The sequence below is a fragment of the Camelus bactrianus genome, chromosome 18 (assembly GCF_048773025.1).
Source record: "Camelus bactrianus isolate YW-2024 breed Bactrian camel chromosome 18, ASM4877302v1, whole genome shotgun sequence".
NCBI lineage: Eukaryota > Metazoa > Chordata > Mammalia > Artiodactyla > Camelidae > Camelus > Camelus bactrianus.
Genome location: NC_133556.1, coordinates 14,666,532 through 14,735,877, shown reverse-complemented (window position 1 = coordinate 14,735,877; position 69,346 = coordinate 14,666,532). Strand labels below are relative to the sequence as shown.

The window sequence follows — 69,346 nt, the reverse complement described above, 5'->3', positions numbered from 1 at the left end:
CAGGGGCCCATGGGCGGAGTTTGGGTGTAAAGAAGTCCCGGGACTAGACCAGGGAATTCTTAGACTTGTGGTAGGTTTCTTGAAGAGCTACTCTCAACCACATCTGCTTTTACATAAAACACTGACGGGCATTCAAGTTATCAGTTTGAGGATGCTGATCTTCGGAGATAAATCTATGCTTAATTCGAAATTATTTTAATGATTTTCAACCTAATGGTTTCTCCATGCCCTAGAATGAACCCTTAAACGGTAACAATAAAGAGACTGAAGGCGAAGGTTCCTAGGGTCTAGTTCAAAATCCGCCACCCAACTCTGCAATGAAGGTAACCTCATTCATTCAAATTAGCTGGGCATTAGGACATTAGGCTAGGTTCTCTGGATATAACTGTGATTAAACCACTTCCTGCCCTCAAGGAGTTCAAAGTAGCGGTAGAGTCAGACAATTAGATGAGATCTACTAGGTAAAAGCACAGAGCACTATAAGAGTAGTTGGGAGTGCCACCTAATTCAGCGTTTGGTGATAGATTTCTAGGCAGGGGGAACAGGATGTGACAAGGTAACAAAGCTTCAGGGTGTCTGGAGTATAAAATTAAAGAAGGAGGAGGTTTAAATAAAATGAAACTGGAAAGGTAAGTAACCTGGGACCAGATTTGAAAGAGACATGGACATTATCCTCAAAGCGGTGGAGAGCTTTTTACAGAAAATGATGAGATCAGTTTTGAATTTTTGAAGAATTACTCTTTGCAAGGTGGAGCATGGAGTGGAGCAGTGATGGGTCTGTGGTCCCATCAAAACTTTTACTATCTCAATTTCTCTTCACTCCAGGCGTTAGCACTGGAACTCTTCCAACACGCAAGTCTCCCCTAAATGCACACACACTTAGCTAAAAGTTTGCCTTACTCTTTAGGCAATATTCCTTCACCCCGCCTCATTCCTAGCTTTGAGAGTGTTAGGGTCCCTTCCTGTGTGTTTGCCCAGCAGTTTTCCTCACTTTATTCTAGGAGCTCCTTTCATTCTGTCTTCCTGCTGTATCAGCACCCTAAAGATTGGGATCTTACTCTAACTGCTCCTTCTGCAATACCTAGCATGATACAGGCAGTCAACTAAATACTTGTGAATGAATCCAAGTGGCATTTTAAAGACCATGTCTCTTGGACCTCTAAATAACACAGTCCAACTTTTTCCTGGCATCACCTGCACCACCTGCTGCCATGCCACCTCTTTGGTTTCATTTTGGACACTCCTGTCTCCCCCACCTACATCCTGCTCCCACACCCTTCTAAGTTTCGGCCCCACTGAACTCTCATTTCTACCATATGCCTTGCCCTTATTCAACTCTGCCTTTACACGTGCTGTTTCTTCATCTAGTCCTCATTCTTCAAGCTCAGGTGTCAGTCCTTTTGAACATCTTGTTATTGACTTCTTCTGGGCTCCCAGAGCACTGTAATGGTTTTCTTTCTATGGCTCCCTTTTCTATTGGAGCCTGAGCTCATTAAGGTCAGGGGCTGTATTTTACTTACTTCCCTATCCTTCATGTCTAGCTTAGTGGCTGGCACACAGTCACTCAATAAACTGAGGAATGAAGTGTTGTCTTATTATATGCAATTTAGAAATTACATCACTGTGATTTGCTATGGAGTGATTTCCAGGATACATTGTTAAGTGAAGAAAGCAAAGTTCAAAAGAGCATAAACTGTGCTAGCTTTTGCACAAGGAAGAAGAGGAAGTAAGAAAACAAATGTATCTGCAAATTCTTGCAAAGAAAAACACAAGAAGGATAAACCAAAAACTAATAAAATCTAGCATCTGTGAGAGGTAGGGGAAAATGAGGGTTCCTTGGTTGTTGAGCTACATCCTTCTTGTTGAAGGAAACAACAGAGCACTGATTGGGGAGAGGTAGGCACTTCTTTGAGTAGGCCCTTTCATATAGTTTTTTTGACTTTTCAAATCATGTTATTGGTCAACATATTAAAAAATGAAATTAACAGAAACAGAGTACCTAAAAACTGAATACAAGCATAAATAAATGAGCCCAACTCTTATTTTAGGTAAATTAAAAATAACACCCTGAAGGGGAAAAGATAGAATTAATTCAAGTAACTTGCAGGCACCTTCAAGAAAAAAATAACTGCAAACCTTTAATTCTTAAGTCAGTTTGCTGTAGTGGTCAGGGCATGGCAATTCTGAAACTATTTGGGGTGTATTGTAGGATTGAACACACAAGTAAATGTGTAGACACTGTGGAAGCCATGGTTCTCACTGGGGAGGAGCGCATTGAATAAAAGAAGAATCCATGCTTACATACTGTTTGCATGGAAATATACATGCATCCACAGATAAAAAGAAGAAACAGAAGGAATAACTGGACTGTGTTCTTCAAAAATGCCCATGGCATGAAAAACAAAGAAAGGTTGAGGAACTGTTCCAGATTAAAGGAGGCTAAAGTGACTAACAGCTAGATGAAATATTGATCCTGGGCTAAATCCAGAACATAATTGCTATAAAAGACATTGTGGGGAAAATTGATGAATTTGGAATATAGACTATGAAGTACTACGTCCATGATAAGTTTGCTGAATGTGATAACTCTGTAGATGTGCAAGAGTCTATTCTTAGTAAAGTGTTATGGGGCAAAGGAACATGATATATGCAACCTATACTATTAGATAGTTCAAGTTGTTTATATTCTTTATATGCAGAGAAAATGAAACAAATTGACAAAATGTTAGCAACTTGTGAATCTGGGTAAGTGTTATGCTGAAGTTCTTTGTAGTAGCCTTTCAATTTCTCTGTAAGTTTGACATTTTAAAATAAGGAATTTACATATAATTAAATAAGTAAAAAGTATCTGACACCCCTAAGGTTAGGGAAAAGAGTGAGAGTAAACCACCTAATTGTATATACTGAACACCCATAAACTCATGGATAAATTAGGGAAGAGTTTTTAGTTCTCAAGAGTACCCTTAGGTACTCTAAGGTACTAGTACCCAGTGTTCACTGCATTTTCTAAAACTGTTTTTTTATTGAGTTATTGTCACTTTACAGTGTTGTGTCAAATTCCAGTGGCTCACTGCATTTTATTCAGGTGTATCTGGGAAGTAATTCCAGTTTGAGGGTCCAGTGACACCAGACTCCATTCGTATGAAACAGAGGCCATATTCCTCGCTTAAGACATGTCAAGAGAGAGTGGCTGAGGCAGCAAGATAAGATATTCGTTATGATGAAATCCAACTTGACTCCATCTCCCTGACACATATCCTCCAGGGGTACTTTTCCTTCACAAAAGCCTGAATGTTTCCCAAGAAGAGGCAGCATCAGGTAGCAGAAAGAATACAGGGTATGTCCCAGGAGACAAAAATTGTAGCTCTGTCTTTGTCTCTTATTAGCTCTACTGATTAGGACAAGGGATTGGACTTCTGGGGCACCCATCTCAATCTATAAAAGGAGAGGCTGGATTAGAGGAAGGGTCCCAAACTTGAATGCCTGCATGAGACAGGTAATAAAATAGGCTGAAACAAGGAGGCACCATGAAACTGGAGAGCATGTGGCCTTGTCTAAAAGGGGTGCCTGCTTCTCAGCTCCAGCCAACATCTGCCAGGCAGGGATGTGTCCCAATGTTGCCAGAGATCTTGATTTTTTTTTTTTTTAAAGAAGCCAGAAGTCTGGATTTTTTAAAAAATTGAAATCTCCCGATTTTTCTTTTCTTTTTTTGGAGAAATCTTTTGTGTGCCAAACAATACATGCCTGCAAGCCACCAATGTGCAGCCGCTGCGTTGGATGCTCCCCAACAACTGCTATTCTCCTTCACCAATTAGAGTGTAACCTTGCAGCCAAGGTTCTTCTAATGCGGCTCATGCTATGGTTCTTTCTACTGCCGACAAACGTCTTTGCCATCCAAATAGGGTGTGAGGACCTGCTTCAACCTTCAGAAGAATGTGGGCGCACCCTAGCTACGCCTTGGCAATCAGTTTGGAGAATGAGCTCCCTTTCTGAGCAAATCTTCCATCTCCTTCTCAAGAGAAGGCTCTGTATTTCTCATTTCCCTCCCAATGGACCTCCAGGCAAAGATCTCCATAATTGCCTCCTTCAGGAGGAAAGGAAGGAAGGGAGCAGAAGACACACTAATAGATGCCCTATCCACCCTTTTTCACTCATTCACTGCTTCTGGCACCTGTTCATCAAACATTCCTTCACTTCTAGGACCTCGCTCTCATTTGTCTTCCCTGATCAGTCTCTCATGTTTCTCTTTCTCTGAACATAGCCTCAAAGATTGACCTCATTTTCTCCTACAAATTCAAGGTCACTCCTTCCATCTCCTTCTAGGAACTTCTCCATTCTTCAAAAAACATCTGTATCTCCTGCTAGCGTCTGGCCCCCGAGTCCCTTTGCACTTTCCTGGGCTTCGCCTTTCAGCATTTACACACTTTGTTTTTATCTCCTCCATCTTCCAGTAACCCAGAGAACAGTGGGGTCCAGTACCCCTGCCTTCTGGGAGCTCCAGCCCACATGATAATAAGGGCTATACTTCCAAGTCTACCTCAAGGACAGGAATCCAGTTTTCTGTGGCACCTCTTCCCTGTCCTCTCCATTTGCTTCTTTTCAGACTTTGGAGACTGGGAATACATAAGGATGCTAGAGTAAAGAAGTTTCTCCTTCAAAACAGATCATTGCCTAATTTTCTCTCCATGTCCAAAATCCCAGAATTTCCGTAACAAAGGCAGCAAGGTTCCTGCCTTTCTCAAGCTGTCCCTCTCCCAGTCCACATCACCAGGCCCCCAACTTTCATTTCTTTTCTCACTCTGGGCTCCTCCATCTTGGTTCTTCTCTACTGCAAAAACCTCTATGTTTCTTCAGATGTAGAAAATCACACAGCCAGGGCAGCGATGGTCATCAAAATGGCCAAGATGATATTCCTCTGGTTCATCATAGCTCCGAAAACCCTGCCACCACTGCCAGTTTCCTGACCATGGATCGGGGAGCCATTGTGGGGATCCTTCCAGCTGCTATCAGTCTATTCCAATTATATCCTTAGGAACTTGGAAATAACCGCAGGATGGGATCATGGATCTAAGCCTTCTGTGAACTGGGTTTGAGCTAAGACTCCATCTATTATATGACCACCTTAAGTCCCCACTTTGGTGAGCCACAGCAGCATTTGGATCCCCAGGAATTAGCATCAGTACTAACTGATGCTAATTACCAGTCCTCAAAAGCTGTGGGTATTTTCTTCTCCCTAATGCACAGTCACTCCAGTAAACGGGCCAGTTTCTTTCTCAAGGACACCCACTCTCCCCTTCAGTCAGAAGGCTCTGGATCTATGCTGACTTAGGTCTGGAAACTGGGAGAGAGATCATGGTGCTCCACTGCAGTGACTCAAGTTAGGTTTTTGGCTACCGGAGCAAGATTTTTTTTCCCCTCTGTTACACAGATCAAGCAATTTTTTAGTAAGCTTCTCATCTATTTGTTTTTAGAAACATGGCAACTAATTAGCCACTGCCAAAGACTGGCAATGGATTAAGGCATTCCAGTTAATGGTATATCCCTGCTACCCTTCACAGCCTCATGGAATGTATTTAGAGTGGTATGTTGATTGCACGTGATAAATCTACTCCGAAATTCCTATCTCCCTGAGCCTTTGGACTCTCTACTCTACATCATGGCAGTGAAGTTCTGGTGTCTCCACTTCACTAAAGGTAGGCCACTGTTAAGTTCAAGTTTCAGTCAACTTACTATGTAGGGGGAAGAGAAAAGCTCATAGTGGTAGAGTGCATGCTTAGCAGTACCTCCTCGATAAATAAACCTAATTACCCACCCAAAAAAACTAAAAAAAAAAAAAAAAAAAAAAAAAAAAAAGGTAAACTTATTATGTCAACTGTTAGAGTCACCTGCAGCTGCATGAGCCAACACATTAAATCCAGACTCTTGAGCAAGTGCACCCATATCAATGAATTCAATCCAACCCAGTGCAAAACTTAGTCTAACATTCTTAGGATCCCCTTCTACACAAATTCCCCAGGTTTCTGCTGATATATGTCAGCAAAGTCTTGCAATTCTTTTGCTGTGTAAATTATTTCCTCCTGAGATACAGTGTGCACCTAAATCCTCTGGAGCCCACTGAGATTTAACCCGTCATGGGTCTAATGGAAACAAGAGCAGTTGTGGTGATTTTCAGGAGGATGAGTATCTCCTTCTGAGGTATCTAGGTATCTGTCCCAGGTGAGGTTCTCACAGTTTTCAAGCAGGAAACACTAGTCTCCTTAGACATCAGAAGGCAAGATAACTTCTACTGGCAAAGGAGGCCCAGAAAATTTGGGTATTCAAGATTATCAGTTTCATCATGGTTCCATAAGACATCCCTATTCCAAGTATCAGCATCCTTGAATCTTTCCCAAGCAGTGCCCAGAATTACACATAAGAAACTTGTGAGACTGTGAATTTCACTGTCATTGTAATTCATCAACTCACTTTTTAAACCAGCTTAATTGAAGTATAATTGAAAGACAATAAATTGTACATATTTAAAGTGCAAAATTTGGTATGTTTTGACATATGTATGCAACCATGAAGCCCTAACCACAATTACAAGAGTGAACATATACATTCACCTCGAACGTTTCTTTGTGACCCTCTGTAATCTGTCTCACCTGCCCCTCTCCAAGCCTCCCATCCCCAAGCAAACATTGATCTGCTTTATGTCACTATAGATTGCATTTTCTAGAGCGGGAGTTGGCAAACATTTTCTGTAAAAGGCCAAAGAGTAAATATTTTAGGCATTGTGGGACAACAGGCAAAAATGAGGATATTATAGGTACTTGTATAACAAGGGAGAAGACAATTTTTTATTTGTGAAAAATGTGTGTGATCTTTAGGATTTCCTACATTTAAAAAGATCATGTCATCTGCAAACAGAAATAATTCTACCTTTTCCTCTCCAGTTTGGATGACTTTTGTTCTTTTTCTTGACTAATTGTTCTGGCTAGAACTTCCAATACTGTGTTGAATAGAAGTGGCAAAAGCAGGCATTCTTGCCTTGTTCCTGATCTTAAAAGAAAAGCTTTGTGTCTTTCACCAATGACCATGTTGTTTGCTGTGGGTTTTTCATGTATGGCTTTTTATTATACTGAGGTAATTTCCTTCTATTCATAGTTTGAGGGTTTTTTTTTTTATCATTAAAGGGTGTTTGATTTTGTCAGATGCTGCTTCTGCATCAGTTGAGATTTTTTTTTTTTTTTTTTTTTTGCTTCATTCTGTTATTGTGGTGTATTACATTGGTTTTCAAATGATGAAACATCCTTATTTTCCAGGAGTAAGTTCCACTTGATCAGAGCATACAATCCTTTTAATATGCTGCTGAATTTGGTTTGCTAGTATTTTGTTGAGGATTTTTGCATCAATGTTCATAAGGGATATTGGTTTGTAATTTTCTTGTAGTCTCTTTGTTTTTTCTATCAGGGCAATGCTGGCCCCATAGAATGAGTTAGGAAGTGCTCCCTCCTCTTCAGTTTTTTGGGAAAATTTTGAGAAGGATTGGTGTTAGTTCTTCTGTAAAAGTTTAGTAGAATTCACCAGTGAAGTCATCAGGTCCAGAGCTTTTCTTTGATGGGGGAGCTTTCATTACTAACTCGATCCCCTCACTAATCATAGGTCTGCTTGGATCTTCTATTTCTACATGATCCAGCCTTGGTTTTGTATGTCTAGGAATTTGTCCATTTCATCTAGCTCCTTCAAATTATTGTCATACATTGTTATAGTACTGTCACCCTTTTTATTTCTGTAGAATTGGTAGTAATGTTCTCACTTCCATTTCTCGATTTAGTAATTTGAGTCTTCTTTCTCTTTTTTCCCTTAGCCAGTGTAGCTAAAGGTTGATCTTTGTTGAAGAACCAAGTTTTGGTTTTGTTCATTTTCTCTATTGTATTTCTACCCTCTATGTAATTTATCTCTGCTACAACTTTTCTTACTTCTTTCCTTCTGCTTGCTTTAAGTTGGTTGATGTTGTCCTTTCTCTTGTTCCTTAAGTTGTCAAGTTAAGTTGCTGATTTGAGATCTTTCTCTTTTTCTAATGTAAGCATTTATAGCTGTAAATTTCCCCCTGGCGCTGCTTTCACCATGTCTAATAACTTTTAGTCAGCTGTGTTACTATTTCATTCATTTCTAAGTACTTTCTAATTTCTCTTGTGATTTCTTATTTTACCATTGGTTGTTTTAAGAGCATATAATTTATTTCCACAAATTTGTGAATTTTCCAGTTTTCCTTCTTTATTGATTTCTAACTTCATTCTGTTTTGTTTGGAGAAGATATTCTGTATGATATCCATCTTTAAAAAATCTACTGATATTTAATTTGTGGTTACCAGGGGTTGGGGATAGGGAAAATGGAGAGAAACTGCTTAATGAATAAGGGGTTTTACTTTGGAGTGATGAAAATGTTTTAAAACTAGATAGAAGTGGTGGTTGTACAACATTGTGAATGCCAGTAAACTGTTCACTTTAAAATGGTTATTTTGTTATTTCACCTTAATAATTTTTAAGTAAAAAAAATAGATAATTTCAATGGAACATACTGGGCACCAAGACAGGTTTTGTTCTCATCCTTTGAAAACTATTCTCTTCAAAAGATGAGGAAAGCAAGGTCATGGAAAGGGAAGTGAGTCCCAGGGCATGTTTGTGGAAGAAGAGGCAGGTTGAGGGAGGGTATAGCTCAGTGGTAGAGTGCGTGCTTAGCATGCATGAGGTCCTGGGTTCACTTCCCAGGTCCTCCATTACAATAAATAAATATAGAAAACTCATTACTGCCCCCACTAAAGACCATGGGAAAACAACTTTCTCTCACTGTATTTTAATTTCCTCATCTTGCAAATGTGCAGAGTTGACTACAACACCCTGAAAGTCCCTTCAAGTTCTAGCATCATACATTTTTTTAATATTCATTAGCTGTGTGGCCTCAAGCAAGTAATTAAAACTCCCTGATTTTCATGACAACATAGCATATTTCATACTTAAATAGCTTTTTACAAACCATACTGTCATAGATCTTGTTCAATCTTGTGTACCAATGATGTAGCCATGGAGAAACTGAAGCTCAGAGAGGTTGAGAGAAATCTGCCCCAGATCACACCTACAAAGTTGTGAAAAGGAACCAAATCCAGGTTCTAGCCCTGCATCTCCCACACCACTCTGTCCTTCCTATCCACAGGGTTGTCACCAACCCAAGAAAGGCAAACAAGCCATGTAGAATATTTCATAGGGGTATCCTCAATGCTCTAAACCTCTTTGAGACCTCTGTCCATATGGTAAGTGTATAAGTCTTTAAGAAAGTGCCAAACTATCTTCCAGAGTGGTTATGCCGTTTTTACATTCCCACCAAGTGTATGAGAGTTCTACTTCCTCCACACCCTCCCCATTTTGTATTGTCAATCTTGTTTAGACATTTTAATACGTGTGCAGTAGTGTCTCATGGTTTTACTTTTTATTTCCCTAATAACTAATGATGTTAAGCCTCCTTCTGGTGTGCTCATTGGCCATTAATATATGTTCCTTGCTGAAGTGTCTGTTCAAATCTTTTACTGATTTTAAAATTGGGTCGTGTCATTTTCTTACTGAGTTTTGAGAGTTCTTATATATTCTGGATGCAAGTCCTTTATCAGATATGTGACTTGCAAATTTCTCCCAGTCTGTAGCTTATTTTTTCATTCCCTTACCAGCGACTTTTGAATAAAAGTTCTCAGTTTTGATGGTCCAATTTATTTTTTTTCTTCTGTGAATCATGTTTTTCGCATTATATCTGATACATCTTTGCTTAACTCATGGTCACAAAGATTTCTACCAATGTTTCCTTCAAATAGTTTTATAGGTTTAAGTTTTATATTTAGGCCTTTGATTCACTTTTATTTTATTGTGGTGAAAGATACACAGATGAAGTTTACCATTAAAAAGAAACTATTTTTAAGAGCAGTTTTAGGTTTACAGCAAAATTATGCAGAAGATACAGAAATTTCCCATTTACTCCCTGCTCCCACACACATACAGCCACCCTTGTTATCAATGTCCCCCTCCCAGTGGTACATTTGTTACAATCAATGAACTGACACATCATTATCACCCAAAGAACATAATTTACATTAGGGTTCACTCTTGGTGTTATACATTCCATGGGTTTGGAGGAATGTTTAATGACATGTATCCATTATCACAGCATCATGGAGTAGTTTCACTGCCCTTAAAATCCTTTGTGCTCCACCTGTTCATCCCTCCCTCTCCCCTAATCCCTGGCAACCACTGATCTTTTTATTGTCTCCATAGCTGTGCCTTTTACAGAATGTCATACATTTGGAATCATACAATAAGTAACCTTTTCATATTCTTAGGAAAGCATTGTTAAGTTCCCTCCTTTTTTTTTTTCATGGCTTGATAGTTGATTTCATTTTAGTGCTGAAAAATACACCATCGTCTGGACGTACCAGTTTATTTATCCATTCGCCTACTAAAGGACACCTTGGTTGTTTCCAAGTTTTGGCAATGATGAATAAAGATGTTATAAATACCCATGTGCAGCTTTTTTTGTAGATGTACGTTTTAAACTCCTTTGGTAGATACCAACGAGCACGACTGCTGGATGCTGGATGGTTAAGAGTATGTTTAGTTTTGTAAGAAACTGTCAAAACTGTCTTCCAGAGTGGCTGTACCATTTTGCTTTCCCACCAGCAAAGAATAAAACTTCCTGTTGCTCCACATCATTGCCAGCATTTGTTAGTGTTCTGGAATCCGGTCATTTTAATACATGTATAATAGTAATTTTTAACCATTATTAAGTACACAGTATAGTGGCATTAAGTACACATCACTACAATGTATTTCCAAAACTTTTTCTTTCCTCACTCAAAGTAAACCCTGTAGCCATTAGTAGTAACTCCAGCCCCAGCCCCTGGTAACTTCTATTCTTCCTGCCTCTATGAATTTGCCCATTCTAGATTCCTCATAGGGGTGGACTATTAGAATATTTGTTCTTTGTGTCTGGCTTATTTCACTTAGCATAGTATTTTCAAGGTTCATCCCTGCTGTAGCATGTATCAGGACTTTATTCCTTTTTAAGGCTAATTACCCACTTCATGTATATACCATATCTTGTTTGTCCATTTCTCCGTGGATAAATATTTGGGTCGATTTCATCTTCTGGCTATTGTAATGCTGCAGTGAGCACTGGTGTAGAGGTATCAACTTGAGTTCTTGTTTTCAACTCTTCTGGGTATATACGTGGGAGTACAATTGCTGGATCATATGGTAATTCAGTTCAGTTTTTGGAGAAAGCACCAAACTGTCTTCCACAGTAGACTCACTATTTTACACTCCTACTTGCAATGTATGAGAGTTCCAATTTCTCTATGTCCTTACCAACACTCATTTTCTATGTGATAGTAGCCATCCTAATGGGTGTGAAGGTTTGTGGTTTCGATTTGCATTTCCTGAAGATTAGTAATGCTGAGCATCTTTTCATGTGCCTGTTGGCCATTTGTCCTTTGCTCATTTAAAAATTTTTTTGTTGTTTTTAGGAAGTCTTTGTGTATTCTGCATATTAGGTCCTTGATTTGCAATTTTCTCCCATTCTGTGGGTTGTCTTTTCACTGTTGGTAGTGTCCTTTGATGCACACACAATTGATTTATTGTGTTGTGTACCTTGTAATTTTGCTGAATTTGTTTGCTCAACTAGCTTTCTTGTGGATTCTTTGGAATTTTCTCTATATAAGATCACCTCATCTGTGAATACTTTTTCCTTTCCAACTTGGATGCCTTTTCTTTTTCCTAATTGGTTTGGCCCACACTTCTAGTATAATGTTGAACAGCAATGATGAAAGTGAACATCCTTTTCTTGTTCCTGAACTGGGGGGGGGGGGCTTTGTCTTTCACGAGTGTGTCAGCTGTCAGTTTTTCATAAACACCCTTTGTCATGTTAAGGAAGCTTCCTTCTATTTAGTTCTCCCATGTTTTATCATGAAAGGGCATTGCATTTTGTCAAATGCCTTTTCTCCATCAACTCAGCTGATCATATGGGTTTTTCTTTATCCTATTAACATGGTGTATTACATTGACTTTCTTATACTGAACCACCCTTGCATTTCTGCATAAGTCCTTTTGGTCATGGTGTATAATCTTTCTAGTATGCTGTTGGATTTAGTTTGCTTTTATTTTTTGCAGAGTCTGCTAAGAACTTCTATCTTTCCATTCACTTAAAGTGTGTTTATAATTCATTTCATGCAGTACTGTTGTAGTTTTTTATATGAGCTGGTATCTGTCAATGGACTTTCCCCTTGAGAATTGGTCACATCGTAATTCTGGATGGTATCCTGGACATTTTGAATTTTTGTTGTGAGACTCTAGGTTCTGTCTAAATTCCAAGAACATTTTTGTTTCAGCAGGCAATTTAACCTGTCAGAAAGCTTCGCTGCCTGTGCCACCCATACAGCTCCAGCTCTATGGTGGAGCCGCCCTGGCACCAAAGCAGGGAGAAACAGAATGGTGATTTCCCTTCCTCAGACCAGTGTCTCCTTTTCCTCACTGCTCTGCCCAGAAGACAAGTTCCAGCTGTCAGAGCTAAACTGCTACGCTATGCAACTTTTGCCTGCTCTTGGGAGAAGGTCAAGAAGGAAAAAAAAACGGTATTTCCCATTATGGTCTCCGGCTCACAGGGTCCGTTTTCCTGACCCTCTGGCCAAAGCTAAGCTGGGTTCTTTTGGGGTTTTTGCAGCCAGACCTTAGAGGTGAAAGCCACAGAAAAGGAAAAACACCAGGAAACTCAGCTCTGTAGGGACTGTGTAAGTTTTGACTCCTTCTCCCTAACCTAACTGCTTTTATTTTTCAGAGTCCTCAGGTAAATTTTTGTATTTTTTCCAATTTTTGGTTGTTATCAGTGGGAGATAGTGTAGTGGGCTTAAATATTAACCAGCTCCAGAAGTTAGGAGACAGCTTTTGAGAATTCATGAATCTGTGCTTTCACACAATTTCCCAAGAGCCAATAGTGCTGTTTTCCATTTAAGTTTGCTCAAACTGATGCCGGGAGGTTACACTTGAGAACAGTGTGAATCTGAGCTTGCTTTCACAAAAATGACTGACTCAGCTACATGTGCTCAAACTCATGATAGGAAAGTTAACTTTGAGGATTTGTGAATCTGAGCTTAATTTTCACAAAAACTGGCTCAAACTTACTTCATCCAGATTTTCTTGAACATATTTTTGAGATATTTTGATTGAAGTTTCTTTTAACAAAAATTGTTTATACTCTGCATTTGCTCAAACACCTGCTGGGAGTCCCGAAAACTCTTGAATCTGATCTTATTTTCCTAAGAGTACTGTTTCAGCTAGATTTGTACGATTAACTCACCTTGAGAGATTTTGTGAACTCTTGAAACCTTTTCGAGAAAAACTTGTGAATTTGAGCTTTTCAGCAAAACTGAAGGGTGTGCATTGGTAGAGGTCATATTCTGCCTCCCTCCATAAGGCAAGGTTCTGAAGCAAAACCATCCTGAACATATTCTAGGCCTCTGTCAATAATACCATGTGGTACAGTTCCAGGAGGCACCAATCACTTTGTATCTAGGGCAGGGATTGGGACAAATCTGGTCCATGGATTGTTTTTGTACCAACAGTGAGCCAAGAATGGATTTTACATGTTTAAAGAGTTGTTCAAAAGAAAAAAGGTATATGTGACAGATCACACATAGCCTACAGAGTTTAAAATATTTACTAGCTAGCCCTGGACAGAAACAGCTTTGACAACAGTGATGGTTACTGCCTCTAGACTAGAAAAAGGAAACGTATCCCTTGGAACTGGGCAACACAATGGCTCTGCCTTCTGCCAAAGAATGCTAAACAGGCCAAATTCAATACAAGGCAGCCAGTCTAGAGATGCATGAACTCTTCAGCTTTTCCATCACCTCTCCTCCCTGGTTCTACTACCTCTGTGGCCACTCCTCTCTCGCTTCCCTTTCTCCTACCACTCACATGTTGTGTGTTCTACCATTGGCCCTCTCCTCCCCTATGCTGCCCATTCCAGAAATATAATTAGCACTAAATACAATGGTTAAGAGCTAGGATCATAGTCAGGCTGCCCTGCTGTGCATCTATCCACCTCACTTCCTAGTTACGTGATCTTAAGCAAATCACTTAATGTCAGTTTCCCAACTATAAAAATAGAAATGATAATAGTATTCTTCTAGAAGGATGAAATGAAGTAAGGCATGTAAAGCACCCAGTAATGATGGCTCTGATAAATGTTACCCATCAACCATACTTTTGACAACCATTTATAAGCCACTTAATCCAAATCTTTTGTTCTCTCCCTTCTGTGACACACTATAACTGTTCCCAAGGTCCACTCTCCTTGTCTTTTAGAAGTACAACTCCCTAAATTTAAATGAACACACAACTATCCAGACAGAGAGGCTTTTAACCTTCCCCACAGGATGGTAAGAATTTGATCTAGCCCATGGGATCAGTGTCATTTCCAGGCCCTCTACGTCCTCTTCCCCTTTCTATGGGCTTGAAAAAGGATGTGAGACTGGTAAGCCGGCTTTAAACCTTATAGATGAGAACCACCACCCAGGGAATGGCGGAGCAGTAAGACAGTGGGACCCTGAGTCCCCAGATGATCTTGCAGTCCAATTGCTTAACCCCAAGCCAGGACCACTCACCTACTTCCGGACTGTCACACAAGAAGTACACTATTTTGCTTGAATCATTGTTTTGCAGTCCCTTTGTTATAGCAGCTTAGCCTATCCTGTAATTAATATGCATCCCAAACCCTTCATCTCCAACTGCCTTGCTTATGTCCCAAAGCAGCTCAACTCAACACTTACAAAACCAGCCTCATTATCAAGCCACAGCACACACCTGCTGTTCTTGTATTCCTGAACACAAAGACTATTCCAACCGTCTCGAGAACAGCCCTACCGTGTATTTATGCCCAGACAGGAGAATTTGTCACTCCTACACTCCCAGATTCAACTCATCACAGAAACTCCACAGCTTGTTATATACATCCCTCCTCTATCACTCCCTCACTTCTGATCCTAACCACCCTGGCTTTGGATGTTTTTTACTTTCTGGTTAGGTCTCTGCCTCCAATTCCATACTCTACAATGCTGCTGTTACCCTTCTTAAAACTCGATCCATTCGTGTATTTTGTTTCCAGAAGTCCAAAGCACTTAGTCTTCGTGGGATGGCCCCAGATTAAGTCTCTAGTTTAGCTTCTGCACATACTCCATACTTTATATCAAGCCAACTTGTCTTTTCTCCTCTCATCCTTTGCACTTGCTCCTTTTCCTTTGCCTACATCAATACTTTTCAAATGTGGTAAAGGATCATTAAAAAAAATTCCAGTCTACTGTGGATCAATACTTTTGAAAACACAATACACACAAATTAGAAAAATGATCACATGCTTAGATATCACAGCAATGGCAAAGCTTTTCAGTGCTTACTCTTAATTATAGTGCCTGTTTTGTCATGAACAGGTTAACTGTGGATCCACACTTGTCCAAGGACTATATTTCACATAGGTCTAGACTAACTCTCCCTTTTCCCTGCTTGGTGAACCACCACCCATTCACTTGCAACATCCATCACTACTGCCTCCATTATGCTTTCCCTGCCATTTATGACGCATAGTCACATCCCGTTCAGTATATCCACCGCTTTAAAACAAAAACAAAAACAAAAAAACCCACACCTGTTACAACTCATCATGTTATCACAATTCTGGTCAAATGTCAAAGAGCAGCAAGCTCTTGGAAGTCAAGAAAACGTACAAGTCATCTCTGCATCTTGAGCCTTGTGTCTGTCATATAGTAGAAAGCTTAGAAATATAATTAACAAATAAATGTGTCTAACACTGCAGGAACTGTAACAACTCTAAATATACCTTTAATGTCTGGGGTCTGGCTTAGGACCTAAAGGTTGAATGGTCTAGGGCACTGGGGACAGAAGTGAAGCAATCAGTAGGCCGTCTGAGACTGCTGTTGGCGGTAGCCACCGCGGCGCATGTAGCCCTCGTTTTTGCGGTAGCCATCCTTCTGGTCTGCAGGAGAGAAATGGGAAGAGGTGGAGGAGGATACCAGGGCAGAGACAGTAAGGGGACTAGGACTCTGGGAGAACAGAGGGGATGGAACCACTCACCTCGGAAGTAGCCACCGTAGGTGCCCTGCTTGTGGTCAAACACTCGCTCATTATTTTCTACCAGGCTGCCCAGTTTCTCAGCCAGCTGCAGAGCCAGGTTCTGCTGGGCAGTGGGCTCAGTGCGGTGCATCACCACTGTCTGTGTTGGCTGGTCTAGGGAAGCCTGAGGGGAGGGAGAAGAACACACGTGACACAGATCAGACCCCTGTACTCCAAACTCTCCAGGAATCCACCTGCCCATGTGCCACCTGGGCCCTTACCATCAACTCCTCGTTAATGATCATCTTGCTGATGATGGAGTGCACAGTGGGCAGGTCCAGTTCAAACATGTCAGACAGGGTCTCCATGCTAGGGAGAAAAAAGATTGAGAGCAGGGAGCAATTAGGACCCTTGTCCACCAAGCTGGGGCTTCTGTGCCTCCTCAGGGCCCATCCTACCTGATGGAGTCATAGACACTGCTGTAGGTGAAGAGATAGGTCCGCAGTGACTCTTCCTGGATCTTCCTGTTGGGAGAAAGGGGGATCTTCAGGGAAGGAGACCAACCAGTCTGTCTTCCCCACCCACCAGGGTCTCACACTCTGCTCACCTAACCAGCATGGTTCGGACTTTGTCGGCCTCTGGGAAAAGGTCCCACACTTTGCCATTCATCTTCTCGTTGATGATAAAACTGTGGCAGGTCTTCCAGTCACCCATCTTCATGGCCTTGGAGGCAGCAACCACATGTTCCCTCATGGACTCAGGCGGACCTGAAAGGTTGGGAATGAGGTAGGGTGGAGGGAAACCTGGGACGAGGGTTCTGGCCCCCACAAGCACTGTTTAAGGAAGAACGCAGGCCAGGAGAGCAAACAATCAGACTGAGAAACACTCCAAGCTCTCCAGTAAACAGCCATGTACCTTTCAAGTCACTTAATATCAGAATAAATTTATTTAGATTTAGACTAAATCAGTCCATGATGTGCCTCAGGGGATTGGTGAGTTCCTCAAAAAGACTGACAAATTGCTGTGTGTACTCTTATGTACATTTTCCTAGGAAAGGGTCCCTAGTTTTTATCAGATTCTTATAAGGTTTCTTGACTTAAAAAAATGTCCAAACATCTCAACTGTTCTCTACTTTGGGCTCCACTGCAGGCAGTAACAGAGAGAGGCAGGGAAGGTGAACCAGAAAGCCCGAAGAGATGCTAGACATACAGATTTTCACTGGAAAATTTCTAATTAAAAAAAAATAAAGCGTCACTTCATAGTCTCAGGAAAACTTGCCCTAAGTGTACTTAAAATGACCACACACACAACCAGTAGAGGGAAAATCTGTAAAGTGGATGTGGCTGTGGACAGTAAGCTTGGCTCACTCGCCAAGTCCTCCCATGCACCAGCCTCATAGGAAGGGCACTATTCAAATTCCTTTCCCAGTGAAATCACAACTCACTCAAACTCTGGACTGAGTGATCTTTCAAAAGTGATCAAAGGAGCCAGTATCAGATTCTTGAATGCTAAGGGCCTAGATGGTTAGCTGAAAAATAATGTACAGGGAAGAGGAAAAGGTTAGAGAGGCACACTATCAGCTGAGTTAACCCTTGGGTAAATCACTTACTTCTGGGTAATAACAGTATCTACATCACAGGATTATTACTAACAAAGAACAAATGAATTAATATTTATAAAACACTTATAACAGTGCCAGGCAGAAAAAAGTACTATGTAAGTTTATATTAAATAAAAAATGTTGTTGGAATCAGGCAGTGGAGAGTTTAAGTTGGTGACTAAGGGGCCTGGGCTTTATTTTGGAGGCAATGAAGAATTTATGAAGATGCTGGGTGTATATAACACCACACATTTGGTAGAAAGATAGTGCTGACAAGTACAGACTGAAGGGAGAATAACAGGAAGCAAGGAGCCTAACTTAGAGACAGTGTGTCCTAAAGAAAGAGCCTATGGAGACTAATGAGTAAAAGGATGCTTTTAGGTTATACATGGAGACACCATTAAACCAAATGGAATCATCTTGTGGGAAAGTTGCTCCCTTTAGCTTCTTAATTCTTTGAGTAAAAGTAACCAAGGAACAAACAAGCAAAGTCATTACAGAGCCCTACACTCACCCAGCAAGGGCTGTCGCTCGCCCACCCGCAACTGGTGATGGAACTGCTTGCTGATCATGCGTCGGCGGGCATCGCTCTCGTGGGCAGCCATGTAGGGGATCTCTAGGAGCATGGCTGACACCAGGTAAACACACTCTAGCAGCTCCAGGTTTATGTGCAGGTGGAAAGGCACCTGCCGACGCCGCTCCACCTTCTCCTGCTCCTGGTTGCGCTCCTGCAGGCTACGCAGCAGCAGACCCTGGCCCAGAAGCTCCTTGGCCCGGCCGCTTGATTGGATGTCCAGCAGGGCGTTGTGAGCATCTTTGGTCAGGCCCTGGCGGAAGGCACAGATGCCCAGCTGCACCATGGTGCGGTTGTACAGGATCTAGGAGCAAAGGGCAATGCACTTAGAGGTGACAGCCACAAGGCAAGTCTTTTATTTATCCAACAAATAGACATTAAGCACCAGGCTATGGACTGGGACAGAGAACAAAACAGACCAAATCCCTCCGCTTCCATGGAACTTACATTCTAGGGACAGGGGTGTGGAGGACAAAACCACCACAAAATGCAGGTGGTGACTCATGCTAAGGAGAAAAGTAGAGCAGAAGAGGGAGTTAAGAAAGGAGTTTGTGGCAGTGGTAGTGGTGGGAACTCACAGTTTTATATAGTATAACTAAGGAAGGCCTCATTTTGAAGAGGATGATTAAATATAAAGACCTAATACGAAAAGAAAGAAAGTCATGTAGGTATGTAGGGGAATGAGGATATTCTAGAAAAAAGAGAAAGTAAATGCAAACGCCCCGTGGAAGAACTGTGCCAGACGTAACTGTGAAGTGCGACATGGCTTGAGCTGGTAAAAGATGTGACCAGAAACTGGAGGCTAGGCAAGCCCAGGGCCTTGTAAGCTGTGTTAAGGATTTTAAGATGGGAAACCACAGGAAAGTTTTAAGCAAGTAAGTGATATAATTTGACTTTATTAATAGGGTTACTCTGGCCACTGTATTAGGAACAGCCTGAAGAGATGTAAGGGCAGAAGAGAGACAGACAAGAAAGATGATGGTGGCTTAGACCAGAGGGTAGCAGTAGAAGTGATAAGTGATCAGATATGGATTTTAAACACAAATGGGTGGGTAATCAGATGTGGTATACGAGAGAAAAATGAGCATCAAAGATGACTCGAAGGCTTCCGGTTTAGGCAACTGTAAATAAGGACTTGCCAATAATTAAGACAGGGCAGACTGTAAGTATTACAGATGAGGGTGGGGAAACTAAGTCTTTATTCACAACAAAAATACAGAGATCAGTATCAGTCATGAAATTAGACACAAAGAGCCTTAAAAAATATTAGCAAGCAGAATCCAGCAATGTATCAGAGAGATAATATAGCATGGCCAAGTAGTATATATCTCAGGGATGATGGCTGGTATAAAAATCTAAAATCAGTTATTCACCACAGGAGCAGAGTAAAGGAGAAATAACTGTTATTTCAATAGATGCAGAAAAAAATTTTGACAAAATTCAGCATCTATTTAGGACAAAAATTCTCAGCCAACTAAGATCAGAAGAGAACTTCAACAAGCTGAGAAAGTGTTATCTATGAAAACACTACAGCTTACATTATACTTAATTGTGAAAGGTACATTGCTTCACTTCCAAGACTGGGAACAAGGCATGATGTCTGCTCTCACCACTTCTACTCAGCACTAAGTACCATAGATTTGAGTCATTACAGTACAGCAAGAAAGAAGGAAAAAAGAGAAAAAAGATTGGTATAGTAAATAAAACTGTCTCTATATGCAGATGACATGATTATTCCAGTTAAAAATCTTAAGGAATCTTTAAAATATTAAACCAAATATTTTAGGTGATCTTGAGGGATTGGTTCTGGGACCCCCCCCCATGGATACCCAAATCTGCAGATGCTCAAGTCTCTTACATAAAATGGCATAGTATTTGCATAAAACTCGAGGGAAGGATGTGCTGAAAGTTAAAAGTCATCTCTTGATTACCCATAATACTGTATACAACATAAATGCTATGTAAATAGTTACCAGCCCAGGCAGATTCAAGTTCTGCCTTTTGGAACTTTCTGGAAGACCCCATCCCAAATATTTTCAATCTGCGGTTGGTTGAATCCACAGACATGAAGGACCGGACTGTAAGTGAATTTAGCAGGACTCAAGGCCAATATACAAAATTCAATTGTATTTTTAAATACTGGTAGTTAACAATTAGAAAATGAAATTTTTAAAAAACTGCATTTACAATAGCATCAAAAATCATATAATTTTCAGAAGTAATTTTTTAAAAGATGTGTAATACCTCTGCAGTGAAAACCATAAAACATTATAGAGATAAACTGAAGAAATTAAATGAAGAGATAACATGTAAGACTGAAATACAATCAGTTACAAGGTCACATGATTTTTCATGTGGTTTTCCAAAGGTACCAAAGCAATACAAGGGGGAAAGAACATCTTTAACTCTGACATCACACCATGTGCAAAAATCATAAATCTAAATGTGAAAGACAAAACCCTAAGAACTTACAAAAAATAAAAATAAAAAAAGTATCTTTATGAATTTCAAGCAGGCAAAGGTTTCTTTAGACAGGACCGAGAAAATAATAACCATAAGAGAAAAAACTGGTAAACTGGACTACATCAAACACATAGTTAAGAAAATGAACAGGCAAACCACAGCCTGGAGAAAAAATCTGGAAAACGTTTATCTGACAAAGGACTGGTATCCAGGATATACAAAGAATTCCTACAACTCAATAATAAAATGATGAACAATCTAACCTTTAAAAAGGGGGGCAAAAGTTGACACTTCATGAAAGAAGATATATGAAGGGCCAATAAACATTAAAAAGTGGTCACTTTCTATAGTTACTAGAGAAATACAAACTAATGCCACAATGAGATACCATTAGACAACCACCAATATGGCTAAAATTAGGAAGACCAACAACACTAAATAGTGACAAGCAACATTCACACATTATTGGCAGGAGTGTAAAATGGTACAACCACTTCTATGTTTCTTATAAAACTAGCCGTACACCTACACTATGATGCAGGAATTCCACTCTTAAGATGTACTCAAGAGAAAACATACATCCACACAGACTTAAACATAAGTGGTCACAACAGCTTCATTTATGATAGCCCCAAACTGGTATCTTACACGGTATCTAATCAAGAGGAAAACCATTCAAGAAAACTTGGGATAAACTGATACAATGGAACAAAAGAGAACAGGAGTACTATTCAAAAAACACCACCAGACAGCCTCACCACGTTTTACACATAAATACCTTATAATTGTTTAAACATACATTCACAGGATCTAAAGTTAGACACAGCTTTAAACACTCCTATGTGAAAATGTCCTCAAAATACTGCCATACACAAAATTGTGTTATGTCCCAATACACCACACTGCATTTGGGTTCCTGTCTTTCTTCTCAGTTTAACCACCTCTTAAGGGTTTTTTCATCATTTTAAATAAGATCATTTCCTAGTGTTTCAAACCAGACACACAGTAGGTATAACAAATGTTAGTTGAACCCAAAGCCCTAGCCCAGGGAACTCTATGTTAACATGCAGGAGGATCAAAGAATGCTGGCATCTGGGAAGGACCAAGTGTCTCCTTATATCTGCTTTAGCCAGACAGATGACTGATCTGATTAAGCCACTTTGCTTGAATAGAGAGAGGACAGGGGCCTGCACTGATCTTAGATACCAGGGCCAGAGTGCCTCCTTCCCATTCTACCTGTACTGGCGGGTCCGCGTGCTGAATGTTGTCCTGTAGGTGGCTCATGAGCATGAGGTCACGGGCCTGGTACCAGCGCGAGTGCAGAGCATGATGGTAGATGTGGCAGAGGATGGCACACGTGCGGATTCGGTCCGTACGGTCCTTGGCATAGATGTACTTGCACAGTCTCTCCATCAGCACAGCTGAGTCCTCCCCCTCATTTTCGGCCTGGTCTTGCTCAGACTGGAGAAGCAGGGGGAAGGGGGGAGATATTGCTGAAGGAGGGGATATGGCAAAGACAATGGTTCTAAATGGCTCAGGCTTCCGCCACCAAAGATTAGACTCCATCCAGCCTCCTAGTCCCACCAGGTTTTCCTCCCTACTCCACCAACAGCCACTCCCCAGAGAACAAGAGATCTGCCATCAAGTCCTGACAGACATCCAGAGCTGACTTTCATATCCCTCTCCCTCCGACATGGTGGCCAAGCACTCACCTTCGAGGAGCCCTCAGGGGGGGTAAGCTGCCGCTGATGGGCCTTGTAATCAAACTTGTAATAGGTGTGGAGGATGCGCCTCAAGTAGATGCGACAGATCTCTTCAGTGGTGCCCTTCTCCTCCAGGTAGCGCTGCACACGCTCAATGATGGCGCACACCTGAGCCTCGTCCTTCAGGTGCTCGACATACTCTGGGGAGAGCACCCATCCTCATCTTAGCCAGGCACCCAGGCCTCCCCAATCACCTTTCCCTAATCAATCCAGTTACCTCTTGTGTTTTCTGTACCCATCAGAAGAGTATTCACCATGCTCTAAAAACACCATCCTTTCCTGGGACATGTCAAGCTCACTTTCCATTCCCTGTCAGGCACTCTCTTCTGCTAATTCCTCCCCTAATTAACTCCTCCTACAGATGCTTTCATCAACCATCATCTAAAGCAGCCACTACTCCAGTCATCCTCTGTCACAGGTCCCTATTTGAATTTCTAGTTCACACTTTACATTATCTACAATCACCTCATTCATTTATTTCTCCTGCACCGAAATGTAAGCTCCATGAGCACGAAGGCTGTTTTGTTCATCATTACACCCCTGACTCCATGGGCACACATGGACACTCATATTTTACTGTGTAAATATCCTGTATTTCTCCCATCCCAATGCCTCTGATCCAAGCTAAACAAGCCAAGTAGACAGAGGTCATACCCCAACAGTTCTCAAAGTAGCAGACAGCAGCATCACCTAGAAACATGTCAGAAATGCAAAATTTGGGGCCCCACCCAGACCTATTGAATCAGAAGCTATGTAAGTGGGGCCCAGTATCTTAAAGGCCCTGAGGTGTGACTGCTGGGGTTAAGGATGGGCTGGCTTTCCAAATATCCTCATTTAGTATTTTCCTTCATTTTAATCCCTGCATTTTTCCTCTCACTGATGCCCATACTTGCTTAGACTCACCTTGGGAGTGAGGGTCAGTATTTTGCATTATTTTGGTAAATTCTTCATCCATTCGTTCCACTAGAGTTAGGATACAGCCACGGACACGCAGAGGCTGAAGAGAAGGTAAAGGAGTAAATAAATTAGCCAAATTTCACTCCTAGACTTCACTCTTTCTGTCTCCAATGAGTCTTCTCAGCTCCAATGAGCCTGCCAATTCCCCTCTTTACCTGGTCAGCATTATGCAGGTTCTCACCCTCCTCCAGAATGTTCTCTCCAACAAAGATGTTGGGGTTTGCAAACAGTATGTCCATCAGCTCATTGATGCAGTCCAGGCACTTCTGCCACATCTCGGGCTGCCAAGAGATCGGATGGCAGTTGGAGGTGTGTAAGTGGAACAAGCAGATGCCTCCCAACAGCCCTTCACCAGGAATCCACAGGCCTCCAACCACCAAGACTGCTTCCACAACCCCTGAATTTTAAGACACTAGGCACCTTCCTCCGACCAACCAGCTCCGCCCTGGGATGCTCGTTATTACCCTCACCTTCATGTATGTGGCCAGGTTGGGATTATAGTCATAGAGAGAGGCGATGATATTGAACTTGATCTTGACGATGACACCCTCCCCCAGGTTGTTTTCAGAAGCAATCTGGACAAGCAGCTGTAGCAGCTCAATCTGGGCTGCACTGGAGGGGTACAGATCAGGTGAGGCATTAGACACAAACATGTCTATACAGCACACTCTCTTCAGACAAGGAAGCCAGACTTATTCCCAATATCCTCACTATCTGTATGCTTGCTTCTCTATTATAGATTTCAAACAGAAACAGCAATAATGCTAACAATCTATCATCCTCTTCAATCCCTGAATAACTAAAGATGATGAGCTTTATTCCCATTTTACAAATGGGAAAACAGCACCAAACGGTTGGGTGACTGATTTAAGGTCAAAGGGAATATAAACAGAAAATGGACTGGTATTTTCCAACTATACCATTCCCCCTACTGCAGCGACACAGATCTTCCCAAACCAGCATTATTTCCCCCTAACCTTCACCCTGTGTCTTAGAAAGAGCTGTCACCCTGTAATCCCACAGCCCAGGCCCATGAATCTTACCGATCAGTTCCCTTCTTGCCTCGTGCCTGTAGGATCTCATTCAGTTTCTTGATGACAACAGCATGGGTGATCTCAGTTCCCTTGGCAAACATTTTTGGTTTCTCCTAGGGAACACATACCTTATCACATGCAGGCCAATAGGAACCCATTCTTGCCTTAATTTTTCTCCCAAATCTGACCAGGAAGGCACCTGGATGCTCTCCCAAACAGTTTCCTAATTCACTTTAATTCTAAAGTCCTCACCTTAACCAGGGGCACTCCACCCCGGACTCGTTCCCACTCCCCGCCTTCATTGTCCTCCTCCTCCTCATCCAGGCGCTTAGATTTCCTATCGTGCTTCTTCTTGGCTTTGTCCTCCCGTTTCTTCTCAGCTGCCTTCTTGTCCTCCTCGGTGGTGGGGGCCCTGCCAGGAGACACGAGGGAATGTGAAAGATCAGCCCCCTCTCTACCTCTGAGGCTTCTTCCAAAAACTTTCTCTTTTCCTCCACCTAGTTCTGGGTCCAAGTTATGCTGTACAAGAATGACCTAGGGTTAACTGTAACCATAACCAAAGCAAGGACTACTGAGCATCTGAATCTGCCAGACTACTCACCAAGGTCTGTTACCGTATTACACCAAGAAACTCTTATGAATGGAAGAGTATGGCTTGGTCTAATAAGATAGAGGTGCTATCCAGGCCACTGCAGAGACAGAAACAGCATGCCATTCTGTTCCATGCCTAAAACTAAAGTTTTTCCACAGAATCCATAAGCAACACAGTTCTTCTTCAATACCAGCTGCTCTGTCCAGACTAATCTTTTTATCAGCAACCGACTAATCAGTTTAAAATCAGTGCTAAAAAAAAAATTGCAAAAAAATTTTGCTCTTCCCAGACTGGCTACTTTTCCCTGCCTTTCTTCGCTCTATTATGACAAGCGACTAATACAAATTCTGAATTTTAAAAAAAAGTGTTCAATACAACAAAATGTCCCCACAAAAGAGAAAAAGATCACTGGCTATCTCAAAGTGGATTTAAGCCACTTGATGTCTGAAACCATCTCCAGACTTTATTACTTACATAATGAAACATAAACCAAATAACAGGGACAAATTATTTCAAACTTTATAAAGCTATTAATGAAAACGTCTTTCCAGAAAGACTCAACAGATATTCAAATTACCTATAATTATCATAAACCACCGTTTAAACATTTACAAACAAATTTCATTTTAGCTGCTTAAAAGGTCTGAATGTTTTAGTAATAGTTTATAAATTTGCCAGTTGGATTAAAATTTTCCCTTGTCAAAATATTTATGCCATAACTCTTGATAAAAGCTTAATGGTTTTTCCCTCTATACCAATGTAATACTCTCAAATGATAAAAACTCACTTAATAGGTCAAATCCTTTACAGATATGCAAAGTATCTTCAATGGAAACTTCTTGGTCTACATCATCCCCAAAGCTCTGAGAAGATCATAAGACCTAATGCTACTTAAAAATCAATGCTGTCTAAATGTCAAAAAAACTTTATCTTCTGTCAGCCTAAAGTTTTACTCCTAGCCCTCAGGATATTCCTCAGGATATTGTAATTCACACCTCAAAAACACGATGAGCTCTCACTCTATATGAATTTCTAAAACTTGGCCTGAAAGACCTAAAACTTGGCTTGACCTCTTTCCTATGACTAAGTATACCTTGGTATATTTACAGCTTGTTAGAGATAATCAGAAAACTAATGTTTATGCTCTCAGCTATACGTCCAACAGATGCAAACTACTTTTCTAGAAGAGCATGACCTCTACTTAAACACACAGCTAAGAAATGAAGACATTAAGAGACAGCAAGAGAAGTTAGCCCTAAAACCACACTGAAAAGGACCATTCTATGCCCTCTTAACCACAACTACTGATCTAAAGCCCCCAGACATCCTAGTCCTTCCTTCGAATTCTAACAACTTGGACATCCAGTCCCACCAGAGATCTATCTTGAAGTTCACTTTAAAAAAGGCCTCCAACACAACATTGTAAACTGACTATACGTCAATTTAAAAAAAAAGAGCCTCCAGAAGCTGGTAACTCTTAGAAGCAGACAGCATCTCCGTGAGATTCCACAGGTCCATCATATCACATGTAGACAATGTTCTCCAAAAACCTTCAGATTAGGATTCATAATTAAGACAACAAACATTCCATTATGTGTATTCCTCCTCTTTTAACTTCTTCTGAATCAGTTAAACATTATCCAAGTTTTAAAATAAAAATCTTGGTTGCTCACTGTTGGAGGAGATCATGGGGAGGATGTGACCACTGGTTGATCCAAGAGCCAGATCCAGGCTACTGGAGGCTCCTTACTCCCTCCTCCCAACTTGGAATGTACATTCTGCTCATCATTCCCACCTTAGGAGCAACTTCAAGGATGCAGCCTTGGGAGAGCAACGTGTTGTAGAGACTATCCGGGTTGAGTACATGACTGAATCCTATTATATACAGACTCTACAGAAACTGTTAAGACCCCGGCGGGTGGATACGGAGATGTACTCATCTTGAGGCACCAAACACAAGCCTCTATGTCAAGCTCCCTTGCTTACTATACTTGTCACCTACCAACCTGGAGTGGTTTGCCTCTTTCTTTGGTCTCTCCTTGTCCTCCGTGTATGCGGCCAGTTTCAGATTTCACCCAGGGAGCTCCCAAAGTTGCAAACCAATACTCACATTCAATTAAGAGTCTAAAGTGGTAACTTATCAGAAGGGGTCCAATACACTAGATTTCACGTTTGTGCTTAAGAATTTCTACTCCACTACAAATTCAGGAACATGGATATGTGATCTGTAATTTACCTCTAACAAGGTCCAAGTAACAAATAATTAAAACATTTTAGCCCCAAACTAACAAATTCCTCAGCTAAGAATTATCCCTAAATAAAACTGATTTCAAATACTGGTCAGTTGAGGCTAATAAATAAAGATGTACAATAAATAACATCCTATTGTACCTGGACACATACTTTGGAAAAAACTAATTAATTAAGAAAAAAGCCACTTAACTAAAAGTTGACTAAACTGATTATCTTAAAAGACATTCTCCCAGATAGGCTTAGCCTGATTAGAAAATTAAATCGAATACAGGCTCTTAGGTGTTTCTTTTATCTGTGACTGTCCTCATATTTTCTGCTCAAACCCACTATTTAATACCCAGGTGCTTTAATGTTGCTAGACAACCTTATTATCCCACATCAAAGAGACTGAAGCTCTTAAGATTAAACCCATTCCTTTATGTGCTTGTTTAGACCAAAAGATGACAGATGAGAAATTCTGAAGAGGGAAAGGGAATGAACTGGCTTAATATGGAGATACTGAAAAAAGACACTGGCAGACATCATAGAGACAGCTTGTCAAGTTTCTAGAAAATCCATTAACTGAAAATAACCCTTGTTATCTTAGATAGCTAATGAGCTTACACACACACACAAATGCGCAAACAAAATTCATCGTTCCCACCACTGTCTGTGGTTTTTCCCTCTCTCCTTGTTTCTAATTGTCTTGGTTGGAAATCAATTCTAAAAACTGGTTTACCTTGTTATACAAGTAAAACAAGTAAAATTATTCTTTGACACTACAAAGCCGCAAACCTTCAACATCAAAAAGCCCTTTGAGGATCCCATGGCTAATCCAACCTCTGACACTTGAGATTTTTAACTAAATCTAACTTAAGATTTTTTTTTTTTGTAGGGGAGTGAGGGAGGGCGTGGGGGCTGGGGGGTGGTTGTTACGTATACAAAGTAAAATTTCACAGGTTAAAAAAAATATATCAAGGGTAATCCCTAAAGTGAGAAATAATAAAGAAGATAGGATTCTTCTCAAAATAATTATTCCAAGTGAAAGAAAGCCAGATCCCTCCCAATCAAGTTATATACTGTATTGAATCCATTTATATAAAATTCTAAAAAATGCCAACTTATCTAGTGATAGAAAACAAATCAATGGCTGCCCAGAGAAAGGGCAAGGGGAGGTGGGGCAGGAAGAAACGTTTACTAAGGCGCATGAATAAATTTTGAGGAGTGATGGATTTTATTTATTCTAATTATAGTGATGGTTTCATGGCTGTAAACATGTCACAACTTACCAAATTTCTAACTTTAAATATGTACAGTTATTACACATCAATTATACCTCAATAAAGCTATCAAGAATTTTAAAATAAAAAAACTTTAAATAAAAAAGGATAAATAGAAAGCATAGTAAGACAGTAAGAACAAGATCAAATACATTAATAATCACAATAAATGTAAATGAACTATCCAGCATAGATTAAAAAGCAGAGATGAAGTTCTGAAGATGTGGTGATAGCTGCACAACCATGTAAACGTACTAAAAACCACGAAATTGTACACTTAAAAATGACTAAAATGGTAAGTTTTATGTAATGTGTAGCCAATTGAAAAAAAAGTAAAGAAAGCAGAGATGATCATGAGATTAAAAGCAAAAACAAACAAACAGAAAAACCCAGCTGTGTTTATGAGACTATCCTAACCATAAAACACAGAAAGGTTCAAAATAAAATGACAAGAAAAAAACACTGCACACACTGGTCCAAATAATGGAGACTTCAAAACACAATTATTGAAAGACAAAAACATAAAGGAGATATAAAAGATATGAACCAATAATAAGGTTGATAGTTCTACAGGATGTCAGTAGGCTTAAAAAATGAGTTTCAGAGTCAAGCTAATTTAAGAGATGATTAATAAAAAAAACTTCAGCAGATCTATTTTGGTGGAACTTTTCAGACTCAATATTAATGTATGGATATGGCTGTAAATCCCCCAAGAAGGGGCAAGATACTGCGGTATAGTAAGAAATACGCATTTGGTCTTTGTCCTCAGTTTCTGACAAAGAGCTCCTAAATCCCTTAGAATTTTCTGAGCAATAGCAGCATCTTTGGTTCTAGTGAGGTCACTGGTGGTAGGTCTCTAAAAAGCTTTCAGGATGGGGGCTGGCTGTTAAAAAGAACAAGGCATGATTAGAGGGTTGGAACTTACAGCCCCACCCTCTGACCACTAGGGAGGGGGAGAGGGACTGGAGATGGAGCCTATGGACCAGTAATGTAATCAATCATAGCTACATAATGAAGCCTCCATAAAAATCTCTAAAATGATGACGTCTGAGAGGCTTCCCGGTTGGTGACCACACTGAGGTGCTGGGAGGATGGTGCACTCAAAGGGGACACGGAAGCTCTGTGCTCCTTCTCTCATACCCTGCCCCGTGCACTGCTTCCATTTGGAGGTTGCTGAGTTGTAACCTTTACAATAAACTGGTAAGTAAAGAGCTTTCCTGAGTTTTGCGGGTTGGTCTAGCAAACTAATGAACCTAAGGAGGCAGTTGTGGAACTCCCTGAACTTACAGCTGGTTGGTCAGAAGTACAGGAGCCAAACTTGGAACTTATGGCTGGCATCTAAGGTAGCGGCAGGCTTGTGGGGTCTGTGCTAACTTTGGCTAGTTACTGTCAGAACTGCATTGAGTGCTGAACGGCCAGGTGGTGTCCAGAGAGTTGGGTAACTGGCTGATATGAGGGAAAAAACTCACACATATGGTGTCAGAAGTGTTGTGGGTGAAAACGTATCAGATACACACCACTTCCTGCTCTTGACCAGTGCTCTGTGAAGCACACAATGAAAAACGCTTCTCAATAAAACACCTATACCTGGACCCCTCTAGTGTTAGGGAACTTAACTCCTGAAGCAGCATAACTCCAACTTTTGAAAGCAAGAAAGCAACCCTTAGAGCATCAATAGTTCTGCCAGTTATCACTGAGCTTGTTATTTGACTCCTGTGGAGGACACAGGGGTGGTATCACCTTGACTTCAAAGGAGGAAACCGGGGTTTAAGAAGGTTAAGTAACTCACCCTAAATTGACAGCTACTAAAGGACTAAGGGCTGGGACTAGAATCCAAATCAGAATCCTTCCTCATTCCATGACGGTACTAGCAGAGTTCAGGAAGGCTTGCTGCAGTCTACTGTTATATACTAGTAAGTTCTCAGAAAGAGTGACAAGAGAAGCAACTGTCACGGAAGACTCACCACATACCAGTGACTGGGCAAGCCACTTCCCTACATTACCTCCCTGTACAAGTATCCTTGAAGGCACAGTCGAGTACCACCCCATTTTACAAATGAGAAAGCTGAAGACTGGAAGGGTTAAGCAGTTTTTCCACTATCACACAGTTGATCAGCATCAAAGAGTGATAAAACTCTCAGTCCACATGCAGAGAGTAATGTCGTGGTTAAATATTTGGATACTGGAGCCTTCAAATCCCAGCCTCAGGAAACATCAGCTTCATGATCTTAGCCAACATACTTGACTCTGCAGTCCCTCTGTTGGCCTCTATTACCTAAAAGATTCCCTGAGGGGGCAGTATAGGGGTAGGGAAGTAAGAGGCACAAACCATTAGGTAAAAAGTAAGCTACAAGAATATACTGTACAACACAGGAAATATAGTCAACATTTTATAATAACTATAAATAAAGCACAACCTTTAAAATTGTGAATCACTGTACTGCGCACCTATAACTTACATAATACTGTACAGCAAACTACACTCCAACAAAAAAATTTTTAATGAAAAAGTTGTAAAAGCTGAAGTTGAAAAAACCAAACAAATAATAAATAAAAGGACTCCATAGAAGCAGCAACAACTTCCAAGATGACTAAAGGCTTCCTACCCTTCCCACTGCAGCCTGAGGTACCATTATTACTTTTCTTACTTTTTAAGGAATCTTGAGGCCAGCACAGTCTGTTTCCCTTCCTCCTCCTCTGAGTCTGAATCAGAAGATGTGGAACCTGTGTCCCAATCTTCATCATCTTCTGAGTCTTCTGAGTCCTCGTCTTCATCCTTAGAGGAAAAAAGAGCATCAGACGAAAGAAGATGGAAAGACTGACTGGTCTCTCTGCTCTCCCTGCTAACACATGTTCCAGCGATTCTCAGGAGCAGAAGAGTGAATCAAAAATCAGGATATTAAGAGCTAGACTAGACCACCAAGACCAGAGAGAAGTGGTGACTTGCTCCAGGGACACACAGCTCCCCAAGGGAGAGAGAATCTAGTTCTCCGGATTCCAGGTCGTTTAGTGCTCTAACCCAAGAGGAAACGTGCTCCCAAACCAGACTCTGCTAAACCTCACCCTTCCCAACCCTAGGGCTCTGTGAGGCTTTTCTTCTTCCCACAGGCCCAAGAATGGTCCACAGCAGGCAAACCACCCCTCAGTATAATTCTAGGTCTTACTTCCATCTTTTTGAGGAACTTGCGACTCTCCCCAGAAGGAGCTTCTGATTTCTTCTTTAGGAAAGCTGCAGCACTGACTCCCTCATCATCCTCATCCTCATCTGAAGAGCCTGGTGAGAAAGAGAAGAGTTAAAAAAAAAAAAAGTGAATGGCAACCAAGAAACCAGGTTAAGGAAGCCCCTAACCATTTGCAATCAGGGTTTCCTCTCTCACCTTCTGAATCCTCCTCATTCTTCTCAGCATCTTCATCTGCAGACTGCTCAGGGTTCTTGACAAGGGGAAATGAGAGAATAAAGGATGCCTGCCAACCACACCATCCCCCCACCTCAACCCACAGTTTTGTCATGATTCTTTCTCCAGTCACACCTCCCATCTGCAAATGTTTTTTTGTCTCAGTCATGGGGTCATTGTTCCCACACTTCAAAAACTCTCCTCCTAGCACCCTACCTGCTTGTAATTCGTAATATGTGACTCAAAATCTCGGTTGTATTTTCGGATCTTCTGGCGCAGGGTGCTCAGGGCCTTGGCATTGTTCTTGTTCATCTTCTTCTTCCCTTCCTTATCTTCCCATAGCTGAAGAAAAGAATAGGAAAAAAAGGGGGAACAGAGATCTGAGACTACGTAGCATTCCCTACAACTTCAGAGTCTTGCTATCTGTACACCATCTGACTACTTTCTAACTACACCTGTTAACTTACTGTTAAAAGATCCATTATTTATGTGCCATTGGGAAAAGTACAAAACCACTTTTGAGGCAAGAGATAATAAAAAAATTTATAAGAGGTAATATGAGTAACAAGAGGTAATACCAAAAAAGGTACAGTTAAAATTCTTAGCATAAAATAAGCCCCCCTCCTTGCTTCACTCCCTACTTCTCATGTTCTGGGAAATACTGAATATCTGGCAAACAAACGACTCAGAAGAGACATGATCTCCAGGTGTGGGTTAGGAGAAGTCCTCAGGTCCACAATCCCCTTCTGCACCCTCCCACCCCCATAGGAATCACACCTCATTAAGATAGTCCTCCAGGTCAGCCAGGATTCGGATATAGAACCGGGGGACACCTTCCTTGTCCACAATGCTCTTAGCCTTCCCATATGCTTTTCCCAGGAGCTCAAACTCTTCTAGGCACTTGGTGACATCCCGAATCTTCATGGCATTACGAATGGTCCGGATAAGGTTGGTCAGCTCCTCAAACCTAGTTTGAGAGCCCAATACCACGTTGGACATGTCCACCATCACCAACCAGAAAACCCACCACTGCTCCAGAGACTCCTCATCACCCAGCCTCCCCATGGCCTCACCTCTTATCCTTGGCACTTCGGACAACTCTCTTGGTATCTTCTTCATCCTCACTCAGCAACAATGGCCTGTTTGGAAGGAACAGAAGCCATTAGCCTCCCTTCCTAGTTCCAGTCTTTCCAGATGATCTCCATTTCTCTTCTCAGATGCGACAGGTAGAACTGAGTAACTCAGGCCTATTCTGACCACACACATCCTGTTTTATTCTTCCTCTTCACAAAGAACTCAATCTTCTAAGCCTCCTTTAAGGCCTTTTGTCAAATGTTGTAACACATACAAAAATGGCCATCTCCATCCTCTCCAATAGAAACAAATAAAAGGGCTTATTTACTGTGTCAGAAAATTAACTATGTGAAGATACATGTCACTAAGAATTACTAAAAGAAGTTGCGGAAAAGGGTACTTAAGCTAGAATGAATGGAAAAGATGGTACCTGAACTAGGTCCTAGAAAGCAATGTTTCCTAGAGTGTGAGAGGACAAGGGCAAGGAAAGAGCCTCAGTGGCTTTAACATCTCCATTTTTAGTATTTTTCCTTAATAATTAGAGACCAGACAGCATTCGGCTGGTAACAATCTTTTTCTCTCTTTTTAATTTTTCAAATTATTTATTCTATAGCAAATGATGTTGGTTTTCCACTTGTGGTAGAGATATGAAATCATATTCATGTGGATATACATCTGTGTATACATCTTTTTTTTTTTTCATCTTTAAGATACTAATAGAGGTTTAAGAACCTGTCTGCAGTGCCAGGTGGCTGGGGTTCAGAGCCACATCAAGGAGCTCCCAGATATCAAGCGAGTATTTGGGGTTTCTCTTTGTAAACAGGGAGAGGCCATTGAGGATTTCTTGGTGGTATGAACAACTATGATTTTTGGAATCCAAAGCCAAGAAGGGTTGTGGAAAGTGGGGTGTTTCAGAGGCTGTGGACACGGGGGTCAGTTAGGAAGCTGATGCAACAGACCCAGCCAGTGGGAAACCTCTTCTCTGTGACTCTATCCTTCGCCTAGTGGGTAGATTCCTACAAATCACAGGACCCTAAGCGTTCTGGTTGTCCCACCAACACTGCTTCAGTCCCTCAAACTCTCATCATGCCTAAAATCCGCTCTCGCTACCTCACCTCTATTACCCTCCCATACACACGGCCTTCCGCAGCCTGCCGAAACCTGCACCCACGAGTGGTCCCCATGGCACAGGCCTTCACTCACTGTTTGCCGTAGTTACCCCCGACGGGTTTGGTGACGAGCTCCTCCCCAGACAGGGACGACTCGGACTCACTGTCCGAACCGGTGGTAAAAAACCGCGACATGGCGACAGCGCTCAGAGGCTGCGGCGGGCGCGGCCGGACCTACGGGAGAGCCAGAGAGTCACGGGCCGCGAGAAGGGGCCAGGGCCGCCACCCCTGACCCCAGGTCTCGCCGTCACCGCACGTACCCCAACCGGGGGTCCCCCTTCTCGAAACACGAGGCTCAAGAAGTACTTACCAGCTGAGCTCGCGACTCACACTGCGCAGCCGAAAGAGCGGAAACGCGGAAAGAAGGCGGGATCCTTGCGTCACTTCCGGGAGGCGCTGACGAACTACACTGGACGACTACAACTCCCAGAGGCCCTCGCGTCACGCAGGGGGCGGGGCAGGCCTGAAGTAACCTTGGCAGGAAGGACGTGGCTTCGAGGTTGCAGGATCTGACAGTGCTTTGCTGTCGTGTTTTATTGCGTACGGACAGGCAACCTCATCCCTCACCTGTGGAATCAGAATCTCAGGTCCACGAGTTTACGTTTTTAAAGCACCCACATGACGCTGATGAGCTGCAAGGTTTTGGAGCTAGGCTTAGAGCAAACTTCGAATCGGACTTTGTATTCAAATCCCAGCTCCACCACTTACTAGTGTGTGAACCTAGGCAGATTTCCTAACCTCATTGTGATTCAGTCTCCCCAAGTAAGAACCATAATAGGACCTACTTCATAGGGTGTTATGAGAATTAAGTGACTTCGTATTTAGGACAGTGCCTCGTACAAAATAAGAATATAATAAATATTAGCTTGTATTCATTATTATACGAATGCTTATTGACTGATAATTTATTATGAACCAGCAATGTTTTAGGCACTGAACACAGAAGTGAACAAAATAGAAAAGGTCCCTGATTTCACAAGGAACTCACATTCTAGTGAAGTAGCATAATTAACAAGTCAGCAAATAAAGATAATTCCAGATAGTAACTAAAAAACACCATAAAGATATCAATGAGTCTGGTTAGATGGGAAGACAATTTTGGATAGGAGATCAGGGCCTCTCTGAAGAGGTGACAATTGAGCTGAGATCCAAATGACAGGAAGGAGGGAACCATGCAGAAGTTTATCTAGGGAAAGAGCATTTCAAACTCTTCAAGGGAAGGGGGCGCAGCAAGTGCAAAGGCCCTGAGGTGGAAATGAGCTTGGCCAGGTTCTAGGAATAAAGAGAAGGCCAGTGTGCTATCAGAGAAGTGAGCAATGTATTAACAGTATGGAAGTGGATAATGCTAGATCATGTAGGTCCTTGTTGGCCTATAGATTTAAATTCAGGTGGGTTGGAGAAGCAATCAACAGGAGTTTTAGCAAGGACTGTTTTACATTTTTAAAGGTGGTTTCATTCATTCAGCATTTGCTGTGTGTCTGGTACTAGTTAACACTGGAGGTACAATGCTCCCCTGAAAGAAAAGTGGTACTTAGCAGACTCAGGGGAAAGAAGGAGGCCTCTTTAGGTAGAGGAAACATTATGAACAAAATCTTACAGACAGGAAAGCTCAGGGCACATTCAGCAGCTGGCATATAGGGGTTGAATGTGACAGGGCCTTTCCAAACATCCTAGCCTGTTCTCCTTCCACCCTGCCCCCCTTTTTCTCTCTGTCTCTCTTTCTCTCCCCTTTCCTCTCTCTCTCCTTCTCTCCCCACAAATCCACTTGATGCTTGCATCAACCTCTTCACCTCCCAAAACAGAAATGGAAGGCATTGAAATTGGCAAGGGAACTTAAGTAAAGGGTAAAGGAGGTTGAGTGATTTGAAGATCATTGTCACTGAAGATGAAGAAATGCAAATTCAGACTACAGTAAAGCTACTGATTTTAGAGTGGTTTCTCGTTACTCCCAAGCCCCTGATCATTTGCAAAGGAAAAATCATATCCGAACTCTCTATTTTTTACTAATCCCTTACTAAGTCATTATGAAAAATTTCGATTTAACAGAGAGGGGGCTTTTTTAGTAAACTTCTTATTGAACTGTAACATAGATTCAGATAAATGACAGATCATAAGTGCACAGCTTGATGAGTTTCCGCAAAGCGAGCACACCTTTATGCCTACATCAAGAAACAAAACATGACCAGAACTACCCACCCAAACTCCCTTCTTGTATCCCCCTCCTGTCACTACCTAGCAGGTCTCTAAAATTTTATTTTATTTTTAAAAATATTTATTTAATTATTTATTGTTTGTTGGGGGAGGTAATTAGGTTTATTTACTTACTTATTTATTTTAATGCAGGTACTGGGGATTGAATCCAGGACCTCGTGCATACTAAGCATGCACTCTACCACTGAGCTATACCCTCTCCCCCTTACATTTTATTTTTTCTCATGAAATATTTCAAACATAGTGTCAAGAATAAAGACTATTCTAATGAACATCTATGTACTCCCCATCCACCAAGCATTATGAAAACTTAATATGATACCACATACCATATTTTGCTATGGCTCTTTTTTTTTTTTAAGAAAAAATTTAAATACACTTAGGATATCCTAGATAAATGGAGGTCTTGATGAACAAGTTACACCTACAAATATCTTTAAAGCAGCTACCATGTTCCAGGCTCTTTCATGTGATCATCTCTCTTTATTTTAAAATATACATGTACATGATTGCAAAATGTAAATGATACAAATGAATATATAAGGGACATTGAAAAGCCACTCAGATGTAAAAATTACTCTTCACGCAGGACCACGCTGTGCGTAGCAGGCTTGCTTGGCCTTCACCTGCTAACGGGCTCTGCCCCATCTACAGTGAGATTCAAAACTCCACAAACTTCCAAAATGACCACAGGGGGCAGTACCACTGCCTTGAGTACCGCTGCTCAAGATCTGTTCTGTCTAATAGAGGAAACAACAGCCATCTGTGGCTTATTATATTTAACTTAACTAATTTATATTAAATAAAATTGAAAGTTCAGTTTCTCAGTCATACTAGCCACATTTCAAGTACTTAAAAACCACATGAAGCAAAAACTACCACAGAGAAAAGCCCAGATCCAGATGGCTTCACTAGTTAATTCTACCAATATTTAAAGAACTAACACTAGTTTTTCAAAAACTTTTCTTTTTTTATAGAAGAGAAAACACTTCCCAACTCATTCTATGAGGTTCACATTGCCCTGATACCAAAATCAGACAAAAATGACGCAAGAAAAGAAAATTACAGGACAATTTCCCTTATGAATATAGACATAAAAATCCTCAACAAAATACTAGAAAATCTAATACATAAACCATAACCAAGTAGGATTTATCATGAGTGCAAAGTCAGTTTAACATATGAAAATGAATTAACATAATATACCATATCAATAGAATAAAGGATAAAAACCATATCATCATCCCAATAGATGTAAAAAAAAACCAATGTTTTGACAACATCCAAAACCCCTTCACAATCAGAACACTTAACAAACTGGGAATAGAAGGGAATTTCCTCAATATGTTAAAGGGCATCCACCAAAAATCCACAGGTAATATCATACTTAATGATGAAAGACAGATACCTTTTTCCCTAAGATCAGGAACAACATGACAATGTCTATTGTTGCCATTTCTAGTCAATATTGTACTGGAGGTTCTAGCCAGGACAATTAGGCCATAAAGTGAAGTAAAAGGAATCTGGATTAGAAACGTTTGCAGAGGACATAATCTTGTATATAGAAAATCCTAAGGAATCTACAAAAAAAGGTATCTGAGCTAACAAGTCCAGCAAGGTTGGAGGATAAAAGATCAACAGACATAACTCAATTCCATTTCTATACACTTGTAATGAACAATCCAAAATGGAATTAGAAAAATAATTCTATATACAAAAGCACCAAAAAGAATGAAATACTTACAAATAAATTTAACAAAAGTGGTGTAAAATGTGTACTCTAAAAACTACAAAGCATTTTTGTTTTATATACGCATTTTTAAATTTATTTAAAAAAGTGGGGGGGGTTATTAGGTTTACTGATTTGTTTTATTTTTAGAGGGGGTGCTGAGGATTGAACCCAGGACCTTGTGTATGCTAAGCATGCACTCTACCACTTGAGCTATATCCTTTCTCCTTATACATTTTTTTTAAAGAGTGGGAGGTAATTAGGTTTATTTATTTGTTCATTTATTTATTTTTAAATGGAGGTACTGGGAATTGAACCCAGGACCTCATGTCTGCTAGGCATCCACCCTCCCCCTGAAAACTACAAAGCATTTTTGAAAAAAAGTAAAGAAGATCTAAATAAGTAGGAAGATCTCCCATGTTCATGGATAAGAAGAGATAATATTGTTAAGATGGCAATACTTCTCAAATTGATCTACAGATTTAGTGCAATCCTTATCAAACTCACAACTGGCTTAGTTGAAGAAATTGACAAGCTTGTCTTAAAATTCATAAAACAACCTCAAAAAAGAATGAAGCTAGAAGATTTACACTTCCCAATTTCAAAAAAGACTAGTAAACAAGACAGTGTTGTACTGGCATAAGAATAAACATAAATCAGTGGTATCAAAGTGAGAGGCTAGAAATAAGCCCCAACATTTACAGTCAACTGATTTTCAGCAAGATACCAAAACAAATCAGTAAGGAAAGTCTTTTCAGCAAATAGTGTTGAGACAAGTGGATATTCACATGCATAAGAATGAAGTTCTGAGCTGAGGCGGGGGTGGTTCCTAGGACCACACCCAGTTTCAATTATTTGCTGTAAAGACTAACAAAACTCAGCACATAATCATATTCGTGACTATGGCTTATTACAGTGGAAGGAAATGAAGCAAAATAAGCAAAGGGGAAAAGAAGGTGCATGGGGGTGAAGTCTGGGAGAAGCCAGACACAGCCTCTTAAGGTTCCTCTCCTAGTGGGGTCACATAGGATGTATTTAATTCCCCCAATCATGGATGAACAACAAGTTTATATTGTAAAGCACAGGGAACTATATTCAATATCTTCTAGTAATTTATGGTGAAAGAGAATATGAAAGCGAATATATGTATGTTCCTGTATGATTGAAGTATTGTGCTGTACACCAGAAATTAACACAACATTGTAAACTGACTATACTTCAATTAAAAAAAAAAAAAAATATATATAAAGGATCCTGAAACAGAAAAGGACAATAGTAAAAAAAAAAAGATGAAATCCATATAAATTATGTATTTTAGTTAATAGTATTGCATCAATGTTAATTTCTTTAATATGATTTCTATGGTTTGGTAAATATTATGTAGTTAGGTAAGTTGTTAGTGTAAATTGAAATGTATATAGAAACTCTGCATGCTACTTTTTGCAACTCTACTGTGAATTTAAAATTATCTATTAACAGATACACACTATAGTAGTAGTGTATACTACTATACATACTACTATGTATAAAACAGATAAACAGCAAGGGCCTACTGCATAGCACAGGGAACTATATTCAATTTCTTGTAAAAAGTTATAATGGAAAAGAATCTGAAAATACATGTATATATATGTATGTGTATGTATAACTGAATCGCTTTGCTGTACACCTGAAACTAACATTGTAAATCAAAATTTAATTTATTTAATTTATTTAATACAAAATAAAATCTAAAAATTTTTAAAATTTCCCCAGTCATGAATTGTGACAACACATATGAAATGTTGCCAGCTAGGGAAGTTTGTTAGCAACTCAGTGCCAGGGCTGTTATTGGGACGGGTCACCTAGGCACTCTAGCTAGTATATACCCAAACTCTAGAGTCTCAGAAGGAAAGCAGGTGTTCAGCATAAATCATATTGTTTATAAGAACAGTTTAGGCAGCACCAGTAGCTCTTATCAGTTAATGGTGGGAAATATCTTGAAATCTAAATTCTTGAACTCCAGCCGAGGACCATTCTTGCAAGCAGGATTTTACAAAGTTAGCAGTGTAGGCCTGCTATGTTAACTCTTTTCTGTATCGACCCCTACCTCACATCACATGCAAACAAAACACACCTTAAAATGGACCAAAAGTATATAACTCTTAGAAGAAGACAGTAATTTTTCATGACCTTGATTTGGCAATGGTTTCATAGATATGTCACCAAAAGCACAAATAACCAAAGAAAAAATAAATTGGACTTCATCAAAATTAAAAACTTTTTGGGCGGAGGGTGTAGTTTAGGGGTAGAGTGCGTGCCTAGCATGCATGAGGTCTTGGGGTCAATCCCCAGTACCTCCATAAAAAAAATAATAATAAATAAATAAACCTGATTACCTCATCCCACACACACACACACACACACACAAAAGATAAAATTAAAAAAAAAAAGAACTCTGACAAGAAAAAAAATTAAAAACTTTTGTGCATCAAATGACACCACCAAGAAAGTAAAAAAGACAATACATGGAGTGGGAGAAAATATTCGAAAAGTATGTATCTGACAAAGGGCTTTATCTAGAATATATAAAGAACTCTTGTAACTCAAAAAATAAAAGGTGAATAATCCAATTTTTAAAAATTGGATTGAAAACTTAAAAATTAAATAATCCAATTTAAACCCGGGCAAAGGATCTGAATAGGTATTTTTCTAGAAAGAAATCCAAATGGCCAATAAGCACATGAAAAGATACTCAAAATCATTAGCCATCAGGGAAATGCAAGTCAAAACCATAATGAACTACCACTTCACACCCACTTGATGGCTAAAATAAAATAAAAACCAAAACCAAACAAATCAAATAGGAAAACACCAAGTACAATTGAGGTTTAGGATTAGAACTCCCATGCACTGCTGGTGGAATGTGAAATGGTACAGACACTCTGGAAAACAACCTGGTGGCTCCTCAAGGATTAAATGTAGAATTACCAAATGATCCAGCAAATCTACTCCTAGGTATTATCCAAGAGAAATGAAAACATATGTCCACACAAGAACTTGACACAAATATTTATAGCAGCATTGTTCCTAATAGCAAAAAAAAAAAAAAAAAAAAAGGAAATAACCCAACTGTCCATCAATTGATGAATATATAAAGAAAATGTTGCATATCCATATAGTGGAATAATATTCAACCATAAAAAAGAATAAAGTGCTACAACATGGATGAACCTTAAAAATATATGCTAAGTGAATGGTTATAGCCAATGCTGAAGAGGGTATTGTGAAACACACAACTACAGCATGTAAACTGGTAAAACAAAAAATCTTTCAGAAAACAATGTGGTGACATATCAACAACCTAAAAACATGCTCATTTCTACAAATTTCATTTTTGAGAATTTATTCTAAAGAAATACTCTTGTGTATAGAAAATACCTGAAGCACAAAGGGTTATTTTTAATAATAATAATAATAAATGGAAAAAAGCTAAATGGCCAACATTAATAGAATGACTAAATAAATTGTAAGAAGCCATTGTGATGGAATGTTATGCACCCATCAAAATGAAACCTATTTTTGTATCCACAGCAAAAAAGTTCCTGGCCTGAAAAACAACACATTCACATGTTGGTTGAAACAAAAAGGAAAAAAAAAGAGGCCCATAAAGATTTTTTTTTAAGGAAAAGCATATTTTAGTGGTTCTCAAAGTATAGTCCTGAGAACAGCAGTATTTGTATCACTTGGAGATATGATAGAAATATGTGTTCCTGGCCCACAATTCCACATCAGAGCACCTGGGTATGGACCCAGAAATCTGTATGTTCCCCCAGTTTTGAGAAATAGTTGACATACATCACTATATAAGTTTAAGGTATATAGAAGATGGTTTGATTTATTGTGAAATGATTATCACTGTAGTTCAGTTAATAGATACAATAAAAAGAAAAAAAGGAAAAAAATTTTCTCCTTGTGATGAGAACTCTTAGGACCTAGTCTCTTAACAGTTCTGCTATACATTGTGCAGCAGTGTCAGCTACAGTCATTGTGTTGTACGTTACACGCCTGGCACACACTTGTAACTGGAAGTTTGCACTGTTTGATCACCTTCCTCCAATTTCCCTTCCCCCTACTCTCTGCCTCTGGTAACCCCAAGTCTGGTCTCTTTTTCTGAGTTTTTAAAAAAGTTCTACATATAAGTGAAATCATACAGTATTTGTCTTTCTCTGTCTGGCTTATTTCACTTAGCATAATGCCTTCAAGATCCATCCATGTGGTTGTAAATGGTACGATTTCCTTGTTTTTTAATGGCTGAATTATATTCCATTGTATATATATGCCACAACTTCTTTAGCCATTCATCCATCAATGGACACTGGCGTTATTTCCATGTCTTGGCTATTGTAAACAGCCAAAGGGGGTTGCAGATATCTTTTCAAGTTAGTATTTTCATTTCCTTTGGATATAGTCCCTGAGTGGAATTACTGCATCTCGTGGTAATTCTACTGTTAATATTTTTAGATTTTTCATACTTTTTTCCATAGTGGCTGTGCCAATTTACAATCTCACTAGCGCACAAGGGTTCGCCAGCATTTGTTATTACTGGTCTTTTTGATGATGGTCATTCTAAGAGGATAAGGTGATCTCATTCTGGTTTTGATTTGCATTTCCCTAATGATTAGTGACGTGAAGTATCTTTTCAAGTACCTGTTGACCTTTTATATATCTTATTTGGAGAAATATCTCTCCAAGTCTTTTGCCCATTTTTAAATTGGATTTTCTGCTTTTTTTGCGATTGGGTTGTATGATTTCTTTACATATTTTAGATATTAACCCAGCAATCTGTACTTTAAAGGCCCTCTGGTGCACATGCCAGTAGCTATGTATTTATTTTAACATGTAGTAGAAAAATACATGTTAACTAGCTTTCCAAACTCATGATTTCAATAGTAACATTATTTTTCTTTAAAATAACTGAGTATTATTAAAAGTTAGTTACTTGAGTGAGAAATATTAATAAGAGTACCGTTATGCACAGATATAGCAAATATGGTAGAGATATTTGGTAACAGTGAATTACGGGAAACACTGCTAAGCCAATCTCAGTTACTTTAAAATAGATAATGTTTTATGTGTTTTACTGTATATAAATTGTACCTTTAAAAAAGGACTGTGGGAGGAAGGGTATAGCTCAGTGGTAGAGTGTGTGCTTAGCACGCAGGGGGTCCTGGGTTCAATCCCCAGTATCTCCGTTTAAAAAAAAACCTAATTCCTTCTCTCCCTAAAAAACAAAACAATTTAAAAAAAAAAAAAAAGACCGTAAAAGAAGAGTGGACTCTAGTTTTAAATGTGCATGCTGAAGCATTTAGAGGGAGGTATATTGCACTCAGCCTCTTATTTTGAAATGCATCACAAAAACAAATTGAACTAATTAAAGGATAGATTTGCATGGAAGGTTGGATACATGACAAGGAAACGATAGCAAAACATTCACTGTAGAACCCAGGTGGTGTGGTACACCACTACACACTGGGCAAGTTCTTTTGACTTCTCTGTAGGTTTGGAAACTTACATGTTGGGGAAAAATGTATACAGATTGTCCCACACAGTGAGTGAATTAATTAATAAACAAAACCTCAAAGACTAGACAGAATTAGCTGAAATGCTTTCTTCACACTATCCTGGACACATTCCAAAGTGGGCATATTGCTTTTATAATAGAAAAAGTTTTTACAGAGAAAAAAGACACAAGAGTCCATTGATAAAATATGCATTTATTCCAAGAGCATAATGCCAAGAGGAAACTCCTAGGGACCATCTTGGGAGTGGGGGAAAACTGTTGCACCCCCATCAAAGGGGCCTCAGCACTTTTCTACATCCCAACCATGCAGGGATGTCTAGGGGCAGAACTCCTGGATGGGTTCTGGGCTGTGTGTCTGGGGTCAGTTCAACCTGCCCACCTGTTAGTGTTGGCCCAGGTCAGTGTGTCCTTTGTCCTGTCCCAAGGAGCCAGAGTATCAGGAGAGGTGGCAGAGGAAGTCATGCAGAGGCAGGGCTAAAAGCCCTGACAGCGAGATCCCCAAGGTGTCGGAAATACAGGCGGTTGCCATGGCAAATTCCCGGTGCTCATCTCTGGTCTGGGGAGGGTGGGGAGCAGGGGTGAGGCTTCAGCCCTAGACACACATGCCTCGGATTGAAGCAGAGAGGCCACCCACCCCCAGCCCTCGCCTGTCCAGTGCTGACCTCCAGGGCAATGTTGTGGAAGGTGTTCACGTAGGCTGCGCCCCCCAGGAGCCCTTCATACAGAATAATCAGGAAGACGAGGTAGATGCTCGGCAGGAAGTTCAGCCACACGTCTGCCAGCAGGAAGGCCAGGTTGACACACTGTGGGTGCAGGCGGAGGGGAGGACTGAGCTTGGGACCAGAGGAAGGGAGGTGCCATACCGTCCAGTGGTCCCGGTTCTGGGGGATGCTGATAAGGGAGAGGATGACAGGCCTGGATCAAACCCCAACACTCAGCTGGCCCACCAGACCCTGGGATCTGGGTAGGCCTTCTCCCCACCATGCCCTAGCATCCTAGACCTCGGAGGTCTTCTCCCTCTCCTCCCTTTGCTCATGTCACTCCCACTGCCTGGAATGCTCTCCACCTTCCCTCACTTGGGCTCTCCTAGCACCACCATTCACAGCTCAGCTTGGATCAGGGTCACTCTCCCTCCTGTGATCTCTTTCCTCCTCCCAAGGGCCCCTTGATTAGAGAGGTTTCCCCCTATTTTACCACACTGAAGCTATGGTGAGACCAGAGGTTCTCAACTGGGCGTGATTTTGCTGCCTAGGGGACACGTGGCAACGTCTGGAGATGTTCCTGGTTGTCACAATGGGGGAGGGAGGGTACTACCAGCATCTAGCAGGCAGGGGCCAGGGATGCTTCTCAGCGTCCCACAGTGCCCAGGACAGCCCCACAACAAAGAATGCCAGTAACGCCGAGGTTGAGAAACCATGGTTTACATGTTCCCACGCCTTTAAGGAAGCCTCACTGACCCCACCCAAGGGTGTAGGTCCTTCCTCTGTGCCCCAATTCCTTCAGGGGATCCCACTGTCCCAGTCCTGAGCACACAAAGTTGCCCCGCAGCATGCAGGTCACCACAGCGGTCCATGTGTTTAATGTACAGACAGAGTACCTGTGGATCTGTTACCTACATAGGCCCCACCCTCAGCGGTTCTAATTCATTAAGTCTCAGGTGGGCTCAGAGATCTGCACTGAAAAGAACACACCCTGGTAATACTAATGAGACCCTAGAAACACTGCAGATGCTTTCAGCATTGGGACAAACAATTTCTACAACGGAATTAAATGATTATAAGCAGCTAATTCTATGAAGCAGCTTTGGTTAAAATCACAGCTAAAATCACAAGCCACACGTTTCAGGGTAGCTCCATCATCTAACACTTCATCTAATGAAGAACCCTGAGTGAAGAATTGTTGACACAGCAATTTGGCACTTCGGAGGCTGGCAGTACTGCTTAGATAAATAAGGAAGAAAGTTAGAGGGTATCTGTATGCTGTTGACATAACATTAAAGTATAATTTATACTAATTCTGTATTTTGTTATCATAGAATTGAGTTAAGATTACTTAAAAGGGCAAAGGACTTTCCCATAAGAGTTGAAGGTTTATTTTAATAGTTACCTTCAGAAGCTGTGAACATGTGACCTTGAAACATGAAGGCTGGCTATGTAAAACTCTTTTGTTAGGTTGTTGTAAGGAATGGTGTTTGTTCACGTAAAGCTTAATCACTCACGTGACTTTTGCCATCAATTTGCTCACCAGTCTTGAGATAAATAACCTGTTGACTACAACGTCACTGATTCTATTGCACTTAACCAACCAGAATATAAGAACTGGACGTTTTCTTATTGTTAGAAACATTATTTGAAAGCTTATCTCTCTGCATATGGCTTGGACAAAAAAATCATTAATATGTGCTTCTAACTGATTAAAATACAATATAAAATCCTGTTCTTTCATTTTTCTTCTTGTCTCTATTTCTTACAACCAGGCCCAATTTATAGATGAGGAAACTGAGGCTCAGATTAGTTCAGGGACCTGCCCTAAATCCCACAGCTACTGAGTACAGAAGCTGGGATTTGCACCCAGGTTTGCCTGGCTCCTGGGGTCACATATTTCACACAGATCCCTGCTGGCCTCCATTCTCCATGCTTAGAACATGACAGTTTGCAATAAATACTCCTTGCTGAAGGAGGGAAGCAACCCAACTGGGAGCCAAGGTGGACATGGAATGAGGGTCAGGGGCTCAGTACCTGCAGCAAGGCCAGGGCCCACGTGTGGTGGATGCGACAGCAACGGAGAGAGGAGCGGGAGGCAAAGACACCAGCCTGGTACAGCATCTGGTACCTTAGATGGGACAGGGAGTAGAAGGAAGCCCCTCCGGTGCCTACTCAACGGGGCAGCCCCTCCCAACCCCGGTCCTTATCCTTAAGGGACCCTCCCAGCCCACTGCTGGTCCTCCCACCCAACCTCACTCTTCTCACCAGCGGTACTGCTGAGCATGACTCAGGAATGTGTTCCGGAAGAAAAGGAGTTCAAACTGCAGCAAAGACCAGACAAGGGAGATGGACGGGGATGTGTGGGTCCCCACCTCCATCACTATTTCCACAACCTTCCAGGCAGCCCTCACTCACAAGTCCCTGATTGATGAAGTACTCAGCAAAGTAAACCAGCACCAAGGGGACGATGTACCACAGCAGGCCCTGGAAGAGTCAGAAGACATAAGTGGAAGGCTCGGAGACCAATACTGGCCACAGGGGACATGCCACAGCCACCATCCGTACCTTGAACACAGTCCACCTTTCCTGAAGGGAGAGGTGTGAGCTGGAGCCTGCAGGGGACCAGGGAGAGAAGGGCAGGTGAGGGTGGCACACTGACTCAGAAAAGGGGTGCTGCTGTGCAAGAATCAACCAGCCCACACATCAGTGTAGGTGCACATATGCCACTGGGTTTTAATGGTTAAACTGCCACTGGGGTGGGTATGGCTCAGTGGTAGAGCACCATGCACAAGATCCTGGGTTCAATCCCCAGTACCTCCATCATTATAAATAAATAAATCTAAAAAAACCCACACAAAAATTTTTCTAACGGTTAAATTGGTAAACCTCATGGTATTTTTGCTTTACCATGATTAAAAAAAAAATTAACCAGATGAGAATTCTTCACGGCTCTTGTACAGTTTGATGGCAGTACACACCCACCCCAGCCACACTGACCCCTTCTTTCTGTTTCTTGAACATCCAAGCTCATTCCCACCACTTAGCACTTAGCACCTCTGCCTGGAACCTGTTCACCCCAATAGCCACGGGCTGACTCTTTGTCATTCATATTTCGACCCAATGACACTGCTTCAAAAAGGCTTTTACTGACCACCTTCTCTAAGTGGAACCCCTCTTCTTCCCCCATTTGTCATAGTGCTTATCAACATGTGAAAACAATGTTTCTGATTCACTTATTTGTTTACAAATGTGCCTCGTTTCCTTATCTGAGTCACCCCCACCCAGCATCCCAGTGATTAGAATACTGAGCACAAAACATAAGTACTCAATGAGTATTTTTGGAATTGATGAATGTGATTGGCTCTTACTGTAACCAGCACACCCATCCACTTCCCCTCCTGACTGTCCACTGTAGAGAGGAAGACTAAAACCCAGAAAGAAAGAAAGTGGCCGCTTTCAGGGGCTCCTGTGTCCCTACCTGGCTTTGACTCTGCAGCTGCGCTGTTTATCAGGGGCTGCCGGGCTGCCGTATCTGCCTCTTCTTCCCCTCCGGGGTCCTGGAGCCCAGGGGATGTGAGTAATAAGAAATAGCTAGGAGGGAGCAGAATGAAGATAAGACTGAAGGGCTTCTGTCAGGCTGCAAAGGTCCCTCCCTCCCAGGGCAGCTCCCCCTCATCTGTACTCTCCTCCAAGACACCCCATCCTGGGCTGGAGAGCTCCAACTGGGAAAAAAATGCCTCTTCCTCTGGAGCTGAAATTTATCTCCTTGTTGTTTCTAACCCCTGGGGCCTCCTTCTGAGTCCTGGCTCATGCCAAGCGAGTCAGCCCTGTTTTCTTGTCATTATTATTCTAATAATCACTTTAGCTACCATCTATTATGTGTTCATTCTGTGTGAGGCCAGAACTTCCCAAGTTCAGTCACTTATGTTTTGCCTTCATGGTATTTGCCATATCCACATTCTTCTTGGACATAATATTTTTTACTTAATATTTTCCTTTCAATTGGTTCACTTTTTCTACATGGCCTTGTCTTAAGCAGTAATCTGTGAAATCATGGATTTGAATGATTAATTAAAAAATTTCCCTAATATACATGAAAATACACACAAAACTAACAAAGTCCACCATCATCCCCCTTATATCACCTTGGGAATCACACTGTATTGAATGCTTCACACATCACACATATGCTGCCACATAGGGAAGCAAGGCGAGCTACCACCATTTGAATATGGGAAAACAGGATCAGAGAGGTAAAGCAACTTGTCCCATATGACACAGCAAATCAGTAGCAGCTCCGGAACTCAAACCCAGGCCTGTAAGAGTCCAGAACCCACAACCCCTCCTAACATGGCTATAGTTATCCAAAGACTGGGATCACGATTAAGTTCTCTCTCCTTGGATCCCTCTTCCTCCCAGCCCAGGGGCACTTACCTGGCCAGCAGCAGGGCGGGGATACCCAGCATGGACAGCAGGGTGTGCTGGGGGGAGAGGCCAGCCTGAGTGAGGCCCAGGTAGGACAGCGCCCCCAGGAGCCCTGCTCCCCCAGTACCTGAGGACCACCAGGAGATCACAGCCCTGAGAAGGAGAACATGGGTGCACTAAGATGGACCAAAGCCAGCAGTGGGACACCCTCCCCTCACTCCCTGTTGTGCCTACTAACCTGGGGTAGAAGGCGGTGAGTGAGAGGAAGGTGACCTCTCCCAGACCTGAAGAGATGCTAGCCAGGACCACACCTGGAGGACGACAAGCACAACAGTGGCCATCCCTAGCCTTCCCCCAACAGTCCCGATCCCCTAACGTAGCTGGCCACACGGCCTCCTCTGCCTCCGCACAGATGGGCTAAAAACAGATCCCTTGGACAGGCTGTGCTCCAGAACTAAAGTAGAAACAACCCCCTCCTCTGAATGAACTCTTGTAGGGAATGGTACCCTCATCCACCCAGTTATCAAACCAGGAGCAAGAATTCATCCTTGATGCCTCGGCCTCCATCAGAGTCTTGGTGACTTTGCTCATCTCAGTCTCCATCTAATCCATCCATTTCCTCCCATCTCCCCCTTCCACTTACCGCTCAAAACTGACCTCATCTCCTGTCTCCCATTGTGACTGTCCTAGCAGGCTTCTGAGGGTTACAAAATAACCCTTCTCCTCTGGGAAGTTGGGGAGACTACCCCCACAAATGTTCTGGTGCAGTTCCTCTGGCCCCCTCAACTGACACGAAACCTCACACTCACCACACAGGCTGGTCCCCACTGAGTGAGAAAAGGCAACCAGGATGAAGCTTCCAGCAGCACAAATTCCACTGGTGAGAACCCGGGGGCTGAAGGGAGTTATTGCCGGGGAAGGAGGGGAAGGTCAGCTTCCATTCTCAGCCCCCCAGTCCTCCAGCCACACTCCTTTGCCCTCCCAGCCTCCCTACTCCCAGATCTCACCCACAATTCCTCCCACCCCCTGACCCAGACCTGTAGGGCAGCAGATGAAGGCCAAGAGGAGCCAGCAATTTGATGATGAGGGTGGGAAGGATGTCCGCCAGGAGCACCGCCTGGAAGTAGAGAACAGAGTGAGACCCCAGACTGTCCCAGGGCCAACCCTCCCAACCAAGTGGCCAGCCAATTAGACCTGCTACAAACACAGGCTCTGAAGTCACACAGATCTGGGTTCCAGTCCCAGGTCTGCCACTCCTTAGCTGTCAAGGTACTCACATTCCCTAAGCTTCAATTTCCTTATTTGGAAAACGGGGATGATTATAGAGCCTAACTCACAGTACTGTCATATGGATTAAGTAAGTTAATACATGCTGCACACAGAAAGGGCTCAATAAATGGCAGTCTTTAATTATTAGAATAATGACACTACCCTCTGGGTGCTGAGGAGGTACAAGTCGGGTAGGACCCCACTTGTAAGGGTAAGAGGGGACCAGATGGGTACTCACAGCTGTGGAAACAGAGTTACAGTCAAATCGAGATGAGCTATTGTGGGGGGTGAGCGTTGGATCTGGGTCCACCTGATGGGAGAGAAGAAAGTCTTTCACCCAGAGAGGCAGGAGGGTAGACATTCCCAGCTCTGCCTTAACTTGAAGGATGGCCTCGGGTTAGCACTGGCCTCTTGGGACCTCAGTTTCTCTATGTGAACAAAGGGGAGGGAGAAGTTTGCATAGAAGTCTCAAACTAATGGTCCACACACCAAAGATGGCCCCATAAATGGACTTTATTTGGGTAACACACTCAGGAACGTTCATTGAAAAAATCTGAGTTTCCAGAAAAATCTAATCTTGGACCAAATTCACTACCGGACCTGCAACGTGGCAGTTGCTGCCCTTGGGCCTGCATTCTCCAATAAGAGGTTCTCAACTAGAGGTGATTATACCCTCCAGGGAATATCTGGCAATGTCTGGAGACTCTTAGTGTCACAACTCGGTGTTGGGGGGGGTGGATATGTTATTGGCATCTAGTGAGTAGAGGTCAGGGATGCTGCTAAATATCCTACAATGAACAGGAAAGTCCCACAACAAAAGAATTTATCCAGTTCAAAATGTCAACAGTGCTAGGGTTAAAAAACCTTGCCTTAGAACATAGTCCCACCCAGCCAACATGAGTTTATACACTTGGTACCAGTTGATACTTAAAGACCCTTTCTGCTCTGAGTGCTGGGAGACTGGGAACTGTAGCCCTCTTGCCCCACCCCTTGGACACCCCATTCCGTGAGTTTCTCAAGTGGGTCTCTGCCCCAGGGTGAATCCCTCATCTTCCTATAGGGACTAAACATAGTAGCGGTGGTGGGGAGGGTCACTTACGTGGCTCTGGTTTCTAGGTGCCCTCTGGTGACTAAGGATGTCATGGGCAGCGCTGAGCATCACCACATAAGAGAAGTTGTTGCAGAGGCCAAGGAGCCTGGAGTGAGTAGGACAGATTTCCCCCCACCCAGTTTTATTGAGATATAATTGACATAAAAGAATAGATCATGACCTCCTTTCAGCACTACAATCTATCCACAGTCCTAGCACCAAACCTCCTACTTTCCTGTGCCTCTTTTTTTCTCTGTCACCAGACCCCATCTCCATTCAGTGCTAGGGTTAGAAATACAGGGTTTGGGATGACAGACTTGGGTTCACATCTAATTTCTGAGACCTCTCCCGGGAAAAGAAGGAAGTCATTCTTGATGACCGTCTCCTCTGAGCTCCCACCATGATTCAGTTCCTGGGACATTTCTTATCCACTGATCCACTGTCTCTGATTGTGGTACAGTAGAAAGACCTTGGGGGCTTGAAACCCAAAGGGCTATGTTCAGGTCCTAAGTCTGCCACTTCCTACTTGAGTGGCCTCAGTCTACTCACGTGTAAAATGGGAATATAAATTTCTCTCCTGACTACCTCATAGAGTGCTGTAGGGATCAAAACAAGATAATACCCCTTATGATCCATGAAGGACCTTGTTCACTTACTCTCATCTCCCAGAGCTGCCCTCAGTGATGAGAAGGGAACTGGGCCCAGCACCAGGATTTCATGTGTCCTCTTCACAAGTCTATGAAGTAGTACTGCTGCTCTTCCCATTTTACTGCTGAGAAACTGAGGCTCAGACAGGGAGCCTCACTTCCAACCCAGTATGCTACCCAAGTCCTTGATGTTTTACGTTAGTGCTAGAAGTATTTCCCAAGGGTCAGTATTTGAATGATTTTAGGAGGTAGATGGATGACTTAAAAGGTAGTGATGCATTTATTTAAATGTGCATTGGGAAAATATTGGCTTTCCATCCGGAGTAGTGATTTAAAGTTTTCTTTTTAAAAATGTGTGTATTCAAAAATTTAAAGGCTGAGTTGGTGGGAGTAAAAACATGAAGTAACCCTACAGGTGAAATGAGAATCCAGCCAAAAGGTGAAGGTGGTAAGTGAACGAATGAAATTTGGGAATTTTACACGCAGCTTCAGGGCAGACCAAGTGGTTCTGTAAATATTTTGTGGATTCAGCTCCCTTTTCAAAGCTCAACTCTTCCCTCCTTCCTCTTGTCGCTTCCCTCTTCCCACCCCACTTTTACTTCTGCTGAATTCTTCAAGCCACTCACCAGAAGCCCACCGCGTTCTTCCAATGGGCGTCCTGCCGGTCCAGCAGAGGGGGCCGAGGTGCCGGGTCGGTGTCCTCCCCTGGAAGGGAGAGAAGAGGGCATGACCCCCACCCCACTCTCAGGTGCGCAGTGGCCCTATAGGTGTTCTCCCGGAGCCGACCAGCTCCCGAGCCTGTCAGGTGGGATGCGGGGACATCAGTAGTCAATCCCGTGAGGGTGGGTCGGAATACTCACCCTCCGAATCCGAAAGGCGCCGCCGCGAGCCCGCACAGCCTCCCATGGCAGCAAGTTTAGATCTCCCGAGGGATCCAAAGTCAGTGAGAGTTCCGAGTTGGCTCCGATGGGGCTGATGAGGGTCTGCGACAGGTGAGAAGGATCAACGCCCCATTGCCAGTCCTAGCTCCGGCTTCTCCGCTGCACTCGCTCACGCCAAGCCACCACCACCCTAACCCGGGGCTCCATCTCGCGCCCTCTCAAGTCCCAACAAGCCCCACCCGTCGGACTCTGCCCCCGCTCCCTCTAGAGCAGGGGGCCCTGCAGCCTGTACCTTTAAGAGCAGCTCACCATTCCGTACACTGGGATGGCGAGTCACGTGACTGTACCGGTGGGTCCCTCATCACGTGTTAGGAAGGTTCTCACCACTTCCGGGTCTTCGCTCTGTTTTCCCTTTAGGCCTTCCCAGCTTCGGAGCGTGGGATAGGGAGAGGCCGGGAGAACCCTGAAACCCCTGGATTAAAACTGGGGTGGGTGGGATCAGCAAAAAGTGCCATGACGTTAGTTAGCGGCGCCCAAGGCCGAGACCGTATTGTGCCAGCACTAATCATGGCTGTGAGAGTCTTTAGCTCCTCTTGCAACTTACGATTGCCAGAAACAAATATGGCCACCTGGTTGCTCTTTTCAGACCGGACTCTTTCTTGACTGGGAACAAAGACGGCCAGCTTGAGGTCGTTCTTATTTCCATCTGTTGCCTTTAGATTGTTTTAGAAACTGAAAATAAAGATAACACCCATCTAAAAAGATTTCATCACAACATTGTAAAATTATTATAAATCAGTAACAAATGTTAAAAAATTGTAAAATTATTATAAATCAATAAAAATTGTTTAAAAAATAAATAAAATAAAAAGATTTCATCAATTACCTATTGGCACTATCTGAGGTGGTTAGGAGATCCCCTTTCCCAAATTATCTTAGAACCAAAGTAGTCCAATCCTGGTTTTACAGGTGGGAAAACAGTAACAAGAAGATACTGATGATCATACAACGTTAGCCCTAAAGGTGACCTTAGAGACCCTTTCAGCATTAAGAAATACAGCACCAGAGGCTGGGTTGCTGGCTGAGCTGGCTGCTGCAGGATTCCTGCCTGCATCAAGGATGCTTAGACCAGGTGATTCTAAAAGCCCAGGATTCTGATTCTGTGTTCTCATCTAGTTCCTCTAATTGGACACTTGGAAAGTGGGGCTCAGGGAGGGGACCAGAAGAGGAGGTGTAGATCAAGGTCACTTCACATAGTCCCAAATAAGGAACAGTTATTCTCTTACCTTTCTCTACGTGGTAAAGCAGCATCCTGAATTTTCTTCATCACGTTCTTCGCCTGCTAATCTCTCCTGTGGGCTTCCATCAGTTGGTGCCCACCTCTCCCAGGTCCTTCTCACCACCAGTCCCTCAGACTGCTGTTTGAAATGTGCCCCCCTTTTGTCTGTTTCCAGGGTCACTCAACCAATGAAAAATGGGATCCTATTACCCATGCAGGGCTCTAGAAATTCAACAACATGTCATACATGGCCTCCACCTTCAAGGAACTCAAGGAAGGTGGGAGGTAGACATGAATAACCACAATACAAAGCTTAGCCAAGTTTTGTTTCACAAGAATGACTACAGATGAGGGAATGCACATTGGAACCACCAATCCAGCCCCTTCTTCCTCTTGGGGAAGCATTAATGACCCTGAAACGAGAAGCCAGAGCTCTTACCAGCCCCCTCCTCACTCCTACTCCTTGTCACCAGGAAAAACAGGAACCACAAACCCCAGCTTCCTCTCACAGAGAGGCTGTGGCTTTAGGGGGAGACGGAAATGGCTGAGGTGTAAATATAAGACCTGAGTCACTTGAGCTGCAGTTCCCACATGCTCCTCCCCCCTCCCCAATTCTGAGGTCTCCTGCTCCCACTTTTTTCTTTCAGTCCTGCTCCCTTGTCCTTTAGCTCCAAATATGCACCTGAGCCCCCTATGTGACATACACTCATTTTCCAGCCTGGCTGGAAGCAGCTGTGGGCATTGCAGAAGGTGGGCAGGGCTTGGGGTGGGGATGTGTCAAGGAGAGTCAGGGGAAGAGGAAGTGTCTTGGGTCCTGGGGAAGACTGACTTGTCTTGGTGGGTGGGGACGGTCATTGTCAGTTTTCTGGACACACAGACAGAGCAAGACAGGATGGAGTTCCTCCGACTACATCTCCCTGGGCTGCATCAGGCCTTGAGGGGGGCACTGGTGAGCGGGGCAAATGAATGCCAAAGACTTCCACCCTGCTCCCTGGGGTCCCACCTTCCTCTCTTTCTTTGAGCCTCTCCTCAGATTCAAGATTCCTTCACCAGGATTGGGCAGTCTCCTAGCCCAGTCTTCTCTGGATTCCAATTCCCCCATCACCACAGGCACACCCACATAACCCGAATCTAGGCCCTTTCCTACTCCTGCAGAATGCGTCCTCCTTCTTCTCCTAGATCCTAGAACCCTTCCTCCTTATTCTGAGTTCCTCTGACCCAGGGCCCCCAGGGAGAAGGCCGGGCCTCCCCTTAATGCCTTTAATCCCTTCCCCCTTTTCTTCTAGGATTCTTTAAGCACCTTTGTCTCCTACCTTATAGGAGATGAAGTCCCCACTGCAGAAAGGAGGGAGGCATGGGCAGCTGAGGAACTGGGGGAAGTAGCTGCAGAAAAGTCAGGGAGGACAGTGGAAGAGGAAGCCCAGAAAGCCCTGGAGGGCCTTGGAGGCAGCCAAAGCAAGGGGGTTGGAGGGCTGAGAGGGCCTGGAGAGGCTGGAAGGCGGCCGGAGGAAAGCTCAGCTGCAGAACAGACCTGGGGTGGGGGAGAAGGCAGCTCCCACGGGTCTCAAGCAGATAGGCAGGACACTGGGGCCTGGGAAACAGCCAAGGCCACCAGCTGCCAGGATTCAAGTGTCCCCTTGGAGACCAGAAAGAAGTCTGAGGCAGGGTCTGAGTCTGGTGGAGACAGGAGGAGCCAAGCCCAGGAGAGTCGGGAGCTTGATGAGCAGGAAGTGAACAGAGAAGAGACACTGAGAACCTGGGAACAGGAGGAGGAGGAGGAAGAGTTCAGGGCAACAGAGCCAGGGGTAGCTGGAGGGGAGGAGTCAGAGTGGACCTGGCAAAAGGAGCCTGAGGGGAAGGCCAGTGCTGATGGACTAAAGGTAGCAAGGGACAGCCAGGAGACAGAGCAGGTGGTCAAGGAGGCAGCTACAAAGGAGACCCAGGGGCCTGGGGCCAAAGGGGCTGGGAGGGAGGAAGAGGAGGTGGTAGTGGTAAGGCATGGCCAAAGCACAAGGGCACAGAGGACACAGGGGACACAGGAGCCAGAGGCAGAATCTGAGCATGGGGAACCCTCAGGCAAAGAGGAGGCCGGGACAAGCTCAGGCATGGAGGAGGCTGCCCTCCCAGGAGTCAAGGAAACAGAATATGGGACAGTCCCAGGAGAAAGGATCCCAGAGGATACTGGGAGAGTCTGGGCCCTAGAGGAGACCTCCAAAGGAGATCAGGCGGAGGTGGATGAGAATAAGGAGTTTGAGGTGAGCCTGTTCCCCAATCAGACCCAGGCCCTGGGAATTGAGGGAGTGGAAGAAGTGGCCAGGGACCAGGCAGAAGGGAGGACGGCTGAGGAAAACCATGGGTCAGAGGAGGAGGTAGGGGAGGGCTTGGAGGGCCAGGCAGATTGGGCTGAGGAAGAAGCCATGGGGAGGCAAGACTCAGAGATCAGGGCGGCTCAAGCCAGTCTCGAGGAGGTGGTGCAGGCAGAGGAGGCCGGGGAGCAGGAGAGTTTCTGGGCCGCCGAGGCTGGGCTGCCCCAGGGCAAAGTGGCAGACCGGCCTGAACATGACGCTGACTTGGAGGCAACCCCAGAGGCCAGGGCCGAGAAAGTGTTCAGCAAGGAGAGGGGTGAGGAAGAGGCCCAGACAGGTGGGGAAGCATTGGAGGTGGAATGTTGTGGTCTTGAGCACAAAGTCACTGAAGGCAAAGAACCTGAGCTGATGGAAGCCCCCAAGGCCCCAACAGAGCAACCTGAAGAAGGGCAAGCGGGTAAGGAAGTGTTCTGGAGCGTTCCAGTCCTGAGCGAAGAGGAGACAGAGAGGAGCCTGGAGGAATATCCCAGGAACATGGGGTATGAAAAGCCTAATAGCTCTGTGGCTGAAGCCTGGGAACACAGGAGAAGAAGGGGCGTGGAGGGAGGAAGTACCCAGGAGGAAAAAGCAGATGCTGAAGTGGGGAAGGAGGAGGCTACAGGAGGCCAGGCAGTGGTGGCTGAGGCTGAAGGAGGCCGAGAGCCTGCACAACCAGAGATCCCAGAGGCAAATGGGGAGTGGATCAAAGCAAAGGAAGCGGGACGTGGAGCAGAGGAGGAGGAGGCCCCTGGCACTGAGAACCAGGAGCTGAGTGGAGGGCATAGGGCAGAAGCAGGGACTGGCCAGTCACTGGGAGAGTCAGATGCCAGAGAAACCAAGGAGGAGGAGGTGGAGGCCACTGTGCCCTGCGGGGCAGACAGAACATCCAGGAGAGGCTGGAGGCCGGAGGCGGAGGCTCTGAGTCTCCACGATGGCGATGGCGAGGACATGCAGGCAAATTCTTTGGCTGCCGAGATTGTGGAAGATAAGGCAGCTCTGGATGGAAGGGCTGCTGGGGAAGGGCCTGAAAGAGAGGCAGGGGAAGCATTCAAGACAGGCTGGGATTCAGAAGGGAGAGAGGAAGCTGGTGGAGGTGAGGAGATGGCGGAGGCTGCAGAGGAAGGGAATAGAGGTGGGCAGGAGTCTGGCCTGGAGGGCTTAGCAGAGGCTTTTGAGGCCATGGAGGGTGAGCCGGGGGGAGAGCAGGCAGAGGTTAGGGATTCTGCAGTGGCGGAAGGAAGCTGTGGGATGGATGGCTTTACCTCTGGCTCCCAGGCAGTAGGGGCAGAGGGCCTCCCAGGAGAGCAGACAGTGTTGGAAAAAGAGTCTGAGGGATGGGAGGCAGGGGAGCAGGGGCAAGACAGTGAGGGGCAACGTGGGGACCAGCACCCTGAGGGACAGGCCCAAAGGCCCCTTGATGTGGAGGATGACGAGGTGGCTGAAGACCAAAAGGCGGAGGCTGAGGACATTGATCCACGAGGCCTGGAGGATGTCCAAGGCCAGGAAGACCAGTCAACAAAGCAGGACCCTGCAGAGGCCAAGCCTGGACCACACGGGGAGGCCTCAGGGAGAGTCGGAGAGGATGTTCACAGCAGCTGGAGTGAGGTGAGGGCTCCAGGTAGGATTCAGGCCCGGACAGAGCAGAATCTCGAAACCGGCCCCACAGTACCCTGTGCCCTCTTCCCTGTAGGCCCTGCTGCCTGGGTCTCGCCTAGATGTCTCTGTCCCGAGGAGCCGTGTACTCCTCTCCCGCAGCTCCTCACAGCGCCGCTCCAGGCCTTCTTTGCGACGGACCCCCGGCCCTGAGCAGCTAGAGGAGCCTCCCAGCCCTCCATCCAAGGAAGAGCTGTCAGCCCCTGAGCAGAGACTTCTCCAGCCAGAGGGCCTCCAAGAGCCTAGCCCCCCAAGGCCTGAAGGGACCCCATTGCCAGCCAGGAGAATGCCTCTGGGACAAGGGTAAGCACAAGGTGGGGTGACTGGGTGGGAATGAGGACAAGGCTGGTAGCACCTGGAGACCAGCTCCCATGGCCTGTCTTCCACCTGCAGGTTTGGCCTCGCACACCCTGGCATGATGCAGGAACTGCGAACCAGGCTGAGCCAGCCAAAGCCCTAGTGACTGGGAGCCTGGCCCCAAGCGAGACTCGGAAGGTTGGGTTGAACCCTGCTCAGCCTGACTCCCTCTGCCACTTTGGATGCATCCTTTCCACCCTCTGGGCCTTAGTTTCTTGGTGTGTCATTCATGGAGCAGACAGAACCCAGTGTCTGCGAGAACCATGAACTTAAGGAGTTTGACCCTTCAGTGTGGCTGATGGACCACTGTCCCTCGGGATCCCCTCTCTCCAATGGCCTGTCTTGACTACCTCCTCAACCTGTCTCAGCTGCCTGGAGGACTGAGACGGGACAGAAACAATTCTCCCCACAGCCTTCCCTCTCTGACTGCCCCTACTCCCCCCCACCAATCCCTGCTCTCCAGTGCCACCCCCACCTCTGGGGTGGAAGGCAGCCTAGAGAAAAGGGTCAGTGGGGGCCTGTGGAGCTTCATTTGCAGTCAAAGGTTGATGGGAAGCAGAACCAGCTGCCCTGAGCTTCCAAAATGGGAGCTCAGCCTCAGAAGTCTGCTGGTTACTATGGAAACCAGCAGCTGAACAAGCCAGAGTGGAGGAAGATGGGCTAGGAACCCCAAAAATGTAGGAGCAGAGAGGAGTCCAGGGTGGCAGGAAGCTGCAGACTCCTTTTGGGTGTCAGGCACCCCTTCTCTGAAAAGAAGTGGAGGCAGAGAGAGGATGGGAGTGCTTTATTAGGCACCCAGCATGGTGGCCTAGTCTGAGGATGACTAGCAAGCCCTGGAAACAATAAATAAACCATCATTTCCCTAAACAATAAATAAATATCCAAGAAATAAATATCTGGTGAGAACTCGAGGGGCCTTAAGTTATTGGGTAGGGTCTGGGGTGGGAGATCAGTGGAGTCCTGCCTTGCCTCAGACAAATGAGCTGGAGGCTGTCCCGTGGCCCCAGACTGGGCCTCAAGTCCTGATGTGTGCAGGGAAAGGACTGAGATGTCACTCCATCAGGGATGGGAGCTAGGTGTTGGAAACCCCAAGGCCTGGGCTGGGTTCCCAGCCTTGGAAAGCAGCAGCAAGTCCCACACGGCCCGAGACAAGACAAGTTCCAAGGAGTGTAGCAACTGGTAGGTGTAGAGGAGCTGGGGCCAGGATACCTGGGCTGACACCTGTGAGGGGCCACCCACAGCCCCTGGGAGCAGCCCCTTCTCCTCCTCCATCGCCTCCTCCTCCGGGAGGTCGACTCCTGAAGCCAGCACCTGTGAGGAGAGAGAGGCCCATGAGTCAGAGAATGGCCTTGTTTTTTTTATGTGCCCAGGGGTATTAATGACATCAGAGATCACAAGGTCATGATTTCCCTGGACAACTCCTACTTCACATCTTTCATTATGTCATCGTTTCATGGGAACTGCCTGATTGTGTGTGTGTGTGTGTGTGTGTGTGTGTGTGTGTGTGTGTGTGTGTGTGTGTTTTCAAGAAAATGGAAGTCACAGAGCAAGATGGTGCTCATGGAGCTGGCTTTTACTCATCCAGGACTGCCCTGGGGACTTGGGGTTCCAGGAGTTCCTCTCTTAAGGGTCGTCTTAGGATCAGAAATGGGTCCCAGGGTGATATAGTTGATACAGTTAGTTTTTATGCTGCTTTCATTTTCTATTCTTCTTTTATTAGGGGTAAAATTACTGTTTCCTTTGAAATATTCAAGAAGATCTGGTGATGTCAGAGGATGGAGGAGAAGGGAACCTACTTGCTGTAGGGCCTACTAATGACAGATGCTGTCCTGGGTGCTTCAAACTGCTCTTTCATTTAAGACCAAGACCCCAAGAGAAGACAGAGATTCAGGGGGCAGAGCTTGTACCTGGTGCTAAACACACAGACAGACAGACAGACAGACACACACACACACACACGGGATCTCCCTCCAGACTTACCCTACCTCTGGGCAGGGGTTATTTCAAAAGGAAGCCAGTGAGTCTCAGTTTTGTGTGTTGGCCTCCAGGGGTCAAGGAGAGTGGGTGGGCACTCTACCTGGAAGCGGAGATGCTGCTGCAAATCCCGGAGATCCAGCCTTATGGCCCACAGGTGCATCCTCTCTGAGCTGGTCCAGACCCCCTGGCTCCCCAGTACTCCTAGCATGGCGTGGAAGGGGCGAAATGTCATGTAAAGAAAGCAGAGTCGTTCTGAGTCCTGTGGAAGGGGAGGGAAGGTATCAGGAAAGGCCCGCAGGCCAAGGATGACCCACTTCAAACCCAACCTCATCTCTTTTTGGGTCCCATTCTCAGCCCAACTCCAGTCCCCATTCCATCTCCATTCTAGTTTCATCCTTAACCCCATCTCCATCCCCACTCTCTTCCTGTGCTCATCATTCCCATCTCCACTGTCTCTGATCTCTATCCTATCTCCTTTTCCAACCTCATTTCAGTCCTGTGCCCAAACTCATCTCCACCCAAAACCCCATCTCCATCCTCCTATCTCTCTCTATCCAGAACCCCATTCCATTCTCTTCTCTATTACCCCATCCCATTTCCATATCCTCACTTGTTTTCTTCCTGTCTCCAATTCCTTTCCCACCCTTATTCCCATTCCTAATCCAGATTCCATCCCTCTTCCATGTGTCCAGCCTCACTGTCACCATCTCTCCATCCCATCTCCAACTCCATCCCAACCCCACCCCATCTCCATCCTCACCAGCAATCCCCATCCATTCTCTCTCCCCCATTTCATTTTTACTCTCATCCCCAACCTCTTCCCACACCTAACCTCTCTCTTCATTCTCATTCCTTTTAAAATTCTTTTTTGTTTTTTGGGAAGAGGGTGGAAGTAATTAGATTTATTTATTTAAAAAATGTTTTTTACCCATTCTCACTCCCAATGCCAACTCCATCCCTCCTCTATACTAATCTCTATCCCCAATCCCCTTCTGTTCCCACCTCTTTCCTTGCCCAGCTTCACTCTTACCCTCTTCTTAACTCCATTCCTTATTTCAGTCTCATCTTTATATTCAATGACATACCCAGACTCCTTCAGATTATATCCCTCAGTTTATCCCCAAACCCGTTTTCAGTTCAATCCCCAACTTTATTCCATTCACCCAGCCCAGCCTTATTGCCAGTTTGCCTGTCCCACCCCACCCGTCCCCTACTCACAGAGAGGCCACGCCAGGCCTGGAAGGTCAGGGAAACGTTGGGGAGCTGCTCTCCCAGGGGCAGAAGGTCCAGGTTCACTCCTGGCAGGTGAGATTCAGCCTATGGGGCAAAGTCCGTTAGTGGGGGCCCGAGGGGACTGGAGATTTTCCCACCCCCAGAGCCAGTTGCATTAGGGGGACTCACAAAATGATGGGCTTGGACTCGAACCTCGGAGAGCAGCTTCCTGGCGAGATGTAGACTGACCTTGAACTCCCTCTGCAACTCCTGCAGGCTCAGGGGGGACCTCCCTGGGGGCCTTGGGAATCCCCAGACACCGGCTAGAGCCAGGAGCAAGGAGAGCAGCAAAAGGCTGAGCCCTGGAGAGATGGGGAGGGGATGCGCAAGATGAGGGGAGAACTTGAGAACTCGGGAGAAGGAAGAGAACGTGCCTTTTCTGAGCCTGTGCTACAGGCAGGCTCTGCGTATCATCACATTGACCCCTCAGAACCATTAACAATAGTATATGGAAGCCATTGAGAACATCATATGGCATCTCTGTACGAGAGGAGAGTGCCCCTTCCCCCTGGCAGACACAGCCTTCCACAGAGTGCTCTTCTTTGCAAGCAGATCTCAGGCTGCATCTTGATTCCCACTAACTGCCTTGGCCAAGTGTCTTTTTCAATGAACAAACTGCACAACAGTGTAAGGCAGCCTGGGTGCTGTTATTCTCCCCCTCTTGCAGATGGAGAAAGTGAGGCTCAGCGAGGTTGGCTTGCCCAAGGTCACATAGCCAGAGGGTGAGGGGACCAGGACTGAATTCCAGATCTGCCCAAATGTACAGCCTCTGTGCTCCCTGAAGGGAACTCAGAGGAGGCAAGCACCTCCCCTGGAGTGGGCACAGTGTGTTCTGCCAAGCATTCCTCCGGCTTAGCCAGGTGGCTCTGATGGCCTGAACCAGGTAACACTGAAAGCTCTGTCCCAGGAAGTCAGAAGGAGAGATTGGTCCAGGCTCCCCCATGGCAGGGGGGTTATTCTGCAGTGTGGGAGGAATGGAGGGGTGCCAGGAGAGAGAGGAAGGCCTGGAATGGGAGGCAGAATCTCTGTTTCTCATTTGGGCTCTTCCCTTGAGCAAGTCGTCTCTTATCTCTGTGCCTCAGGCTCCCATCTGTAAAATGGGGGAGTCAGACTGGCTGATTTCTGTAAGTGCTTCCTGCCCTGTGTTTCCTGGAAAGAAGGAAGAGGGGCCATGGGGGCTGGAGCTCTGGAAAGAGGGCAGTGTTCAGCAGTTTCTCCTTCAAGGAGAGGAAATCTAGCAATCACTGGAGTTACACAATTCCCTTCGAAACACAAACCAAAACTGGCCGCTAAGTTTAAGTCTATTCCTGCTCATCCTTCTCTCCATGCCCCTCTCCTATCCATTCTTTTCTTTTCTTTTTTTTTTTTTTTTGGCAGGGGGGAGGTAATTAGACTTATTTAGTTTTAGAGGAGGTACCAGGGGTTGAACCCAGGACCTCATGCATGCTAAGCATGCGTCCTACTACTTGAGCTATACCCTCCCCCACCTCCTATCCATTCTTGATCTCTAACCCCTGGGTTCTAGTCCTCTCAATAAAGACTAAGGGGAGCATCTGGGTGCTTCCACTACACTCATGGACCTCCAGGGGGTGGTGGGCCATGCTTGCAATGCTAGCATTCAGGCTCCCTGGCTTGGGAGCCACTGTGGCATCCCAGAGACTTAAAGCAGAGTAGGAGGTCTTCCTAGCTCTTTGGGTGGGCTCCCCCAGGCCCCGGTGGATAGTGCCCATCCAGAACTGAGCTGTGCCATTTCCTACTGACCCCTTGCTTCCTGCCTGAGCTCTGGAGCCCCCAGACCCTTCCCTTGACTTCTCCTTCCCCTTGGCAGCCAATGCTGGGTCCTTGGCCCTGGCCTTTGAAGGTTCTGTCCCCATCCTTCAGCCCTTGGCCCCTACTCTGATTCTACCAATCTGCTCCTTTGCTTATAGCTCTAGTTCCAGCCTCTGAGTCTTTCAGTCACCAGCTGTAGATTGGACCTCCTTCCAAGCTTCAAACTCCAGACCCTTGACCCAGTTGGGCTGCTGGCTCCTTGGTCCCAGCCTCCAGCTCATGCCAACTCCCCCTGCTGTTTTTCCTCCAGCTGACCCCAGTTATCAGCCAGGCTGAATGGCCCCTGCCATCCTCTCCAACTAAACTCTTCATTTATCTGCCTGGTCCAGGTCCTGGTCAAACTGCCTGCCCTGCTCTCCCCATTCATGCCACTCACAGCTTCCCATCCTCAGCCCAGCCCTTACCAAACCATCACACTACGACCCCTGTCCTCCTATTTATGCCAGGCAACCTGTCCCATCCTCTGCCCAGCCCTGGCCTAACTACTCCTCCTCTGCCCCAGCCCCTCTCCCCCAGGTATGCCTGCCTCAGTCCCATCCTCCTACAGTCAGCTGTATCCCATATTCTTAGTCTAGGCCAAGCAGTTGCCTCTCAGCCCTAGCCCCCATCCACACCAGTCAAACTCACCCCCCCACCACCACCCAGTCTCAACCAAACCCCCCACCCCTCTGTCCCCAGCCCTGGCCTCAAACTCACGCCAGCCAAGGTCTCCTGCCGTCTGACCCATGACGGGGCCCAGCCTCTTTGGCCAGCCATCTCCCGGGCAGGGGGAGTCTTATACTGGGGGCTGCGCCCAGTTTCACTTTCCGTCCTGCTTGTACTTTCAGCTTTGTATTCACTCAGTCTTCCCTCCTCACCACCCCTTGCTAAAATGGGGAAATGTAATTTCCCTTCCCAGAGTGGGTGGGAGTTGCGGTGGGGGTGGCGGGAAGCTGGGGCTTCAGTCAATCCCAGCTCCCGACTCCCTCTGCCCTCCCAGGTCCAGCCCTCCCTTCACTTCCCCGCTCTTGGGTGAGCCACCCTGCTCTGCTTGCTGGTAGATCCCAGAGACTCAACCCCCCTTCTGTTTCTCTGCTTTGTCATGATCATCCCGGTGCCATCACCAGCCCACTGTCCTTCCAAAGATGGATGGCCAGGTAAGGGGATTGCCCATCAGAGGGGACTTGGGGTTTTGAGTCATCCTTACTCTCTTCTGGTTTACTAGATTGCTGAGGGAGGGAGTGCCAGGGAAGTTGGGGTCTAGTGTGTAGCTGGAAGGGGGCTTTGTGTGAGGTGGTGGGGGTCTCAGTCTGGGCAGAGTCAGGGTTCAGTCTATGGCCATGGTCAGGGCTGAGTGAGAACGGATTCACTCAGGGTCAAGTTTAGTCTTCCGCCAGAGTCAAATCTAGGATTAGAGCTCAGTCCAGATGTGGCACAGACCTCAGTCTGTGGCCAAGGTTCTGACTGAGCCTGTGACTCAGGTCAGGGCTCAGGCTTGGGCTGGGATAAGAGCTCAGTTGATGGCCAAGGTCAGGGCTCAGCCTGTGACCAGGCTGGGGTTCTGTGAGGTCAGGGTCAGAGTTTAGCCAGGTCCCAGAATAGTCCTGGTGTTTCTGCTCTGTAGACGGCTATCAGGGCTGGTTACAGATCTCCCTTCCAGCACAACCCCGCCCCCAGCCCCACCCTGGATTTCCCATCTTCAGGGAGAAGATGGGGGTTTCTTGGTCTTCCCCCAAGCCCACTGCTGCCACTTTCCTTTTAGGACCCGTGGGGTTTCCCTGCTGGGTCCCTGCTATGAGACAGAAACCAAGGGGCTTCCCCTTCCTATACCCTACCTCCTCAGCCGTGCCTGGGTAGGGCCATCAAGGACCAACGGCCAGGGAAGTACCAGCAGCAGCCGGGGAGCAATCTCAGAGGGCTGCTGGAGGAGAAGGAAAAGGAAGATACTCTGGCGACTGTCTAGCCTGGATCAGATTCCTTTGCAGTGCCCCTGGGTGGTAGCAGTCCATTTCCCCACCTCCTATACAACTGGAGCTCCCCACTGTGAGGTCTTATCCATCCTGAGACTGACAGTGAGGCTAGACAGAGGCCCTCGCTGGTTTTTCTCACATTCCTAAGTCCTGCCATTATCCTGGACGTGTGGCCACCCCACTCACCACCCACCCCTGACCACAGCCACTCCTGCCTCTTTGTCATCATCCAGAACTGCTGTACCTCTCAAACCTTGAACCTCATCTCACACTCTCTAACCACAACCTCCTGGCCCTCCCAACCTTCTCAGGGCTCCCTGAGACCTCCCGGCCCTTGCTGTTTCTCTGCCCTTCTCAGTGTGTCTGCAGCTGACTCCTCCAGCCTCACCCCTCACTCCTGCCCTCTTCCTGCTCCAGCAACTGAAGCTTCATGAACCACCTTATGCTTTCTTTGCACAAACTGATCTCTTTGCCTAGAAAACCTTCACTGCCTTCTCCAGAGTTCCCGCTCCTCAACCTTCTCTGTACCAATACCCTTTGGCACAGGCTTTCTTTCCTGAATGGCTCCCCTCTTCCTGCCATAAATCTTGTCTCCAATGGACGTTTCACATTTCTCTATCTTGCCCACTCTATCCTTGCGCATACCTCTCTAGCCATACTGGCCTCCCTGTTGCTCCTAGAACATGCTAGGCATGCTCTCTCCCCAGGGCCTTTGCGCTTGCTGTTTCTTCTGCCTAGAACACTCTTCTTCCAGATATCTGCAAAGCTCACTCTCTCCTTACTTCTCTGCTCAAATGTCACATTCACAAATGGGATCTTCACTGACCACCCTAAAAAAATGCAACCCTGCCCTTGGCACTCTCTATTCCTTTCCCTACATTATTTTTCTACGTTTTTAGATTTTGAACATTTTTGATTTTAGATATCTAACATTTTTAGATCTTGAACTTAGATCTCAAACATTTTCTCATTTATTTTTTTGTCTGTCTTCATGCTCTAGAATATGGGTTCCACGAGGATGGGAATTTTGGACTGTTCTATGCATGGATATACCCCCAGTACCTAACAATAGCAGGCTGTCAATAAATCATCTGTCTTCTGCCACATGTGCCTAATCCAGGTTCTACTCATGACTGGTGAGCAGTAAGTTGCCCGGTTGGAGGAACAGGTCTGGGACCAGCCTGAGCCCTACGGTCTCACGGCCAGCCTTCTCCCACTATGGCCAAGGCTCCAAGCCAGGTGCCAAGGGGTGTAAGGAGGCATCTGGGCTGCTGGACATGGCCCTGGGCTGATGATATTAGCAGATCCTTGGCAAAAAGCCAGAGGGCAGGTGAAGGAAGCACCAGCTTCTGTCTATATCCTTGGAGGATGGGCCTGGGCCGGCCTCTGCCCACCGGCCTCAGCCCACCTTTCCACAAGTAGATCTTGTCTGGTGGGCTGAGGCTTGGGCTGGGGCCAGTAGGAAATGGAAGGGATGTGGTGAGGAGTGAGAACTGCTGGAAAGGAAGACAAGAACCATGGGCCATAGACTCCAGTGTGCACCTTCTGGTGACCTCAGGTGAGTCAGTAGCCTGCTCTGGACCTCAGTTTCCTCATTGAAAAGTGGTAACAATTTTCAAATCCTGCCATTATTTTTACATATAGAAATGAAAACCTAGATGACTATATATAGAGCGAAAGGAACCAACCACCAATATTCTGAATCTTTTCCAAGCCCCATTATAGCTCTGACCCTGTGGGGCACTCCATGGGGTTGCGTGGGAATCCTGAGTTCAGGAAGCAGAAGTTAGAAGCTTCAGATGTGACATCAAGACGGAGTCAGGGAGGGGAAGTCTTGTTCAAGGTCACAGAGCAGATTAGTGACAGAATGAAGACTGGAACTCGAGTCCCTCGTTTTCAGCTCGGGCCAGTGAGGGGAATCCCTGGGCCCTATGATGTCAGCTTCAAAGCCTGGAACTAACCCCTTGGTGAAACCAAGATGGGCATCAGTGAAGGTGGGAAGGCTGGGGGGTGGGGGTGAAGCCAGGCTGGAGCCAGGGCCACACCTCTGAACCTCCCAAGCATAAGTGTTGAGATGCTGAGACTAGGTACAGCGCCCACCTGCTCCCAGGAGAGTGGAGGGGGATGAGGCTCAGAGTTCCAGCCCTGGTGACTGGACCTCCCTCCCTTTGTATGCACGCGCCCCACCCCGCACCACACCAGGGGCCTACCAGGATTTATTCTGCAGTATGCACTCATGGCAGCTGCAAGGTGGCTTGGGTGTTCCACCCCCTCCACCCACTTTGGGGGCCGCCCTTAAATGTGGTGTCTCTATGGAACTTCTGACCCTGGGAGGGCTGGAGGAGCCTGGCGAGGGGAAAAGGGCTTCTCTCCTTCAGTCCCACCTCTTTTTCCCTGTATGTGGGGCACTCTCAAGGCCACAGCGGGCATCTGGGAGGGCTGAGAGAAAGGGGGTCGAGGGGGGACCTTCCCATGGACAAGATGTTCATCGCTGGGTGTTCTATGTAAATGATGCACGAATGCAGGGGCAGGAAGACTAAGCTATGAAGGGTGTGAGGAGAAGGTGGGAAGGCAGGTCTGCTGAGTGCCAGGAAGGAAGAGCTCGAAGTCCAGGAGGCAGGGCTGCAGAGAAAAAACACCAGCCTGGGGGTGAAAAGTCCCGGTGCAAGTCCCGGCTCTGCTCTGCCCAAACACACGGAGCTTCAGTTTCCCCATCTGTAAAATGAGGCCCACAGTCCCAGCCCTGCCCACCTCTCAACCCAGACATGAAGGTAAAATCAGGAAGAATACAGGGCTTCTTGGGTCAGGGCCCCCCGGAGGAGTCAGATAGGCCTCCACTCCTTTCACAGCTGCAGCTCTTCCCAGGGTGACCTTGATAAAGGCATGAAACCTCCCTGTGCTTGGCTCGTCTATTGGGTGGAGATGCTACTCATATCAGCCAGATAGGACTGATGTGGGAATTACGCACATAAATGGTTGGCACTGCCACTGAGTAGCTGTGTGATCTTAGGCAAGTTATCTAACCTCTCTGTGCCTAAGTTCATCGTCTGTAACATGAGGAAAATAATCAAACTCATAAGACTGTTTAGAGGATTCAATGAGATCTTGTTTGTAAAGTGCTTAGAACAGGCCCTGGCATGTGGGAAGACTGTAGGTTTCAGTTAGTGGTAGTAGTATGAGGCCTGACCCACAGGATGCTCTCAAGAAATGTTAGTTGTCATTAGCAAATTCACAGGATGGCTGTCATCAATGGGCAAAGAAAGGCCAAAGGAGCATTGGAGCAAGAGGGTAAGGAAGGAACAGAAGAGGCTGCAATTAAAACTTAGGAAGTTCAGATAGGTAGGGGATACAGGTCGGGGGGACCTCAGGCAGAAGACACTTCATAACCCAGAGACATGTGTCAGAACAAAGTTTGGGCCAGAAGTAGAAATCTCAGGCAGCCAACCAATGGGGCTCTGGGTCACAGTGTGGACAGCCTCAGATCTAAGGACCAATGGTTTGTGACTCACTTCCCAGGCCGGATGAGGCTTCATCAAGTGTCCCTATGAAAAGGACTTGGAACAGAGACAGACACTGGACTGAGCCCCAGGACAGGCATCTTAGAGAGGCAGGCAGGCCCTGGGCTGACACCAGGTCCTCCCGCAGCCCTGAGCTCCGAGGCTGATGCCAGGCTCCACAGCAGTCCCAGGCCTCCACTGGGCAGCGCCCAGCGGGTCTCAACCACCTCTGACCACCACATCCCTTGCTTGTCCTGCACGTTGCTTGTGGAGCCCCCAGGTGAGTGGCCAGTTGACTCCTCAAGAATGGGACACCCTCACTGCTTATATTTTTTAAATTTTTGATTTGATTTGATTGATTGATTGGTTTTTAAAGTTTTTTTAATTTT

The 69,346-nt window shown here is 44.6% G+C and overlaps 4 protein-coding genes across 6 annotated transcripts; 1 reads left to right on the top strand and 3 right to left on the bottom strand.

The window, feature by feature from the left end:
• Positions 1-15,890: 15,890 nt before the first annotated feature.
• LOC105082847 (eukaryotic translation initiation factor 3 subunit C) lies at positions 15,891-34,670 on the bottom strand. The gene is made up of 21 exons (XM_010972531.3): positions 34,590-34,670; positions 34,314-34,453; positions 33,110-33,175; positions 32,814-33,003; positions 32,253-32,378; positions 32,019-32,073; positions 31,806-31,915; positions 31,290-31,417; positions 24,790-24,949; positions 24,547-24,650; positions 23,974-24,115; positions 23,659-23,784; positions 23,450-23,543; positions 22,496-22,686; positions 22,020-22,244; positions 18,261-18,624; positions 16,754-16,913; positions 16,605-16,670; positions 16,428-16,515; positions 16,168-16,330; positions 15,891-16,069 (listed from the first exon to the last, which is right to left on the bottom strand). The coding sequence occupies exons 2-21, from the start codon at positions 34,412-34,414 to the stop codon at positions 15,987-15,989; spliced, it is 2,742 nt and encodes a 913-aa protein (XP_010970833.1). The 5' UTR covers positions 34,415-34,453; positions 34,590-34,670; the 3' UTR covers positions 15,891-15,986.
• A 9,285-nt stretch (positions 34,671-43,955) lies between these two features.
• CLN3 (CLN3 lysosomal/endosomal transmembrane protein, battenin) lies at positions 43,956-54,357 on the bottom strand. Of its 3 annotated transcripts, none has more exons than XM_010972528.3 (17): positions 54,085-54,357; positions 53,091-53,530; positions 52,778-52,900; positions 52,544-52,622; positions 51,280-51,376; positions 50,419-50,490; positions 49,949-50,028; positions 49,721-49,806; positions 49,150-49,222; positions 48,921-49,064; positions 47,965-48,077; positions 47,052-47,098; positions 46,902-46,970; positions 46,752-46,807; positions 46,521-46,614; positions 44,445-44,585; positions 43,956-44,338 (listed from the first exon to the last, which is right to left on the bottom strand). In XM_010972528.3, exons 3-17 carry the CDS (start codon positions 52,821-52,823, stop codon positions 44,219-44,221), a joined length of 1,317 nt encoding a protein of 438 aa, XP_010970830.1. In that variant the 5' UTR covers positions 52,824-52,900; positions 53,091-53,530; positions 54,085-54,357; the 3' UTR covers positions 43,956-44,218. The 3 variants fall into 3 exon arrangements, with proteins under 3 accessions (XP_010970830.1, XP_045364269.1, XP_010970832.1); XM_045508313.2 differs by having other exon boundaries at positions 53,108-53,530; XM_010972530.3 differs by lacking the exons at positions 52,544-52,622; positions 52,778-52,900; positions 53,091-53,530; positions 54,085-54,357 and adding an exon at positions 51,927-52,039.
• Positions 54,358-54,380: 23 nt separating this feature from the next.
• On the top strand, positions 54,381-59,341 carry APOBR (apolipoprotein B receptor). The gene is made up of 4 exons (XM_010972527.3): positions 54,381-55,026; positions 55,364-58,027; positions 58,113-58,378; positions 58,469-59,341. The coding sequence occupies exons 1-4, from the start codon at positions 54,754-54,756 to the stop codon at positions 58,533-58,535; spliced, it is 3,270 nt and encodes a 1,089-aa protein (XP_010970829.2). The 5' UTR covers positions 54,381-54,753; the 3' UTR covers positions 58,536-59,341.
• A 134-nt stretch (positions 59,342-59,475) lies between these two features.
• IL27 (interleukin 27) lies at positions 59,476-64,393 on the bottom strand. The gene is made up of 5 exons (XM_010972567.2): positions 64,208-64,393; positions 61,811-61,983; positions 61,628-61,726; positions 60,510-60,668; positions 59,476-59,743 (listed from the first exon to the last, which is right to left on the bottom strand). The coding sequence occupies exons 1-5, from the start codon at positions 64,236-64,238 to the stop codon at positions 59,492-59,494; spliced, it is 714 nt and encodes a 237-aa protein (XP_010970869.1). The 5' UTR covers positions 64,239-64,393; the 3' UTR covers positions 59,476-59,491.
• Between the last annotated feature and the right edge of the window lie 4,953 nt (positions 64,394-69,346).

Excerpts from the sequence above, each read along its gene's own strand:
- LOC105082847 (XM_010972531.3), bottom strand. The coding sequence starts at position 34,414 with ATGTCGCGGTTTTTTACCACCGGTTCGGACAGTGAGTCCGAGTCGTCC. Across the intron at positions 24,950-31,289 it reads GCCTCAAGATTCCTTAAAAA|GGCCCCCACCACCGAGGAGG; the intron begins GTAAGAAAAGTA and ends GTCTCCTGGCAG. Across the intron at positions 23,785-23,973 it reads ACCTGGCCACATACATGAAG|CCCGAGATGTGGCAGAAGTG; the intron begins GTGAGGGTAATA and ends ATCTCTTGGCAG.
- CLN3 (XM_010972528.3), bottom strand. The coding sequence starts at position 52,823 with ATGGGAGGCTGTGCGGGCTCGCGGCGGCGCCTTTCGGATTCGGAGG. Across the intron at positions 46,808-46,901 it reads ACTTCATCAATCAGGGACTT|TTTGAACTCCTTTTCTTCCG; the intron begins GTGAGTGAGGGC and ends TCTTTGCTGCAG. Across the intron at positions 44,339-44,444 it reads TCCACAACATTGCCCTGGAG|ACCAGAGATGAGCACCGGGA; the intron begins GTCAGCACTGGA and ends CACCCTCCCCAG.
- APOBR (XM_010972527.3), top strand. The coding sequence starts at position 54,754 with ATGCACCTGAGCCCCCTATGTGACATACACTCATTTTCCAGCCTGGCT. Across the intron at positions 55,027-55,363 it reads AGGCCTTGAGGGGGGCACTG|GATTCTTTAAGCACCTTTGT; the intron begins GTGAGCGGGGCA and ends CTTTTCTTCTAG. Across the intron at positions 58,379-58,468 it reads AGAATGCCTCTGGGACAAGG|GTTTGGCCTCGCACACCCTG; the intron begins GTAAGCACAAGG and ends TTCCACCTGCAG.
- IL27 (XM_010972567.2), bottom strand. The coding sequence starts at position 64,238 with ATGGGTCAGACGGCAGGAGACCTTGGCTGGC. Across the intron at positions 61,727-61,810 it reads GAGTCCAAGCCCATCATTTT|GCTGAATCTCACCTGCCAGG; the intron begins GTGAGTCCCCCT and ends TTTGCCCCATAG. Across the intron at positions 59,744-60,509 it reads AGCAGCATCTCCGCTTCCAG|GTGCTGGCTTCAGGAGTCGA; the intron begins GTAGAGTGCCCA and ends CTCTCCTCACAG.